The sequence below is a fragment of the Phoenix dactylifera genome, chromosome 6 (genome assembly GCF_009389715.1).
Source record: "Phoenix dactylifera cultivar Barhee BC4 chromosome 6, palm_55x_up_171113_PBpolish2nd_filt_p, whole genome shotgun sequence".
Classification (NCBI taxonomy): domain Eukaryota; kingdom Viridiplantae; phylum Streptophyta; class Magnoliopsida; order Arecales; family Arecaceae; genus Phoenix; species Phoenix dactylifera.
The window spans coordinates 12,073,666-12,145,754 of NC_052397.1; the positions used below are offsets into that span (position 1 = coordinate 12,073,666).

Sequence of the window (72,089 nt, forward strand, 5' to 3'; positions counted from 1 at the left end):
TAAGATGACAAAATCATCTTTTACCGAAAAAGGTGAATGAGCCAGTGACTTATTGACCCTTGTACATTCTGATGTGTGTGGGCCAATGAGCACAGATGCTAGAGGTAGGTATTCATATTTCATTACGTTTACAGACGACCTTTCTAGGTATGGTTATGTTTATTTAATGAGACATAAATCTAAATCATTTGAAATGTTCAAATTGTATCATAATGAAGTAGAAAAACAAACTAGAAAGAGTATTAAAACTCTTCGATCAGATCGAGGAGGTGAATACCTCTCCAGTGAGTTTTTGACATATCTAGGAGAAAATGAGATTCTCTTCCAATGGACTCTACCTAGTACACCGCAATATAATGGTATGTCAGAAAGGAAAAATCGAACTTTATTAGACATGGTTCGATCCATGATGGGGTTTGCTGATCTGCCCATATCCTTTTGGGGATAAAACACCACATGAGATGTGGAGGGACGGAAACCGGTACTTTCTCACCTTAGGGTTTGGGGGTGTCCGACTTATGTCAAACTTGAAGCCAAGTCTGACAAATATTTCTTTGTCGGTTACCCTAAAAAAACTATCAAAAGAAGTTCTTTCATTAATAAGAGCCCGAAGGCTAAAGTACAAAATTGAGGATCAGCCGTACAACAAGTTTGGAGGCCGACCTTGCTTACAACAAAAGAAGAATGAAAGGAAAAGACAAAAAAGATAACAAGTCTCAAGAGGCTACGGCTTCATCGGTACCGGGATCGTCCACGACGATCACTTGGGGGTCCTCGGTGGGACTCGGCTCGGGACCTTCTGCGGCGGGCTCAAATGAAGCTCCGCCAGCAGTCTCGGGAACTCCCCCGGTAACCTCCCCAACGGGAGCCACTTGAGCTAATTGATCGGCCTCGACGGCCTCTGTCTCGGCGACTTATTCCTCGACCTTGGTCTCGGCGACTTATTCCTCGACCTTGGTCTCGGCGACTTCTCCCTCGACCTCGGTCTCGGCGGCCTCTCCCTCATCCTCAAGTACCGAGGGCAAGTCGAACTCGCTCTCCTCGCCGAACCCCGATCTTGGCCGAATCCCCGAAAGGTCGAGCAAGGGGCAGAATCGCGCCATCTGCCTCCGAAAATTTTTGAAGCCCCGGAGGAACCCGTCGACGGTCTCCTCCTCTAGCATGTCGCGGAACTCTTCCGACTCCTTGAAGAGCTCCACAGCATTTTCGGCTTGCTCAAGTGCCCTCTTCTCTCGGGCCTCAAGCTGCTCGACCTTCAGGCGGAGAACTCCGCCCTCATACTTGTGGCTGGCGGCTTCGGAGCGAGCCTCAGCAAGACGCGCCTACGAGGCGCGCAGCTCCGATCTCGCCAAAGCATGCGCAGCCCTCTCCTCTTTGAGCTCATTGATAATCGCTCGCCGCCCGGCCTCGGTGGCCTCCCTCCGCGCAATGGCTTCCGCCAACGCGGCCTCCGACTCAGCAAGCCTCTTCTCGGCCGACTCCAGTTGTCTATGGAATCGTTGAGACTCGTTCTGTCATTCAAAGACAATGAATGCTAGAGTATCGATTTCGTAAATATGCTGCAGGAAAAACAACGATAAGTAAAAATAAAGGAAACATCGATGATTAAAGACAAAATGAGAAGGTAGTTTACTCGAACAGTGTTGCAGTATGTCTGGTCAACAACTTCCTCGAGCCCAAGGGCTCTGAACTCGGTCCAGTCAGCTGAGAGCATTGCGCGGCGGAATACTGCGCGCGACATCGCCGTCCCGAAAGGCCGAGCTGCCCTCACGGATCGGAGACTCTGGGTCGGCCGACTCCCTCCCAGAGCATCCTCCGGCCCCCGAAGAACTCGACCCGCCCGAGCTCGTGATGACGGGGCGGGGCGCGCTCGGGACCCCGGGCCCCTGCTCGGCTCGGACCCCAAGCGCCGCAAACGGACAACTGACCGGCCTGCTCGTTGAGAGATGGGGACGGGACATGTTGAAGGCGCCGAGTCCGATGCTCCCCCAGAACCCGAGCTTGTACGTTCGGTGGCTGGGGCCCTCTCCCAGGCAGACCCCGACGCTCCGGCCCCAGAGCCCCTCGTCTCAGCAGGAGCAGAAATAGCAGCCGGCCTGGCCCTCTTTCGGGGCTCGGAAAAAGCCCCACCGGCCTCGGCTGCCCTCCTCTTCAGCCGAAAGAAGAGAGATGTGTTGCTGGTCGGCATGTGGGGAATATCTGAAATAAAGAAAAGAAGAAAAATTCTAAGTAAAAGAAAAAAGAAAGAAACGATTAAGGCAAAAGGCAGAACAACGCGACCGCTCTTACCCTCAGGACGCGCCGAGCTCAAGCCGACGTTCACCAAGGCCTCCTCGCTCGGGAGGTCGGTCAGACTGATGTCCCTCCCGAGACCGCATAGAGCGTCGAGAACCCTCTGCTCGTCTGCTGTAAGCTCGAAGAGCCTATAGAGGGCCTTCAGCCGGAGATGCCCCCACCTCAGGTCAAATCCCCACGATGCCTCGGACGCAAGGAAGAAAAACTTCGCCTTCCACTCGTGGATAGAGGAAGGAGCACCTCGGAAAAGTGACATACCGCCCCGAAAGACGAAGTATAGCCACTCTCCGTCCGCCGGGTTCGTCTTTAACAAGAAATACCGATGGAAGACGCTCACCAAAGTCGGGATCCCGTGCGCAGGGCAAAGGGACAAAAATCTGACAATGGTCCTCCACGAGTTCGGAGCGAGCTGTGTTGGGACGAGTTGGTACTCCACCAGCAAGTTATTCACGAACCCATGGAGAGGGAACCGCAGGCCGGCCCAGAGCATCTCAACATGCACTCCGACTCGGCCTGGAGGTGGTCACGTCACCCGGTCTTCCAGTCCCACAGGTTCGAGATGAAATCCGGGCCGGAAAAAGAACCGGAAACGGACCAGCTCTAGCTCCTCCTCCGACAGACTGGATCCGACCTCATTCAAACCAGAACCCATTTTGGAAAGGAGGGCAAGAGGAAAAAGACGAAGAAGAGCAAAAGAGAAGAAGAAAAGGAACCCCCTAGCTAACACGGGGAGATGACCTACGATGGGGATCGCCGGAAATCGCCCTGGGGCACCGTTGAAAAGACTCAGTTACAGTGAGGAAAAAAGGGAGCAGCAACAACAGGCGACCAAACAAGACCTTTCTAGAGCTAAGGTAAGGGGTTTATATAGACCCTCCCGACGGCCCAGATCGGCGGAACTGGATCCCGCCTTCTGTCCAGATCGTGCTACGTGTCGGCCCCGAAAACCGAAGCGACATATTTAATCTGGATCGACGTTTCGAATACAGAATCAAGGCAGTGTCCCATCGGACTCGGAGCCCCATCATGAGCCCACTACACGAGGCGACCTCGAAGGACGAAAAAGTGTGGCCCCATCTCCTCTCATTAAAGATGCCCCGAAATGCATGAAACGGCGGAATAATTTAAGGCTCACTGGCCCCCCCACTAACGTAATATAGGCAACTACTTTCCGAGCCCGAGCTCGCAAAACGGCTCGAACTTGGAAGTCGGGGAGTAGTGTTGGAGGAATGTAAATCGCCCCAAAACACATGAGCACATCGCCGGCACGTGATCAGAAGCGCCCGACCTCGGAAGCCCGACCAAACACCCAACCTCGGACGCCCGACCAGGCGCCCGACCTCGGAGCTCTCGACCTCGGAAGCCCGACCTCACCATCCGCCCGTCGCGGTCACATCCTTCTGCAGCTCGACCAGAGGCCACGCCCCGCCACCACCGCTAACAATAAATGCACATGGTCTCTGTAGACTTCCAACTTACTCAACAATTAATGCGCATGGTCTCTGCAGACCTCCGGCTTACTCAACAATCAATGCGCATGGTCTCTGCAGACCTCCGGCTTACTCAACAATTAATGCGTATGGTCTCTGCAGACCTCCGGCTTACTCAACAATTAGTGTGCATGGTCTCTGCAGACCTCCGGCTTACTCAACAATCAATGTGCATGACTCCTACTATCTACGGATCTCAAACCCTTCACAGCAAATCTGCTCAGCTGCGTCCGATCAGCCGTGAAAACTCCTAGGCTCCGGCCTGATCTCCTACGACAAGGTATTAATTCACACGATTGTGCATTAATTCATACGACGTGCTCAATCATATGGTAACTTCACCCCGTCATATCACAGGTAATCCAGTACCCCTCTATAAAAGGGGAACCCTCCCATCTTAGAGGGGGCTGGACACTGAAACTCTGGACATATATTTTTCTTTATACATTTGCCCCCTCTGACTTAGGCATCGGAGGGCCGACGCCGGAAGCTCCGACCACCGGCTTTTTTGCAGGCCCCACGGAGGACGCCGCCCGTCGACGGAACACCACCCGCCGACTCCCGCCGGAGCTCCACCTTCTCAGCCGACAGCCGCCTCCGGGTCCAATTTCCAGCAACACTAATCATTTTGTTAGTGATATTGACAGTAAAGCGGGTAACTTTCAATTGCTTATCTTGTTACCAATCTTTTTATCAATGATAATTGAAGATATTGACAGTAAAATTATCAATAATTAGTAAATATATGGTTCATTTATAATATATTTTTCTTATTTTAATTTTTTAAGTTATTATTATCCTTTTTATTATCATCAAATTATACTTTGTTTTTTATTATCTCGTCGCGAATCGTGTGGGTATCATTCTTGTTGGATGAGATTCGAAAAGATTTGGAGCATCCATCTGGATGCTGGTTAGTAGGACTTGGGAGAGCCTGTTTTTAGAAAAATGCTGAACTCCAAGTCTTTTTATAAATCTAATTTTCTTGTTTTCCCTGATGCTCATATTTGCTAAAACCATCAAAAAAATCTTCGTTCCCAAAGAACTAGTTTCATAAAATTCTATAAAATTGATCTTAAAAATAACAATTTTAACCCGATCCGGCCCTACCCTGCAGCACCACTACTTGTATACTCTTCCACCGCCACGTGCATATCTAATCTATGCTTCAAAAATGATGTCTTCCATCTTAACCAACTCCCAGAGCCTTCCACTCCCCTCCCAAAAAGCTCAGACCAAACACCAGAAGGCTTGGAATTCCATCCTCAAGTACCATCTCAAGCTCAAGAATGACCGAGGAATCCTCGCAACATTCGCTGAAATGGTAGCTTCGGGCGTTGCACCCGATCGACTCACGCTGCCGTTTGTTCTTAAAGCGTGCGCCAGGCTACACGACGTCAAACTTGGCCAGAGGATTTATTCTGATATCAGTGGCACCAACTTGATCGACGATGTCCGGATCAGGACAGCACTCATTGATTTTTACTGCAAATGTGGGCTAGTGGATGATGCGTTTGAACTGTTTGAAGAAATGACCCAAGGAGACTTGGCATCTTGGAATGCCATGATTTCTGGGACTGTTAAAAATTTTCAGTATAAAGATTCTATTTTGCTGTTTTCTAGAATGAGAAGAGCTGGTTTTGATCCCAATTCGGTGACTCTGGTTAGTCTCCTTTCTGCTTGTTCCAAGTTGTCCGACTTAAGACTTGGGAAAGAGATACACAGCTATTGTTTGAGAAGAGGGTTTCTCGAATCAGATCCGCATATAGGGACTTCATTGATTGGATTCTATTCAGGGTTTGACATAAGGTGGTCACGCTCTGTGTTTGATACGATGGTGTTAAGGAATACAGTAAGTTGGAATGCAATCATATATGGGTATTTTCAGGTGGGAGGTGTTGATGAAGCTTTGGAATTTTTTGTCCAGATGCTAGTAGACAATGTGTCTCCAGACTCTGTGACATTTCTGGCTGCTTTGCAATGTTGCGCTGAATTTGGATGTTTAGAGCTGGGAAAGCAAATTCACCAGTTTGTTGTCAAGTATGGATTTTTATCCAATAAATTTGTAGCAAATGCATTGATTGATATGTATGGTAAAAGTGCAAATTCAGAATTATCAAGTTTGGTTTTTGAAAAGATGCTCATAAAAGATCTGGCGGCATGGAATGCTATGATCTCTGCATATAAAAATTGCATGCTATATGACAAAGCATTCAATTTGTTTAAAAAATTGCAATTGGAGGACATAGAAGAAAATTCAATCACCATTGCTACAATGCTATCTATATGTGCCCAGTCTGGTGAGTTAGAGAAAGGTAAACAACTGCATGCCTATGCCCTGAAAACTGGAAAGAAGGGTGACGTCACCATTGAAAGTGCATTATTAAGCATGTATGCAGAGTTAGATTGTATGGTATCTTCTCTTCAGATTTTTCATGGGATGGACAAGTTAGATGTGGTTTTTTGGAACATATTGTTTGCAGGATTGATTCGTAACCAATTGACGAGCCAGGCTTGGAGTCTCTTCAGACAGATGCAGCAAATAGGAACTAAACCCAACTCATTTACTATGGTCTCTCTTCTTGCAGGATGCAAAGACAAATTATCTTTGAATATTGGCAGATCAATCCATGGTTATGTAACACGACATGGCCTTGGTGGCAATTCATCATTGTGCACTGCACTGACCAATGTGTATATGGACTGTGGATATGAATCAGCTGCACTCCATATATTTTGGAGTTCCTCTGATAGAGATGTAGTCTCTTGGAATGCTATGATTGCCTGCTACATCCGGAATGGAAAACCAAATGAAGCTCTTTTACTCTTCTACCTTATGCACTCGGAGGTGAAACCCAACTCAGCCACACTGATCAATGTTCTTCCATCATGTACACATATGGCAAATCCACCACAAGGTAGATGCTTGCATGCTTACATTGTCAGAAGGGAACTTGGTTTGGCTTTAGACAGTCCTTTGGGGAATGCTCTTCTAACTATGTATGCAAGATGCGGGAGTATAAGCAATGCTGAGAAGGTATTCAAAAACCTACCAGGAAGAGATATTGTATCTTGGAATGCTATGATTGCTGCATATGGAATTCATGGCTGCGGTGAAGATGCAGTTCATACATTTTACCAAATGCTAGATGCTGGTGAGAGACCAACGAGTGTGACATTTATTTCTGTTTTATCTGCTTGCAGCCACTCTGGTCTGGTTGAGAAAGGATGGGAAGTTTTTCATTCCATGACCAGGGACTTCAATATAACACCCAAGGTTGTTCATTACTCATGCATGGTAGATCTACTTGGCCGTGCAGGCAGCCTGGATAAAGCTAGCGATCTGATTCACTCAATGCCTATGGAGCCAGATCCTAGTGTATGGAGAGCTCTTCTGAGTGCTTGCCAAGTGTTTTCTAACATTGAACTGGCAAAAATAATTGCTGGAAAACTATTTGAACTAGAACCCTGGAACATTGCAAACTACATTCTTCTTTCCAATATTTATGCTGCAGCTGGGAATTGGGAAGATGTCAAAGCATTGAGAGCACTGATCAAGGAGAAGGGTTTCAGAAAGACTCCAGGAAACAGTTGGACAGCTACTAGAAACCAAGTTAACTCTTTTACTGCAGGGGACAAATTACACCCTCAGCTCAGTGTTAGCTACACAAGACTGAAATGGCTGTTAGATGGGCTAAACAAAGATGATATTTTCCTGAATCAAGTTTGGTCTTGCATGATGTGGAGGATGAGGAAAGAAGGTTGAAATCTTTCAGCCAGAGTTAGAAACTAACAGTTGCTCTTATCTGCTGAAAACAAGCCTGGAATGCCAATGGTAATTACCATATGTCCAATTGTACGTGGAGAGTGCCACTTGTTCAGCAAGTTTGCTTCTGATTTTCTTTGCAGGTAAATTATTTTGAGGGATTCAAACCATTTCCATCAGTATGATGACTACTGACATTACTTTGTTAACCTTTTGGCTTTGTGGGTGACCTAGTCTTGTCAAAGTAAATTGAATAACTTCTGGATTCTGGGAACTGCATTTCAGCATCTTGGCTGGGAAGATTTTGAAGTATTGGTGCATTCAAGTTATCCAAATGCCAAAGCCAGGTGTTGGTCATAGCTTGATTTCGTGTTTCAAAAACACCCAATAATTTCAGTTGTAAGTATCTCTTTCTACCTTCTTCTTGTTCAAGAGCCTCATGCATGAATACATACTACATTCTTGTGTAAGCATATGCATATACCTACATCATACATAATAGTTTTACAAGTATATAAGTTGCATGCACGTGCATTGGTGCATGCGTGGTTATGTATTTATATGCCTATCAATTCCTTGTGTGTTCTTTCATGTATATTTACTTACAAGCTATATGCTTGTTTTCCTCCTCTTTTTGTTTCAGCATACCTACATGTAATATCTACTTGCTTTGTTTTATTGTTTATAATACAATAAGAATAGTAAATTCTAATTATGATCACATTAAACAAGCACATACAGTGAATTGCAGTGTGGATCTATCTGTTGTATTGGTGGCCTGTGTTAGAGCAAAGGTAGAGGGGGCGCTCGGGAGAAGAGAAGAAGAGGGAGAGGATCGGGAGAGAGGAGGATCGTGTTTGGTGAGGTTCTTATGCAAGAAAGTAAGAGGGGGGTGGGTGGGTCGTGTGTTTGGTTAGGGGTCTGGGCCTAGCCCAAGTTGGGCCAGGTTTATGGGTCAGGTCTTTTGCTACAGAATACTTTTTTTTAAACCTTACTTAAGATATCAAAATTATCCTTGGAATATACATTTGACATATGCTTTTTACTAATATTAGTAGCTATACCTAATAATATATACAAGCAGTGATTGCTGAATGAACCCAAATTGGACGGTTCAACTCATACCGAATTGAATTGACGCCAAGTCAGAACAGTTCAACACTCTCACTTAGCTCGCTTAATAACCCCTCCCCCATAGTTTGACAATTCGAGAGCCTTTGAGGCTTGCTCTTTCTCTCTTTCTCCACCGGACGATCCTCCCTCTTCGATGCGAAACCCTTGCCGGTAAGCCTTCCCCCCCTCTCTATCCGCTGGGTGATGCGAAGCCCTCGAGGTAACCCTTTTCGATGCAAAATCCTTGCTAGTAACCCTCTTTGAGGCTCTTACCTTTGCTCTCTCTCCCCCCACTGGATGATCCTTCCTCTTCGATGCGAAGCCCTTGTTGGTAAGCCTCTCCCCTCTCTCTTCCTCCCTCCTTCCCTCTCTCTCTGTCCTCCCTTCCACCTTCCTCTTTCAGCATTGCCCCGGAACAACATGGTATGGACCAGTATAGTATACAACTAATCGTTGGCTGGTGCGCACCCCGATATTGGTTCGGCAAATCTTGATACAAGTATATTTGTTTGGACATTTTGGCCCTTCTAGGGATCTCTTGGAGATAAAAACTGAAGGAGCATCTATTAGAATAAATGCATGTATATATATATATATATATATCCAACAATGTTTGTATTAGGTGAGGCCAATGTCATAAGATAGTGCGATGCATGGACCCTGACTTTGTGTACACATATGTACATATGCATCCAGTGGATGTATAAATGAACAAACATATGCTACAATGTTTGTACATGATATGGCTACCACATCAGTCTTTTATGCTCTATTTGATATTCAATGTTGATCTTCACCTTGAACTTGTAAGGAAATGTGATAAAATAGCTATTTAATAACTAATTGTCCATTAATGAGGAAGGTAGGATGCCAATAAAGTAGCATAGTAGCAAGATGCGCCGTACCGGTACCAGACCCCATACCGGTGCCACACTAGCATAATGTCGGTACGGAATTTTTTTGGCGTATCGAGAGCCGGTACCGAACCAGTATGGTACGGTACGTCTGATACTGTCCGGTATGGCATGCCGTGCATAGTAGTTATATAGCTACAGAAGCTACTCTAAGTATTAGAGTCTTTATCCAAACCTTGATAAAGGTGGGATTTGAACCCTGGTCTTTTGTACAACCACCAAGAATCTTTACTAGCTTGTTATAGTCATGAGTTAAAGAAGCAATGAAAATATGGATCAACTAAGTTTATGAGCAAGCTAGGATGGCAATCTTTGAATGTAGGATAACATGATATTAGTGGCAAGAAAGCAACATTGCTACATGATTTATAAATTAAAGGAAAAATTATAGAGACACTCCTTCAAATTTGGGTGAGAAACACTTCAACCCTAAATTTTTAAGAAGTTCCCCTTTGACCCAATAACTTATTTTCTATTGCAATATGGCCCAGGCGTCTATCAGCATCTTAACACTGTTAACGGTTTGTGTAAAATATCTAAATTACTCTCCATTTATTGGAGGGTTACCTATTAGAAGAAAGCTATTTTGGGAAAAAAATTGCCAAGTCTCCCAAGCTCCTGACTAGTCCCTCTCCACCCTTCGATCTCCTCCATCCCAAGGCAATCGAAGCCCTAATTGACTTGGGATTCTATCTTTGCAAGCATAGAAGGAATCTACGAAGCCAAACTCATCACCAGCTAATGCAACCATGCTAAAATACTTGCTGGACGTCGACTAGGTAGGGTTTTCGCATTTCTTCTTTTAACTTTCTTTTTATTTGATAATGCTGGATATTGTATGATTCAGTGTTCCCAATGTGGTGGTGTAGTTCCATATTTGTTATAGATTTAGGAATTGTAGTAGAAGTTTAGAAATGTGATAAAATATTCAAGTTATTTATGGTTAGTTGCTCAAAAGAAGCTTATTTTTTCATCTATGGGCCACCTTCCATGTGGATTGGAAGGTATAAAATAAGGGCAAATAACCCATTGCAGCCTTTATTTGCGGGTCACCTTTGTTATGGTTATTCTAAGAATCATTGTTAGAATAGGGGCCACGCACTACAGGGGTCACCTTAAAATCTGTTTGCTGGGATTAATATGAGTTAGATAGGGGCCACACTCTATAGGGGCTTAAGTCTTAGATATCACTGTTTAATACAATTTGTAGACTGTTTTACAGACATTAGATAAAGATTGAAGTTCCTGGATTGCATATTCTGGACGGAAGTACCTGGACTGTAGCTGTGCTAGATTGTAGTTATTGCTGGATCATGTGTTATAATACTTTATACTTTGAATGTTATAATCTACTATAATCTACCACACAAGAATAAGTGCTTTATTTTGTAATAATTTGTCACATTCTACAGACATTATAATTTGCCACGTCATAATACTTTGGATGTGATAGAAGTGCCTAGTTTGTAGTTGTGTTGGATGATGTTCATGTAAAAGTTGTTCCTATCTTAATAGGGATCCTTGTATGACATAGATTGTAGTTGTTTATGTGAAAGTGGCCCTTATCTTAGTAGGGACCCTTGTATGACATGGATTGTAGTTGTTCATATGAAAGTGGTCCATCTTTTCATCCTACTTTTTTTATGTAGTTGGTGTGTTTCTATATGTCACACAAACATAAGTGCCATTAACAATGATTTTTGCTGTGCACTGTGTATGCAGCATGGATGACCTGTTTACTCTAGAGATCCTACATGATCTGTCTTCATTTCTCCCCCACCATGCAGTATGTCGGTGGCAATGTCAGCTACTATGACAACTGCTACTGAGAAAAAATGAGCTATATAGAGTTAGAAAACTTGACCAAGGAGTTGGGTCAAGTAAAGATAGAACAATTGTACTACTTAGTCTTAGGGTAGACTTTGGAAGAGGGACTAAGGCTACTGCGTAATGATCGAGATGTACTTGATATGATGGCTATCACTAGGAGGGAGAGCAAAGTAGTAGTTTATATAAAGCGTTGCATAGATGAGATAGAGTTGGACCTAGTGGAGGCACTCTTCGTACTTTCTTCCACCCAACAAGACAATGATGATGTAGTTGCTGATCTCAATCAAGATAAATCATAGCTGGATGTAGAGATGGACAAGATTTCAGAAGGACATGAAGAAGGGTATGAGAAAGGGGAGGGGTTAGTGGATGTTAACTTCCAAGGGTATGAGCAAGGTCATGAAGACGGAAGAAGGCTTGGTAAGAGGCTTATGGAAGAAGTGGAAAAGGATGAGGCAATCAGTTCCAATGACAGTGATTCTCCTTGTCATTGAGTGACTTCAAGGATAAGGATGATGACGACCTCTTTGAGGAATACATTGATCACTCAGTCTTTGATGCAGAATTACAGTGTCCTCAAGAAGGAACTGTAGAAGAAGAGTTGGTGGGCAAGAAGCCTAAGCTAGGTGATACTGATGAGCTCAGAAGCATAGATAGTTTATCACATGGTCTACCGAACCGGACCGTACCAGCCGGTTCAGCCTGGTACGGACCGGTTTGGTCTAGAATCGGTACCCAGACAGCGTGAAAATCGGTTCCAGCTGTTTTCAGGCCAGTACCGACCGGTATGCATGCGTACTGTTGTGTACTAGTCTCGTACCAGCCCGTACCGGTACCGCTTTTTTATAATTCACAGCGCGCACACTGTGGATTTTAAACCACAGCGCGCACGCTGTGGTGTCAGAGCACGTGGCCCGAAAGCCACGCGCGTGGTTCCCTGCCCCGCGCGGTTCCACCGTGCACGGGCGCGATTTCCCGCGCTGGGAACTGCCCCGCGCGGGTCATAAATGCCACAAAGTGGCATTAAGCCCTGGCGCGTCCGCACGTGGACGTGAACTAAAAAGAAATTTATTTTTCTGTTGCGTCCGCACGCGGACGTGAACCAAAAAAAAATTTCTTTTTCCGCGTGCGTCCGTGAACCAAAAAAAAAATAAACAAAAGACCAGTTCGTGTTAGACCGGTTCCAGTATAAACTGGTCTCGAACCGGTCCGGTAGGCAACCGGTATGCCTACTGGTACCGATTCAGCATACCTTGGTTTATCATAAGGGTAAGGTGATAGCTTATGGTTTCCTAAACTCAATGAGGACACAGAGTTCAATAAGCCTACAGTGTTGAAGCTTGGAATGCTATTTACTTCTGTTTTTGTACGTATGAAGGAATTAAGGTAGTTCTCCATACAATAAGGCTTTGATTATATCTATAAGCACAATGAAAGTGCTAGAGCCACGGCTATATGTAAGAAGAATTGTGGTTGAAGGATTTATTCCTTTCCCCTGCAGATAGTAGACATCTATCGAATTAGAAAATTTCAGCCTACGCATAAATGTGGGAGATATTTTGAATCACAATGTCAACTCTAAATGGTTATCTCAAATCTATATAGAGGATATCAGGTTTGATATGAAATGGGGTGTTAAAGATTTTGTGGCACGGGTGAAGAGGCAGATTAAAGTGCAGATATCCAAGGCTTGGGCCTACTGGGCAAAGAGAGGTATTTCTAGTCATACAGGGTCGCATAAGAAGTAGTATAGGAAGCTCTAGAAATATTATGATGTAATCAAGAAGACTAACCTAGATAGTACCATGCTCATGGGAACATTGCCTAGGAAAGGACAGCGGCCCTTCTTCCAAAGATTGTATGTTTATCTTGATGCATGCAAGAGGAGGTTTTTAAATGGATGCGGACCCATTATTGGCTTGGATGGGTGCCATCTAAAAGGAACCACGGGGGACAACTACTATAAGCTGTTGGAAGGGATGGGATTGATATCTTTCCCATTGCATGGGCTATGATGTAGGCCGAAAAATGGGAAGTTGGAGTTTTGAGAGACATAGGGATAGTCAAAGGAGGGGTGGACCTTCTTATTAGACAGATAGAAGGTGAACTGGTGAAGCTTAGCCATTCAATTTATCATATTAGCCTCTTTTATGTTGAACTGTGCTAACATTTATCTTTATGGTTCATTGTCTACTCTTTTTCCAGGGGTTAGTGGAAACTTTTAATAGCATCATGCCAAATGCTGATAACAGATCTTATGTGAGTCATTTGCATGCAAATTGAGGAAGTTGTTCAAGGGAAAGAACTTTAAGGATGCCCTGTATGTTGCTGCAAGAACTTGTACTGAAGCTGAATTTCGTATGAAGATGAAGGCACTTGCTGATTTAGATCCAAAAACAGCAGAGTGGTTGCTTAGACAAGAATTATCTTTATGGTGTGGGTATGCTTTTAGTCCCAGGCCAAGGTGTGACATGATTCTCAACAACATTTGTGAATCATTTGATAGCTATATTATGGAAGCCAGGGATAAGCCAATTATCACCTACTTGAAGACCATATGAAAATTTCTTATGTAGAGCGTTCTAGGCAAAATACAAGCTAGTATGAAGTATGGAGGACTGATGTCCTAAAATCCAAAAGGTGGAATTAGCAAAGCTACATGCCATGCGATGCAACATAACATGGGGTGGTGGTAGCAATTTTGGGGTAGATTACCATGATTACACCTGATTGACCTAAAGAGAACATGTGGGTATAGGAAGTTTGACCTCACTGGTACAACATGCTGCCGTGCAGCTGCAGCAATTATGTTCTCTAAAAAAGAGGTCGAGGATTTATCATGGTAAGCTACCTCAAATCTGCTACCATCACCCCATGTTATGTGGTAATGCATGGCATGCAGCTTTGCTAACTGCACCTTCTTTTGGATTTTAGGATATATTAGTCCTCCATACTTCATACTAGTCTACCTTTCGACCTAGAAACTATGCATAATAAGCTTTCTTATTGTCTGTAAATAGATGATAACTGGCTTGTCCCTGGCTTCCATAATATATCGGTTAAATGATTTACAGATGTGGAGAATCATGTCAGACCTTTGGCCTGGGACTAAAAGCAAGCCTACACTTTAAAGACAATTCTTATCTATGCAGCCACTGCTTTGTTTGGATCTAAATCAGCTAGTGCCTTCATCGTCATACAAAATTCAGCTTTAGTATAAGCCCTTATTGTTGGACACAAGGTATCCTTGAAGTTTTTATCCTTGAACAATTTTTTGCATGCGAATGCCTCACAAAATTTGTGATTAGCATTTGGCATGATGTTGTTAAAAGTCTCTACTAACTCCTGGAAAAAGATTAGATAATGAACTATAAAGACAAACATTAGCATCAAGGTTCGTTGCCTCGGTACTGGACCTCGTATTGGTACCACACTAGCATTGTATTGGTATGGTATGGTACGGAGTTTTTTCGGCGTTCTGAGTGTCGGTACGCCACCCATATCGGATATCGGTACCATATTGGTACGGTATGGTACGTCTTGTACCATTTGGTTTGGGCTGATACGGTGAATCATGTTTAGCATAGTGGAATATTAGAGAGACTAATATGATAAAATCTGAATAGCTAAGCCTCACCTTCTGCTTGTTTGATATGAAGGTCCATCTTCTTTCTTCGACAATCCCTATGTCTCCTAATAGGTTAGTGATAAACCAACTCCAAAAACTCCCAACTCCTTGTTTTCGACCTCCACCACAGCACATGCAATGGAAAAGATATCATCAATCCCATCCTTTCCAAAAGTTAGTGATGCATTCGCAAAACTACTCTCCCAAGTGCAGGAGAATCGCACAAGTAGTAAAACTCGGAAGTCTGAGGTCGATTCCTCAGGGAACGATATATGTATTATTAGCATAGTTTCAGATGTAATTAAAGAAATTTTAGATTATTCAAAGAGGCTTAGAGAAATTAATTAATGGATTTGATGCAATTAATTGTAGATGGCTAGGGATCTGGATTCCCCCATGACAATGTTATTTTCAACAATTAAATTCTGCGATTCTTGATTAAGAATTAATCAGATAGAATAGTTCTAATCATGGAATATATAATTTGAAAACATGAATTCGACGTCCAAGTATTTATCGTGCCGATTACGTCTACGACAAATCAAACATCGAAACAATTCATGCATCAATAAATATAAACCATACAAGATCTATCTAAAATAAGTATGCAAGAATCAAGAACATATAATAGATGTAAATTAAAGAGAATAATTGTTCAGAATTTACTTGAAGGAAGTAAATTGTCAAGGGTTCGTCCATCACCCTTGACCGAGAGATTTAGCCTCCCATTACAGACGTCAACCTCTCCCTTGTTTTTTTCTTTTTTTCTCTTCCGAAACAGGGCATCCCCTGTTTCTCTTCTTTCTTCCCTTCTCTGTTTTTTTTTTCTAGAATGAGAGATAGCCCCTTGCAGCCGAGGGAGAGCCTCATATAGCTCGTGAGAACCCTGAAGCTCGCAGGGGAATAGGCGCGGACGGCTGGGATGTTGGGATGCGGACGTGCGGCCTCCTGTGATGCTAGGACGCGCTGTGAAGGAACCGATGGATGGACGCGGAAACCTTTGAGAGATTGCGAACTCCGAAAGCTACGGACTCGGACGCGGAAGGGAGTTGATCGCAGGATGCTGGACTGCTGGCGCTTGGGATGATGCAGACGTGGAACCTGAGATGCTCGGATGGATCGCGATCGCGGAAGCTGGGATCAGTTGAAAAGCGTGGGAGCTGCGTGGAAGGATGGGTTGCACGCGGTAGAGACTGATGCGGAAGGAAGGAGCGTGGACTTGGAAGCGAGCTTCGCGAGATGCTGGGACTCGGATGGACGCTGGCTCGCGGACGCCGTGGATCACTCGCGGGATAGGCGGATGGATCAGAAGGAAGCACGGACGCAGGATGCTGGGACGTGGGAGATTCACACGCGGACGGATCCAACGCGGAAGAGGCGGATGGATCGGAAACGCTCGCGAACGGAAGGAGGAGATGGAGCTGGGATGCGGGAGATTCATACGCGGGCTCCTTCAAATGGATGCACGGGCTGCTGGAAATTGGTTGCTGTGAACTGGACGGCTGAACTTGACCTCCTTCTAGTGTGCAACTGGGGTTGACCCATACGGTTGGCTGGTCACCTATGGTGATGCATCTTTTTGGACCTAATGCGCATTTTAGCTTTGATTTACGATCACCTGCACCCCACAAAAATATAATATTAATGCAGCACTTTTATCATTATTTGTTAGCAATAATACTAATTTAAGTAATGTGTAGATCGCACTTTTGTACTCTCATCAGTTAGTAGTAGCTGTTTCCTCATGGCTCCCTTCAGATGGCACCAATCCAAGCAAATAATGGGTTTACATCCATTTAGAAACCCCCTCATGCATGCATTAAGACAAACATACAATTTCTAGAAGAGGAGCTGCTGCCCTTCCCTCAGCAAGGTTCCCATTAGCATGGCATTGCCAAGGTTAGTCATCTTGATGACATCACAATACTTCCATAGCTTTCCATACTACTCTTTGTGCGATTTATGTGTGGTCAGAAGTGCCTTCCTTTTTGCCTAATAAGCTTAAGCCTTGGATATCTGCACTTTGACCTCCCTTTTCACCCTTGCTATGAAATTTTTAACACCCCATTTTGTATCAGACCCGATATCCTCTATGTAGGTCTGAGATAACCACCTGGAGTTGATATTGTGATTCTCAAAGTGTCTCTCATTTTTATGCGTAGGCTGAAATTTTCTAATTTGATAGGTGTCTATCCTCTATAGGGGAGAGGCATGAATCCTTCAACCACAATTCTTCTTATATCGAGTCATAACTCTGGCCCTTTCATTATGCTTATAGACATAATCAAAACCTTCTTGTATGGAGAACTATCTCAATGTCCTTTTGAGTATATGAATAGAAGCAAATGGCATCCCAAGCTTCAACTTTATAGGTTTACTGAAGTCTGTGTCCTTGAATTCTGGAAACCACGAGCAATCACCTTCCCCTTTTGATGAGCTATCCATACATTTGAGCTCATCACTATCACCTAGCTCAGGTTCCTTTCCCACCAACTCTTCTTTTTGTATAGTTCTTTTTCCTTAATGATGCTGTACTTCTGTATTAATGACTGAGTGATCAATGTACTCTTCGAAGAGGTCATCATACTCCTTATTTAACTATTTGAAGTCACTCAATAATTTAGCCATTTTACACCAATTGTTAATGGTGTTAAGGCGCTGATAAATGGCTGGGCCACATTGCAATGGCAAAAAAGTTATAGGGTCAGATTGAAACATTTTAAAAATTTGCGGTTGAAGTGTTTGTCGCCCAAACTTGAAAGAGTCGTTGTAAGTTTTTCTCAATCAAGGTTGATGAAGCGGTACTGGTGGTGATCGGTGTGGTGGGGTATAGGTTCGTATTGTACCCTGCTAGAGCATACCGAAACAAGAAGAGGGAGGGAGGGGAGAGAGAGAGTAACTCACCTATCCAAAGACCAAGTCAGCAACAGCAACGGGGATGGGGAAGCATGGATCCAGTAATGAGGACCCTTGAGAGAGGAGGGAGGGAGAGAGGGTGGCCAAGAGACTCACCAGTTCTGTTGATGGGGAGCTTCGTGAGCTCCGAATCCGGCGATCCTGAGAGGGGAGAGAGGGAGAGGGGGAGAGAGAGAGACTCACAAGATTTATCTTTGAACAGCTGGTTCGGCGAGGTTCGGCTTACCTTGTAATAAATGCTTTAGGTAAAAGGCAAATTCTATAGCCTAGAAGCTTAAGCACATTTGATGAAGTCGACCAATAGTCAAGAAATCAGCTACCATAAAATACCAATATGGAGAGGCAATTTAAACACAAACATCAGCAATCTATGGACTAGTGTCACTGAAGGATGATGAACTCTTGATGATGCCAATCGATCCGTTTATCATTTCCATGTTCCCAAATTACACTATGATGGAAATAATTTCTAATGATTAAATTCATGACTTTGAAGAACTAGTGAAAAAAGCCAAATTGATTGAATTTGTCTTCCCTAAGAGATATAAGGTTTGAAAATTGATTGAATCTCTTCCACCATGAACAAACTACATTGAAGATTTGAGCCATAAGAAAGGTGATCTCACCCTAATGGAAGCGATCTACTTTAAGATGAAGGAGCAACACTAACTTGACATCAAGCAAAAGCAAGAACTTCAAGAAGAATTCCCAATTGTGGATCTCCAAATTCATGACCCAGTCCTAAATCGTACCTCAAAGGCTAAAGGTCGCACCAAAAGTAGAGGGACAAGTTTTTTTGCTACATGTGTAGAAGGATGAATCATGTAGCACAGGATGTTACCTTTAACCCTCTTGTCAATACCTTTGTGAGGTATGTTACCTCTAAGGCTTTAACCCTCTTAACAATCTTATTATCTCCTCCTATAATTGATGCCTTGTTTCTAAGCAAATGTTCATGGTTATTTTGATCGCTCCTAGTTCTTCATTTCAAGATTTGGGTAGAGGTGTAATACTCATAAACAACACTATGGCATATGTGCTTGGGATAGAACAAGTGGACTTGAAGATAGTTTCAAAAAGTTGTCTAACTATCCATCACATACTGTACATGCCCCTTGTTCATTAGAATCTCACTGGTAGATCGCTGCTAGGCTAGACGGGCTACACAATTGTCATAGAGTCAAATAAGATTGTAACATCTAGAAATAATAAGTTTTGTTGAAAATTTTCTTTGTGAGGGTTTGTTTAACTTAATTTTCTTTCTTCAAATATCACTAAAATCTCTCTTGTAATGTTGAGGCTTCTGTTGTTTGGCATGGTTGTCTAGGACATGTGAACCTGTATAGAATTAGACAGACCCAAACTTGGTCCCTATTATGCACTTTGATATAAAATCTAAGTGTTCCACTCAGACTAAGCATACCAGAAAACCATTTAAGTCAATTCATAGAAATATACTAAACTAAGCTTAAAAGTTGAATCCTGGAAGCTTGAGTGTCTTTTCTTTTCTTTTTTTTGTTGCAAATTTGAAATGTGATTACAAATGGTCTTGCATTTATTACTTCTCCAATCACTGGATTCTACTTGGGCTTGGACTATTAGTCTAATTCTCAATTTTTATCTTTATAGATCTTGAACTTGACATTTTATCCCTAGATTTCAAATGGTAGGTATGAGACTAATGGGAGAAGTCATCTATTACAAAGTAATAATTTTCCTTAATTGGAACCTTACTGGAGTCACACATATATCTATGCACAAGCTCAAGGAGTTTGGTATTTCTCTGGATCAAATTAAAAGTTATTATGTCTTTTTAGCCTGAGTACAAACCTTGCACTTACTTTTGTCATATCTCAATTGATTCTAGAAGTTAGGTTTAGTCATCATGCATTTAACCCTATTAAAGATTCAGCATCATAAACAAAAGAGGAGATTTGTTACTTAAAAATGAAAATTTAAAGGGATTTTATTGATATTTAAAGAGAGAACATTGATTGAAGTTTTTTTTGCTAACAAACCCTCTCCAACAAACCCATCCTTTCTAGAGATTTACTATTGTATTTGATTCTAAAACAATGTTGTAGCCCCTTTCAACTAGCAAGGATCCACTAGCGGGATTCTATTGAATGTCTGGTCATGTGCAACATATTGAGGGTTGGACGTTCTTCTGATGACTCATCTATAAGTACATGTGTTCTGCCCTAAGAACTTAAGCTACAAATCACTCTAGTGCGATACGCTTTTTGCTTGAATATTAAAAGATGAAGACTCAAGTGTTATTAAAACAAATGTGAGTGCTTGCTTTGGAATCAAGCCCCCAATTATTAGAGGAGACAGTATGATTAACAAGAAGATAAGAGGTAATGAGCCTAGAGAAAGGATTGGCACTACTTTCTTTAATGGTGTACCTTGACCTTCTTTAATGGTTTGGTCTTCCTGTGATAGCAGTCCCTCAGCAAATGATTTATCCTTCCAAACATAATGAAGAACACTCCTTGTCTTGCTTTTGTTGCGGATTCAAGGTTCGATTAGGATTGATTGATTTTGGCTAGTATAACTAGATTTGAGATTTAGATTATTATGATTATATTTGGAAGTTTCTTTAAGTTCTTGCTCTTCAGAGTTGTTGAGCACCTAGTTGTGTAGAAGACATGTAAAGCCAAAAATTATACTGCAACCTGCTGGGGAATAAGCAAATTGAAGGATAACATGTCGAGTTCATAACTAAATGAGTTATTTCTGTGGTTAAGGGGAATGACATGAGTTGGTTATTGGGTGATAGTTGGAGGTCAATTATAAAAACTGATGCAGTGGAAAAGGAAGAAGGGGCATTTTGATTGATAGAATTACACTTCGGAGATTAAAGAAGCAAAGTGGATTGAAGAATCCTTCATTTTGGCAAAGAAAATTCTCTCAAAGAAATTTTTTAATATGTCAAAAGATTGCCTCATGTAATGTATTATACACATATAGGACATGATCCCCTAACCTTAAGTCGGGCTTTAAACTTGATATGGAAATCATACTTGAAATAGGACTCAACAATAAGGACACATGCTAGAATTATTCTACTACAAAAATAGAAACTTGATTAAACTTCGATATTGTCCATAGTAGAAAAGTTATAGGAAATCCTTTGAAACCCTTATCCCATTCACTTGCACGCTTGTTCACGATATGCAAATACATCAAATATTTGCTTGTTGAAGTCTTTGTTCGCAAATCCATTGGCTCCTGTGAAGCTTGGCATGGTCCAGCTGGTTATAGTACCTACTAGATGCACCCAATGTTGCATCAAAGACATCCGGAGGGAATGAGAAGAGGCATCGGCAAACTCTAACAAACTAATCTATTTGATTTTATTTGTTGTATTTTGATTAAAGTAAGATTCTTTAGTAGTTGATTGTAATCAAGATTTGTAATAAAGATATGTTTAATTTAAATATAAATACCATTATGTGTTGTTTATTGTTCACTTATAGTTTAATGCTTTACCCATTTAGTAATTCTAAGTCCTTGGGAGCAAGGCAAGTCAAATTTGTGAACATTTAATCATGTGCTCATATTGTGCTTGTAGGCTTTTGGGACCAAGCTAGGAGTCAATTGTACATTGAAACCATACTTGCCACCAACCTTCCTAGAAGGGCGGATATAGTTCTTGCAGTGCCTTGCATACCTTAGACCCAAGCATGTCTACTGCTTTTACTCTCTTTTTATATTTACCTACATCATATAGTTTCCAAATGATTTTTTATTAGAATCTTTTTTCGAACATGTTTTTCAAAGCAGAATTTTCTATATTTTATATATACCACCACCAGAAAAAAAGGTATGGGTATAGTTGGAGTACAACAATAACTATAATTTTTCACATATATAATTATACTATATATGACAAGCATTGTGTTGGCATAAGTGTGGCGCATCCAAAGCAAGAAAATGCAAGAAACTGCAGTGAAAACAGCAGAGGGGTCGACTTATGCTGATCTGAGGTCGACCCCTAAAAAGCTAGGGTCGACTTTGAAATCAGGCAGAAAAACAGCTCTCTGAAAAGCTTGAGAGAGTCGACTCCAGGTGAGCAGGGGTCGACTCGTGCTGTTAAGGGGTCGACTCATGGATTGCAGGAGTTGACCCCAGGTCGGGGCCGGTGATACAGAGAGAGTGGGAGTCGACTCGAGCTGTGCCAGAGTCGACTCCAGGCCTGTGACAGATTTAAGTAGGGACGAGAATTGATCTCCTACTTGCTTAAGGCTTAGGTATTTTTGAGTCTTAAGGTGGCTAAACATTATTTGGGCTAGGTTTAGGCTCAAGGAAGAGAGAGCATGCAAGTCATGGGTGTACATGGGCTTGAGTTGAGTGCTTTCTCATGTGGTTTAGCCTAGAAGAGTTTTTGGATTTGGGTCATGTTTGACCACGTATATATAAACTCTTATAATTTGTGTATGTAAGGAATAAAATCATTGGAAACTCTTTCTCCCTGAAATCCTAATCTCGTTTCTCTCTCCCTCTCACGCCATCATCCCTAAGAAAAGTTAGGGCACGCAGCCATTGTTGAAGAAGAGCCAAATTCTGCTTGGCTCTTGTCCTCCTTCACCATTCAATCAAGGTCCAACGCCTCTTGCAGCATAGGAGATGCCCTAGGTGCTGTGTTTTGAGGCGCACGTATCCTACAATTGGTATCAGAGCTATTGGTTGCTAATTCGGTGGAGAAAAATCAAAATCTGTGGTAAGCCTTCAAAACAAAATTTTCTGTGTTCATTAAATTTTTGTTTGGTGTTATGGCTTCGGAAAATCTCAAAGCAGATTTTGAGAAGGTCGATGGCAAGGGAAACTTCACCCTATGGCAGCAAAGGGTGAAGGATTTGCTGGTACAACAAAGGATCTATAAGGTCTTGGTTAGAGAAAGACCGGAAAGGATTAGTTTGGAAGATTGGGAGGAGTTAGAGAAGATAGCGTTTAGCACCATTAGAATGTGCCTGGCTGATCAGGTACTACCTGAGATTTGCTCGGAGACCACGGCCAAAGGGCTATGGGAGAGGTTAGAAAACAGTTACATGGGCAAGAGCATGACAAATAAACGTGGTTGAAGAAACAGTTGTATAGTCTGCGGATGCCGGAGGGAAGAGATCTGATTTCTTATATTCAGAAGTTCAATCAAGTTTGCTTGGAGGTCATGAGCCTTAATGTGAAGATTCAGGAAGAAGATAAGACCCTTCTACTGTTGTGTTCTCTCCCAGGATCATATGATGGGCTGATCACGACTCTGGTGTATGGGAAGGAACCTTGAATTATGAAGAGATGATTAGTGTTCTTCAGTCTAATGAGCAAAGAGAAGATTTGCAAGGGGAGTTCTAACTCAGAGGTTCTTGCTGTTAATGAGAGGCAAGGGAGGCCTCGGGAAAGAGCTAGAGAGAGTCCAAGGGCAGATCTAAGTCTCGGGGTAGGCAGAAGGCTTGGAAGTGCTACAAGTATCATCAGATTGGACACATAAGGAGGAATTGTCCTTTGCTGAAATCTAAGAAGAAAAAAAATTCTTCCAATGGTGGTTCGGCCAGTCATATTGATGCTCTTACATCTGAAGACAATGGAGATGATATTCTGATTGTTTTAGATGGTCACATGAAGGAAAACAGTCGGTGGACGTTGGATTCAGCATGTTCGCATCACCACACTTCACATCGGGAGTGGTTCGATACCTATGAGAAAATCGATGGAGTGTGAGTTTAGGTGATGATTATCCTTGCAAGATTGCTGGGGTAGGCACCATTAAGTTGAGGATGTATGATGGGGTCATCAGAACATTGACTAATATGAAATATGTCCCGGAGCTGAAGAAAAACCTGATTTCATTGGGCTACTTAGAGAAGCACGGATGTGCTTTTGGTAGCCAACCGGATAGCGGCTGTTTGAGGATCACCAAGGAGGCCTTAGTGGTGATGAAGGGCAGAAGGATGGCCAATAATCTCTATGAGATGGAAGGCTCAGTGGTGACGGATAGTGCAGAGGTGTTGGCGGCAGCACAGGAGAAGCAGTTGGTCTACAAACTGTGGCACTATCGGATGGGTCACATGAGCGATAGGGGGCTCACGGAACTCGGTAAGAGGTGTCTGATTACAGTAGTTGAAAAAGAGGGAAATGACATATGTGAGCCTTACATTTATAGCAAACAACATAGGGGGTAAAGTTTGCCAACAATTTCAAGCGGAGTGAAGGCATTCTACAGCTAGTTCACTCGGATGTTTGGGGACCGGCGCCTGTTTCAGCTAGAGGTGGAGCAAGGTATTTTTTGACCTTTATTGATGACTTCTCCAGGAAGGTATGGGTCTATCTGATTAAGAAAAAATTAGAGGTATTTGCCTGGTTTAAATCCTGGAGGGCTGAAGTTGAAAAGAAAATAAGGCAGCCAGTGAGGTGCTTGAGGTCGGAGTACACAAGCTCTGAGTTCAAAAGGTACTATAAGGAGAATGGGATCAAACACCATTTCACAGTGAGGATAACTCTGCAACAGAACGGTGTGGCCGAGAAGATGAACTGCACATTGACAAAGAAGGCCAGGAGTTTGAGGCTGCAGACATCACTTTCCAAAACTTTTTGGGGTGATGCGATAATTTTCTCTTATTTTCTTGTTAACAGGTCCCCCAATAGAAAGCTTGATGGAGGCATTTCAGAGGAGATCTGGAGTGGGAAGGAGGTGGAGCTTGGCCACCTAAAGGTATTCGGTTGCCCGACCTATACATTAGTGGAGGCAACCGAAAGAAGCAAACTTGATCCAAAATCGCAAAAGATGGTCTTCATTGGATATCCACAAGGGGTCAGGGGTTATTTGCTGTGGGATCCTCATTCACAGAAGTGTACCATCAGTAGAAATGTGATCTTTGATGAGGAGAGCATTTTGAAGAAGTCAGGATTTGCAGATGAGGCTGAAAAGGCTGGACAGGGCAGCAGTGGACAGCACTCACTAGCAGGTGATATTCCTTCAAATTCTACCTCGAAACGTATTTCTTTTGAGATGGAATTTGGTAGGCATGTTCCTACATGTGTGAAGGACCAGCTAGGAGTGCCATCAGTCCAGGAAGAGGTGCAAGTAGAGCCACAGAGTTCCGGTTTGAGGGACCTTGTCGAGGGAATTGCACCGCACAAGCCGAAGCGCCTCATCTACAAACCTATTCGGAATGGCATTGATGAGACTATATCCTATGCTCTCATCATTGCTAATGGAGATCCAGAGACATTTGAAGAGGCCATGGAGAGCTCAGAAAGGGAATCATGGATTCAAGCCATGATGGAAGAGATGCAGTCTCTTGAAAAGAACAAGACATGTCAGCTTGTGGATCTACTGGGAGGTGCTCGGGCCATTGGTTCTAGATGGGTCTTCACAAAGAAAGAGGTGCCTTCAGAGCAATATGGAGTTAGGTATAAGGCAAGGCTTATTGCAAAGGGGTACTCACAGAGAGAGGGAGTGGACTATACAGAGGTATTCTTTCCGGTAGTGCGGCATGCTTCAATTCGGGTGTTGTTGTCTTTGGTAGCACAATATGATATAGAATTGGAGTAGATGGATGTGAAGACGGCGTTCTTAAATGGGAGCCTAGAGGAGAGGATATACATGCAGCAACCAACTGGTTTTATACAGCCGAGGTTGGAAGAAAAGGTATGTCTACTGAAGAGACCTATCTATGGTTTGAAGCAGTCACCCCGACAGTTGTACAAGAGGTTTGATATCTTTGTTCTTAGCCTTGGATTTTTCAGATGTGAGCATAATAATTGTGTATATGTAACGGATGTGGATGAGGAGAATGCTCTATATTTGCTTCTATATATGGATGATATGCTCATTGCCAGCAGGAGTATCAATGCAGTGAATGAGCTAAAATCAGCATTGTTTACTAAATTTGAGATGAAAGATTTGGGTCCTTCCAAGAAAATTCTTGGAATGAAGATTTGCAGAGATAGAAGCAAAGGTGTCCTCCACCTGTCATTGGGAGGATACATTCAGAAGGTCTTGATTAGGTTTGGGATAGATAAAGCCAAACCGGTTGGAATACCGCTTGCAAGCCACATGTCTCTTTCGAAGTTGCAGTGCCCCCAGACAGATGAAGAGAAAGAGTACATGGATAGAGTTCCATATGCTAGTGTTGTGGGCAGCGTGATGTATGCTATGATGTGTTGTAGGCCAGACATAGCACATGCAGTGAGCCAGATGAGTAGGTACATGGCAAACCCAGGGAAAAAGCACTGGCAGGCACTGAAGTGGATATTTCGGTACCTACAAAAAACTCGGAGGCTTGGTCTGACTTTTGAGCAGCAAGATGGACATGGGAGGAACTCCAATGCCTCAAAGGAGTTCTCAGGTCTATTAGAAGGGTATGTGGATGTAAATTTTGCAAATGATCTGGATACGAGGAGATCTATTATAGATTATGCGTTCAGCATGTTTAGTGGACCGGTTTTATGGAGATGGACCCTTCAACCTATCACGGCCTTGTCCACCATAGAGGCCGAGTACATAGAGATTACAGAGGCTGCCAAGGAGGCTCTTTGGTTAAAGAGACTCATTCAGAAGATGGAGGTGAAGCAGAGTATAGTGGTGCTGCACAGCGACAGTCAGAGTGCTCTGCAATTGGTTCAGAATCCAGTCTATCATGCTCGCACAAAGCATATAGACGTGAGGTACCACAGGATCAGAGAGTTAGTGGAGAATGGTGAAGTGATGCTGGTGAAAGTTCATACAAAGAAGAATCAGTCGGATGCAACTAACGAAGACTCTTCCACGGGATAGTTTTCTCTCTTGTGTGGAGCTGATGGGACTATCGGATCAGGTGGAGCTTGCAGAGGCTTTGGAGCACCAAGGTGGAGATTGTTGGCACAAGTGTGGCGCATCCAAAGCAAGAAAATGCAAGAAACTGCAGTGAAAACAGCAGAGGGGTCGACTCATGCTGATCTGAGGTCGACCCCTGAAGAGCTGCGGTCGACCCCTAAAATCAGACAGAAAAATAGCTCTATGGAAAACCTAAGAGAGTCGACTCTAGGTGAGCAGGGGTCGACTCGTGCTGTTAAGGGGTCGACTCATGGATTGCAAGTGTCGACCCCAGGTCGGAGCCGGTGATACAGAGAGAGCGGGAGTCGACTCGAGCTGTGCCAGAGTCGACTCCAGGCCTGCGACAGATTTAAGTAGGGACGAGAATTGGTCTCCTACTTGCTTAAGGCTTAGGTATTTTGAGTCTTAAGGTGGCTAAACATTATTTGGGCTAGCTTTAGGCTCAAGGGAGAGAGAGCATGCAAGTCATGGGTGTACATGGGCTTGGGTTGAGTGCTTTCTCATGTGGTTTAGCCTATGAGAGTTTTTGGGTTTGGGTCATGTTTGACCACATATATATATATACTCTTGTAATTTGTGTATGTGAGGAATGAAATCATTGGAAACTCTTTCTCCCTGAAACCCTAATCTCGTTTCTCTCTCCCTCTCACGCCATCATCCCTAAGGAAAGTTAGGGCACGCAGCCATTGTTGAAGAAGAGCCAAATTCCGCTTGGCTCTTGTCCTCCACCATTCAATCAAGGTCCAACGCCTTCTTGCAGTATAGGGGACGCCCTAGGTGCTGTGGTTTGAGGCGCACGTATCCCACACATTGCTATATGTTTGGTTTTCTAAAATTTTATAGTTGCAATTTGTGCTGTGACTATGCAAGCATTACTTATTTGTTAAAAGAACCTACCATTAAGAGCATTAGAAAATATTTGATCTTTAAATGATAGAAGAAATTGGATAAAATGAATCCACAAATCGTAATGCAATGGATAGTGAATTTTATGGACCATATACTGACCATATCTAGAACCCTTGTGGAATTTGGATTTGGTGAGATGTATGCAACATTTATAGGGATATATTGTTAACTGATGCCTATTAGCTAAGGTAATGATTACTCCTTAGAAGTATCCATGCTTTAGAGGGAACAGGTCAATTGGAAATTAAGCAGGTGGATTATGAGATTGGAGGACTACGGTAACATTTGATTGCGAAATAAATTTTGGAAAGGATATCCCTTATATTGTTAGAGTGATACAACCTATTCTGCAGAATAGGATTGTTTTGGCATTTGGTTGGAGGAATAAGTGCAGGAAATAAGTGAAGCGAACAAGATGCATTCAATGCGCATTGGATTTTGAGATGTTTGGATTTTATCACAAAGACAATTACCCTCCCACTTTTTTACGCGTTTATATAATCGATAAGGGCAAAATGGTTATTGGAGAGGATAGGGTCAAGCCTATTCCATAGTATAATTCCACTCAACCAAAATGGTTGAATAGAATTATGCTATATGGGCTCACTCATACTCGACACAGTATAAGCCCCTATGCTGCAGTATTTTTTAGTTTGGTAAGGATATTCCCTTCAGGGTCAGTGGAATCGTCCCGAACCGGATAGTTCCGGCCATTCCGAGCCGTACTAGAGGCTCACTGGTACAGTTCTGACAACGGAAATGAAAATCATTGCTGGAGCCAGAGAAGGAGAAGAAAAGAGCAAACGAGCGAGGGAGGAAGAGGGAGAGGGAGGGATACTGGCGAAGGGCCGGCAGAGGCCGTGCGAGGCGAGGCTGTGACTGGTTCTTCTATTTCGAACGAAACGGGGGTTCAGCCGCGGCCTTAAAATTTTTGCGATTTTAAAGTGAAATCGGCAAATCGCTTGCCGACTTCTCCGCTAGCCTCCCTTCCTCTCTCACCCTCTTCCCCTTTCTCTCTCTCTTTTCCTCTCTCCTACGGTCTGCGTGCCCTCTTCTTTGTCGGTACAAGCCCAGTACAGCACGATGCGGGCCCGTATCAACTCGTGCCACTGGAAAACCAGTACGGTGCCCGGTACCGGTTCCACCGACCTTGATTCGCCTCATTTGGGGGGATATCCCCTACTTATTTCGCCATCAAAAAAAAGCCACAAGTGGCTAGCAAAGGAAGCAATTCACATGCTAGTACTCCCAAATGATGTGACACTAGTATAACTCATAAATTTGCAAGGTAGCGGAGCCCACATGCAAGTCCTAATTTGCAAACCAAAGAAAACTCCCAAAAAAAGGGATCAAAATTATGCAAATTGAAATCATAAAGAGGGAAATAGCAAGGTACCAAGATACGAGCCATGATTAATATAATTGTGGCCCTAATTGAAGATCTCAAAATTAAAATTTATGGAAGAGCTCAAACACTGGCCAGAATTGCCTACAAGACAAAAATAATTGCTAAAGCACAAAAGAAAGGTTGGCATGGGTTCAAAAGGTGATTGTTAGGACTCAAATTTAAGGAATTTTAGGATGTAAAGGAATATATGCTATTTATTAACAGTGACTACTGTTATGGAAGGGTGAATTCGCCATCTAAGATGGAATACAGGCACAGAATACTTGGAGGTCTTCATGATAGCATGTGTGAATGAAGATAAGGGGATTACAGGGATATTACCTGTCAGTTGCTGGCTTTAATGATGTATAAAGTATATCCTCTCATGAACTTCTCTAAGTGAGGTGTTCCTTTTTTGTCACTTAAAATACTTTTTCCATCTCCCATAAACTTAAAATGTTTTTCGAGTGCCTTACCAAAACTAACATGAACGTAAAAATAAATGTTTTAGAATTGTTAATTTGTAACTTGGCTAGGTACAAAATTCAGGTTTTCAGTGGCGTATACAACAGGTCTGCATATAGGACTGTTGTAGGAAAATGTTGGACTGAAAGAAGGGTGGTGGTTTAGTGTATCTAACTCATTACACTGCAAAACAGAATTCCTTATGCAATTCTTCTCAAGTCTATCTTCTTAGTTTCCCTGCTAAAGTTATTCCTTTACCACTAAGCGCAAAGAAATTAAGGCACAAATGCAAACACCAAGTTTGGCTGCTAGAAATGACAAGTGTTATCAAAATTACTTTTAACTTTTCCACTATGCCTTCATATTGCTTTTATGCTATTGATATATCCATATATTTGCCTTTCCTTTTGATACTTAACAAGTCACTTCACTTGATGTCACTTTACAAGGCTCGAGATATAAAGGCATGAAATTCACCTCAAACTTAAGTTGACCTAGAACAATGAAATCTAATGCTACTAATTGCAGCTATTTCATTGCTCCCTCAAATCTTGAGTGCCTCTAATATTCAAGTTGATCATCTTTCCTTAACCACCACCCAGTCTCTATGATAGTATGTGCCACCCAAGTCTTGACTTTGTTCTTCCATATCTTTCTCTCTCACCATACATTCATGACAGAAATCATTAGGTTCACCCAATGTGCAAGTTCACAAAACATTGCTTTTTTATTTGTTCACTCTGCTTAAGATGTCAATCTCTGATATCTATTTGTAGCTTATTAGAATTAGAATAGAATGATTCATCCTGCTAATGGGAAGAAGATTGCTGAAAGCTTTTAGATGCTTCTGAATCTTAAAATATTTAGGCCAACAGAAATGACTAGTGATTTGTTATCCTTTTCCATTTTCATTTGCAAACAGATGTCGAAATGAAGTGATCAGCTTTTCTCGTTACTTGCTGTTCCATTGGAGATATACATTCATTTGCAATAAAAATAGTGCAATTCTTGTTTAAAATGCACAGCTTCTGGGTGTTGACTTCATAAATCTAACTAAAGTGTCACTCCAAATAATTATTGAAAAGCAAGCCCCTAGAAGCTTCGGTGATATCGTATAGGAAGGGGAGTGGGATGTAATGGGGGTAAGAAATGAGAGAAACTACTTAAAACCACTTTCTGAAACATAAATAGGCAAGCACTGTCATCGTGAAGCTGACTTGATTGAAGATGTATATAGGGTAGAGTGCAATAGAAAAAAAGTGATGATATGTTTTTTTGTTTTGTTGAAGCCAGCAGTATTGCAACAAATATCATCTAAAGTTCATTGAACACATTCCAAAGTCTCGGCAGGATGTTCAATTGACAGAAGATACTAGGTTGAATTGATATTCTTCATTGTTGCCATATTGGCTTCAAATATGTATCTATACATGGATGATTCCAGACGCTGCAAGATTTTCATGAACATGGACTTTGGAACCTTTTTTGAATAACAAGCCTTGTCCCATTTGTACGCATTTGACCTTCTACACTAAGTTTTGATACATCAAGGTGTTAGACTTGTTTAAAATACTCCATTCCTGACTTAGACCCTTGAAATTGGTGCCCTTTTCCTGGCTAAGGTAAATATGGGCAATAGATGAACAATCCATAAATGTATAATATAATTTGATAGCGAGGAAACCCTACCTAATTGGTTGCAGATCCATTTTTCTTTAATACTATATTTGTTCAGATTTGGACAATAAAAATGCTAGATTAAGTGCTGTATTATTACTCATTGACCATAGGAAACATGCATTCTCTTGATTGTGTAGGCCTAACTTTGTGAATGTTTCTTTGCCATCCATTTGATTTTTGTTAAGTCTTGTTCCAGTGTCCAGATTTCTATTACTTCAAGTGCAAATATTTCAGGTCAACCTTGAAATTGAACTGTTATTTTTACTGTATCCTCAATTTTCAATTCACGTGCTGGTTAGTTCTCACTATTTCATATCCTTCTTGTGCAATACACTGATCCCTCCATTTTGTTTAGTTATAACAATATCCTTCATAGATTTCCTCGATATATGTCTCTTTTCTCAATACGCATCTTATGTGCATGGTTCAATACCCATCCTATCCTCATAACTCATGCATAACTGTTAGCCTTCATAAATCCCTACTGGATTTCCCTTCGTCATAAAGGCAGCAATGATCACACATCATGAGAATATCTCCTTTTTAATCAACACTTTTCCAGCATTATTACATGTGGATGTCTGTCTTTCAACTCATCCTGATAACACATTCAAGGCTACAAAAAAATGCTACAGATTTTTCCTGGATGAGGTTTCATTGTCATCTGTCTACTAAGATTTTACGTTGTTCCAGTTTGGCTTTCTGAAACTTTATGCTATAAGCTTGTGTCACTGAGAAGCTCCTTGTAAGAGTGAACCACTGCATATTATTGCCATTTTGCTTCTGATCCCTTCTTAGCTCTCCAGACTAGGATAGCATTTAATATCCCCTTATGGCTAAAAAAAGAAATAAAGAAAAAAAATGCAAGTCCAACTTCAGATCCATGTGGAACATGCAAATCAAGTCATGACTTCATGATTTCAGAACTTTATGAACATGATTAAGCCTTATAAAGAAAGCTTTCTTCTCTATATCTGTTTATATTTCACTTAATACACTACAGAATAATAAAAAAAAGACTATAAACTTTCATGTTCTTCTTTTAATATGAAATTTATTTGAGGGACAAGATATAGTTCATTTGAATGTCCACATGACTAGTCGGTTTGGTAAATGACATGGTCAAAACCCATTATAAGCAACACTTTGAATTGGGTATCAATTTTTTCATTTTGCATTTCTAACATGAGATAGATCATAATGTCTTGTTTGTTCCTGCTTTGACTGTTCCTCTCAATCTGCTGCTTAATTTTACGTAACTTTATTAAAACTGCATCTCTAGAGGCATAGTCAATGAGAACTAGACAAAGTTCTTATTGTTGCCAATTTGTGGTATACGTTTTTCACTTTGATAACTGTTTCTTTCTTTCTTTGTTAATCCAAATATCATCTGAAAAGTAGTTTTCTGGTTTATCTGGTTGAGTTTCTCTCCAAAAGAAATGTTTTAATTAGAATTTCAATAATCATATACATGTTGCTTTTTGGCTATTTTGAATGAATTGTAAGTATAGGTTTGAACCATCAGCTTCCATTATTCAATGAATATGCTCAGCAAGTTGTACTTCATTTGAAATTTTCTATTACCTGGTTCTCTTACGAGATATGAGTGCACTGAAATACAAAATCCAAATGATTTGGTGAAAAATTTGAAGGCACCAGTGAAGATTGCTTTTGATATTTTTTTTCCTTTTTCTTCCAAATGAAAGGTTGGATAGAATCCATCCAAATTTATTGAGATAATGAAAGGTAGTACAACAAAGTAAAGCAAAATAATAGGGAAAAAGGTTAAAACAGCAGAAATAACAGAAAGCAAGATCAAGCAGGATTCGAAACAGGAGAGAGGGAGGAGAGAAGGAAGAAGCCTATCTCCTTAATGTAGTAAAATCCCATTTGGAGAAGTTGGCAGTGATCGTGTTCGCCGGATCATTAATGGGATAGGATTTGTTCAGGAACACCCTGTTGATTCTCTCAAGCCAGATGTTCTAGTAGATTTTCTTGATATGCTTGCTTCTCCAGGTTGTCTAGAGGGAGAGGTGGGACCCTGGATGTTACTGATGCTGATTTTTGATTTGAAGTGTGCCTAGAGTTGCTTGGATGGTGGACAGTGGACAAGGAGATGATTTTGAAGTTTCTGTGGTCTTCGTTTAGAGTGCACAACCATCAATAGAGTTTGTTCTTCGCAGAATGTATTTGGTCAACATTTTATTTTTAATAGCAAGCCAAGAGAAGATCTTAGCTTTCACGAGTGCCACAGGCCCCTGAAATGGGGTGGATTGGGCATCATTGATTCTGGAGGTGTTAAGGAGTAATAAGAATTGACTGCGAAAGAACCAGACTTTTCCACCTGCAATTACAGATATCTTTGTTAAGATGGGGAGAGAAAATTTTGATTTACTTTTGAATTGAATCTATATATTTTTCCCCAAGCATGTGTTATGATTTGATCAATTTCCTGCGTTAATTGTGAAATATATTTCAGGATTATCTTTGGCATGAGCAATGCCAACTTGCAAGAAAATTCAATGGATTTTCCCTGCAACAGGCTATGTTTTTGTAATTTTAATATTTAACAAGCTTTCATAGTTCGTAAAGTAGGCCCTCTATTATTTTTGCAGTATAATTTTTGCTTTATTTTATGCTAGTAGATTGATAACAAAAATGTTCTGAGAAAAGCAAAAATGTTGGTTTATAAGATTATTTAGATTTTTTTAGAAAAAAAGATTAAGATGATTAGATATTAGATTCACCTATTATTAGCAGACAATAACTTACATTTCTAATTTCTTTATATTGGCATGCCACCTGATTAACAGTGATGGTCTTTGTTTTCCTAGAACTGCATGTTGGCCAAGTAAACCAATGTCTGCTCGGTACTCAAACTTTGCAATGAAAATTAAGTTTGCCTCAAATTTCATTTATTTAGTTTTATTAATTATGTCCAATGGGAGAACCTACTTAGATACGACGAGAACTAGATATTTTAATGTACTTAAATGGTGTCTCTCTTCATGTTTGTAAGAAGTATGAACAAACATTGATAATGTTAGAGGTATTGGTTGTTCTAGATGGGAAATTGTTAATTATCATCCATGTAACCAATTAGCTTGCTCAAAAAAAATGATATTAGATATTAATTTAGAAAGTATCAGTTAATGTGGAGTCTACTGTATCATCATGGTTTGTCATGGTTATGCTTTTGCGTTCCTCAACAGACTTCTGTTCCAGCCCTTCAAGGAAGATAGCTGTGGCTAGAAGCTATGCGGTTACAAGTGGAGCAGTTGAAAAGGAGAAGAAAAGAGAGGAACAAGGGTCGGAAGTTGGTTCTAGGTTTGAGGATTACTTGCCAAGATAAGAGTCACTATATGTTGTGTCTCGGATTTCGTTTCGAATCATTTCTTCTTTATATATCTTTTCTGCGAAAAGGAGATATCCTGCCCCTAGTTTAATTATTCAGGCCCATAGATTTTTAACCAAGAATGTCTAGTTGCGATATTAGGTTTGAGCTGAATCAAGATCTAATACTTAATGAAGGATCTCCTTACTCTATCCAAAATCTTTATGATACTGATATACCACTTGTGGAGAATCAACAATAACTATACGAATTTAATAAGTTTATAGGTAAAACTGTCTTTGTCGATAATAGTTTAATTTCTCATCCATCTTATTTAGATTTTAACCATCCATGAATGGAGGGGTATTTATCTGAGACTACCTAAAAATTTCAGTTTCTTTTGGCTTGTGGGTAGCATATGATAGACATCAAGAATAAGTGCATTTCTGCCCACAGCTAAAGTGGTCTGAGTCTCTGCCACACCGATTCATGGTGGTCTGCTGTGCGTGATCCAATTCTACCATATGAGTCGATGAATTGACTTGAATCAGCCAATTCAAGCATGAATTTGTGCAAATTGTTCAGTTCCTCCCTGTTCAAATCTGAATTGATTGATTTATGTTTTCTTAATTTCAATCTAAATCTGATGTGTATATAAAATGTACATGTAATGGTTCATGAAACTAATGTCAGAATATTAATTAGCATTATGTACCAAAAGGGAAAAAGAGAGAACCACTTGGCAGTTTGGCAATTACCTCCTATATAAGGAACCCCCCAACACATGCAGCATATCAGGGCCAACTCCTTTATGTAAAAGATGCCATGAGTTCATCTCAAAGTAGCAAATGAAGTAACTATCAAAATACCATCTAGACTTTATTGCTAATCTTCGTGCTGTGTTCATTCTGCTACTTAGACCAAATGTAAGCCAATAAACAGGTCTGAATCAACCAATTCTAGCATGAGTTTGTGTGAATTTTTCGATTCCTATTGGTTAAAATTTGTGTCAGTCATATGTTTCGATTTTGTCCAAATATTTTGTGTATGTAAAATTACATGTGATGGCTTAGATGGAAATGCCTGAATGTTGGCATTTAGTCAATCAGCTCGTCTTTATGCCTCATGTTTTCAGTAGGAAGCTGAATTTACTCTCCAGACAGCTCCTGAACCATGGTTTTTAGAATTAAATTCCATGCACTTGATCAAGCTGCCACTTCAGCCCTCGCCTAGACTTAAAACTAAAACATCCTTTGCATCAAAGTGTAAGGAAAGCTGGACATAACACATCTGATTGCATCCTTTGTTTAGCTCTTGAAAGGCACAATTAGCAATAGAACATAAGGTCCCTTACAAAGTGTGAACACCTATTTTATTCTTAGATTGAGTAGCCCTTGTCTACTTGCATTGAAAGCAATACATGATATCTAAGTCTTAGTACATTAGGCGAGTCCCATCCTAAGTAAACATCGTTCTGTATTCCTTTTGCCGCATGCCATCGTAGTCATCAACAAATAACAGTCCTCGTGTATGAGTTTCGGTTCTAATTTAATATCATCGATATCACAACCCTCTCCTTGTCTATGATGCATGTGTTCATTTTTCAGAGAAGTTAGCTCATCACCCCTTTCAGACTCAAACTGCCTTTTGTTATGGCCTAACCCAAATGCAAGGGACCAGATAACACCTCAATGCATTAATAATACCTTTAAGTCGCTTTCTGAAGCATCACAGTGGAATACATACAAACATGGGGATGAAGTCTCGAAGCCTAATCCTTAACAAAGGCCGCAACTTTGTCCCATGATGTTAAAAGGGTAGGAAGAGTGATCCCAAGGAGACGCATGGCATGGCATTATTCAATCAATCCATCCCTTTCGCTTGAACATTTTTTTTCCCTTTAAACACTATCCATGGCTAGAATTGCAATGGAAAAAGCTAGAAACTCACACACACAAAAAAAACTAATATTGTCACCCAACCATATGATATCGATCCAAGGACTTCGTACATGCCAAGTGGACGGCACCGGAGGAAAGATCCCTTGGCGTCCACATCATTGTCTTGGCACCACCTTAATGACCAGGAGGTCCAATTTAGCCGTAGGTGGCCATCATGCAATACAATGAGAAGTGCCGGTTGTGGTGGAGCCACCACCCATGGGGTAGTTTTCAGTTCTTGGTCCACTTCTCTGCTTGCTATTCTCCTCCCATGGATGAATGTTGCCAGGAGCCTATTGTGGTCTGCAATTGCCATTGTGGATCTTTGAGGGGACACTGCTAGGGTGTCGAATAAATGAAGCCCAAATATGCAGCAACTCATACGGTATAAATTCTTTTGATCACCCACCATCCGTGGATAGAGACGGACTTGCATGTCCCGATCCTTTCAAATCACCGACCATTCCTTCGCCTTCCTTCAGACAAATTGATCATTGGATCGCGCAATGACCATCTCGAGATTTGTGCGGATAGATGGATAGAGTTCAGAGTGCTTTGAGATTTGTATGGTTTGCGATCCAATGGTTGACGTTGCGGAAGAAGATTTACAGTCTGAACCTGTTTAGAGCCAATATTATGTTAACTATATTAGAATAATATTATATTATATCATATATTTATGTATTAATATATATTATATTTTATTATGCTCTGTTTTATAATACTATGCAATGTTCTGTATGGTTATTTTGTCATACTAAAAGTACTTTCTCAGTTTGTTTGCCAAATAGATATTAAAGTTCCACAACACTTTAGAAATATAGTTACTAAACAACAAATAGTTTTTATAAAAGCTCTACTTCAAAAGGCTCTACTACCAACAGTTCTGCCAAATAAGGTCTTATACCTTGATTCTGTCCGATCACCCACCATTGCACGATACACGGATGACATATGATTTAAGCTAGGCCTCTCTAGTTCAAACAACGACCGAATGACATGATTTGAGCTAGACCCCCCTAGTTCGAACAACAACCGAACAGGAATCCTCATCATTAGGGTTTATTGGTTGATTGAGATTTAATGCAATCGATGAATGGATGGGATCAATCAATTAATTGAGTAGTCGCGGTTAAATGTCGGTTGCAGTGCTTCAAGAGCAGTGGAAGCATTAGAGTGCATGGCTAAATGTATGAATGCATGTGCACAAACATAAAGGTGGAGGGCCAATGCTTTTGCAATTTGGGTGTCCACATCTCAGTGTCAGAAAGGGGAGAGTGGTGAGGGGAAGGGGGGAAAGCCTTGGAAACAAAGCAAGGCTATGGAAGTAGAAACTCTCATATGTCCCTTGCGCGGGAGAAGCAGAGCACGGCTCAACGAGTCTGAAAGGGAGATGGAAAAATTGGGAATGGGTCATTATGTGGAGCCCATGTGTAGTGCAAGGGTACACCAACTTCCACCCACCACGTTGACTATATCCTGCATTGCTATTTTATATTCATGAACGGGTCCTGTAGCTATAATGATTGGGGGGGGGGGGGGGGGGGGGGGGGGGGGGGGGGGGGGGGGTGGCCGGTGTACGCCTGATTTTACTGCAGTTGGGGCGGAGCTACGGGCAATCTGGAAGGGTATCTCCTTTGCGAGACGGATACTTGGTGCTGAGTGCGTATGTCTCGAGGGGGATTCTTCAGTGGTGATTGACTGGGTGCGGAAAGTGGATAGATATGGTGATGGTCACCCTCTTATCTGTGATACTCACAGACTGGTCCAGGAGTTGAGCTCTTTTTAGGCACTACATGTGTTCCGAGAGGCGAACAGTGCCGCAAACTGGATCGCCTCATTTGTTGTCCGACATTCCAGAGAGATCGTATGGACATCCTCGGAGGACATTTCTCCTCCCTTATTTTCTTTACTTTCCTTTGATTTGGCAGGATGTACTCATATTAGAACTATATGAAATGCCGCTTTTATCAAAAGAGGAAGAAGAAGAAGAAGCAGCAGCAGCTTGCATTAGTGGTGCATAAAGATAAGGTAAAGCCAGAGGGGGCATTTTTTACATGTTGTATTCTCTCTCTTGTTCCGCTGATTAATTATTCACTACCTTTTTGGAGAATGGAACTTACTGGATGGGGCCATGACTGTTAACATTATCACCATTTCAAGATAGAATATATAGTAGCTCTTTTTAGGCACTACATGTGTTCCGAGAGGCGAACAGTGCCGCAAACTGGATCGCCTCATTTGTTGTCCGACATTCCAGAGAGATCGTATGGACATCCTCGGAGGACATTTCTCCTCCCTTATTTTCTTTACTTTCCTTCAGGATGTACTCATATTAGAACTATATGAAATGCCGCTTTTATCAAAAGAGGAAGAAGAAGAAGAAGCAGCAGCAGCTTGCATTAGTGGTGCATAAAGATAAGGTAAAGCCAGAGGGGGCATTTTTTACATGTTGTATTCTTTCTCTCTTGTTCCGCTGATTAATTATTCACTACCTTTTTGGAGAATGGAACTTACTGGATGGGGCCATGACTGTTAACATTATCACCATTTCAAGATAGAATATATAGTAGTGATTAATAATAGAATATAAGTTCAACATATTTACAATGTCATTTTATATCAAATTACAAGCCACTTTAATAGCTGATAGAGGTAGTTGAGGGATGCTATCTTTATATAATGTAGAATTTGCAAACACAGCTCTTGACATGTCATGTTGACTAGGAAGTGTATGTGACATATAATCTATCTATCCCAGGTAGATTACTTTGTACTAAAATTAGCCAAAGGTGCAATAGAAATCCCTCTAGAGAGGGCTTTCCATCTGTTTACACCATATTCTAGCTAATATGTTATCCAAAAGTTCTATGCATGTTCAACCATGCAGTAAGGTCAAGACTGGATAATGATGGAGAGGTCTCGAGCCAAGTACCCTCCCAGGAAGCCGAAGTCCTGGTCCACTTGACTCCATTTAGGAGAACAGACTGGGTAAGCTTGGAAATAATTCAACATGGAACCTAGAATGCTTCATAGGACAAAAAAGGGGAGCATCAGTTGGGACAAGTTGGATAACCATCAAAGGTAGATGGAATAAGGTCTGGCTTTGTGGAATTTAAGGCCAAGTAGGTGCGGTGATACATGGGGTTCCCACTCTTGTAGAAGGATCGTGATACAATACAAACTCGACGGTTATTAGAATATGGAGAGTGGAGGATAGCTAGCATCAGATACCGAAACTTTTAGAAAAGTGAAGAATTGGATGTGGATATGTGTCAGCACTAGAGGTGGACGGTTATCTAGTTGGTTATAACATCATATATATAAATAGTGGGATGTAACCTGAATAGAGAACTCTTTGGCTAATCAAACATTCGTTGTTATCTTTATCTTTATCTTTACTCTTTTTTTTCCATATTTATCTTTAATTTAGCTGCTTTAGTTATCCCAATTTATTCTTACATATTAGAGTAGAATCTTAGCCTTAATACAACCTACCTGCCTCTTTTCAAGGAAGCCAATCATGGTAGTAAAAGTTTTTGAAGGTAAAGACATCAAAATTCGCTCTACCAAACCTTTGCCCCACCTTCTTTCTGCTTATTGCAATTGGAGGCACGTCCAAGCATTTGCACAAACCTGCTAAGGACGCACACACTATTTATCAACCTCATCAAAGAATCAAACGGTCGACTCTATCCAATGTTTGAGTCAATTTTGAATAAAATATAATGCTTGCTCAAAATCTGTGTCGACATAGCCTAACTCTAAGCAACAGTAAAAAAAATGAAATAATAATAAAGATTACATCCCAAGCTAGTTTCTTAAAGAATCCACATCTAACAGTAACCCTTTGGTGGTTCATTGGATATCCTTTCAATGGATTCGGATTCAAACAAATCGGAGCTTGATCCAAAGAATCCCGGCTTTCCTATTATAGAGCTCTCTAAAATTTTAATTTTTTAAATTAGATATCTAAAATCATTCACATTTGTATATTAATCCATGACTTTTTCATCTTTATATAAAAGTCCTTCAATTGAATCTTGGTTAGGGGTAATCAGAATTGCAGAAGGATGAAAAAATGCAATTGATTTAACACCAAGTAAGACTTGGACTCAGCCTCTTCTCCCTCACTTCATCTCTTTCTTGTTTAGAAGTTGGCTATTAAAAAGAACAATGATAGAGGGAATATGGATTAAGGAATTGGTTAAGTGTGAAGGCTAGGGGCAAATTATCCCAAAGTATGAAATTAATGGTATTAGGAGAATGTAAGCAGAATACTCCATATCATCTAGCTAGCTTAACTCACTACAGGAAAAGTCGGTTTTACCGATGCTTTTAAAAAGCATCGGCAATTTTCAGTCTAACATCAAAATTTGCCGGCGAAGCGCGGGTGTAGTCACCGGCCTAAGATGACGCTAAAAAGCGTCGTTGGAGCCTATTTCGTCCTAATCCCTAACCCCCTTCTCCTCTCTCTCCGTCGCGCGCTTTCAAAAGGTGATCCCTAACCCCTACAGAAGCCATCTCCTTCCCCGACCAAGTGCTCTCTTCCTCAAATCCCCTTTTTCCCTCCGCATTTCCGACCTCTGCCTCTACTACTCTTCCTCCCTCTCCATCACCGCAGGCGGCAGCCTCATCCTCGGCTCAACCTCGACTCCCCTCCTCTTTTCCCCGCTTCTCTTTGTGGCATCGAGAAGCAGCGCGCAGAGAACGTCTCCGGCGATGATGTTTTCGCCCGCCTCTTCGCCGCCGTCGAGTCTGACATCGACGACGCCCTCCAGGTCCTCCTCCTCTTTCTCCCTTCCAAGGTTTCTTTTTCCTAATGTTTCCTTAGTGGCGCATTTTTTTTTGTCCATGTTGTGTAGAAATCGGAGATGGCGGCCGGAAGAAAAATAGGGTGGTGGCGGAAGCGATGAATGCCGAGATCCGGCACACCAAGGCCCGCTTGATCGAGGAGTTGGCCCTCAAGAAGGTATGTTGAGAAATATGGGTAGTTTTCATTTGATTTTTCTTCTCTCTTCTCGAACTGTAAATCTTTATGCAGCTTGCTGACCAACTATACTGCGAGTATGCGGATTTGGCCGTGCTGGATCTCCGGCGAACTCCACCTCCCTCACCGCTATCCTCCTTGCTTGCCACGAATGCAATATTCTCAACCTTCTGACAGTGAGAAGAGTGGCAGGCAGCCAAGCACGACATCCATTCGATGGAATGCTAAAGAGAGACATAGTACATACAAAATCTTTGATGTACATTGAAATTTACAGAACCCCCTTGCAATAGCTAATCTTGGGATAGTGACATCTAATTGAGGTTTTGTTATTTACTTTTCAGAGCATTATTGCATGTTGGGTGGCTATACTGGTAATGAGAACAAGATAGCTCTTCACTTTAGTACTGCCTTTTGGCCTAATGTAGAAATTTTAGAAATGGTTGCTCCAACATCTTATGCCTGTGGCTATTTTCTCAATCTCCACAAAGCAACAGGACATCCCGTTCTTGTGTACATGGCTGCTGGAAGGTTTGCTCATGACATTGAGAAACTATCTGAAGAAGAAGCTGTTAACTTTGTGATGCTACAACTTAAGAAAATGCTACCAGATGCCACAGAGCCAGTAAGATTCTACCACCTATATTCATTTGTGTTTGTGTTGCACTCCAATGGTGATTTTAGCTTCGGACTAATTTTTTTAACTGTTATTTTTTTTCAGGTTCAGTATGTGGTTTCTCGGTGAGGTACAGATCCAGATTCCCTTGGGTCCTATTCTTGTGATCTGGTTGAGAAGCCAGCTGATTTGTATGAGAGATTCGCACTCCTGTGGATAATTTATATTTTGCTGGGGAAGCAGCAAGTGTTGATCATTCTGGGTCTGTTCATGGAGCTTATACATCAGGTATCTTGGCTGCCGAAGACTGCCGAAGGCATCTATTATTGCAATATGGTATCTCAGATCGCTTCCAGATTGTATTAAGGGAGGAAATGTCCGAAATGATACCCTTCCAAATATCTAGGATGTAGTTTATTTTTTGCTGGATCAATAACGAAACCGTGTATTATCTGGAAATAAATGGAAGTAGATTTTTGTTTTTTTTGCCATATTTCAAATGGTGCCTTCATCATCCTCAAGCCTTTTTGTTGATGGTAGTGCTGTGCTCTTTTTGACACTCTCAATGCTACATAGGCCTTTGTCAGCCAAAAAGAAAAAGAAAAAAAAATGCAGCTTTCATTCAAAATAATTTTTTAAATATTTTTTTAAAAAAATATTTATAACGACGCTTTAAAGCGTCGCTAACTAAAAACCAAAATTTCTATTAGATCATGAATTTTCTAGAGGGAATGTTGATACAACCTTATTTTTGAAAAAAAAATAAAGATATGTTAATAGTGCATATTTATGTAGATGATATTATTTTCGGTGCTACTAACAATCATCTTTGCGAAGAGTTTGCTGAATTAATGCAGAGTGAGTTTGAGATGAGCATGATGGAAGAGTTGAACTACTTTCTCGGACTTCAAATCAAACAATCTAAGAAAGGGATTTTCATCAATCAAGCTAAGTACATCAAGAAAATGCTAAAAAAATTTGATATGGATGGAAACAAGTCAATTGGCACCCCCCATGAGCTCATCATGCAAACTAGACAAAGATGAATCAGATAAGTCAGTAGATCAAAAGCTGTATAGAGGTATGATCGGATCATTATTATATCTTACAGCAAGTAGACCTGATATCATGTTTAGTGTATGCATGTGTGCTAGATATCAATCTAATCCTAAGGAATCACACCTAATTGCAGTTAAAAGAATTTTTAAGTATCTAATAGGAACAAAAGATATAGGGTTATGGTACTTTAAAGAATCAAGTATAGACTTAATAGGGTACACTGATTCTGACTTTGCTGGTTGTAAACTTAATAGAAAAAGTATCAGCAGGTCATGTCAATTCTTAGGAGAGAACTTAATCTCATGGTTTAGCAAGAAACAAAACTCGGTTGCACTATTTACAGCGGAGGCCGAATATGTTGCTGCCAGGAGTTGTTATGCTCAAATTTTGTGGATCAAGCAACAACTTGAAGATTATGGCATTAAGCAAAATAAGATTCCCATAAACCAAGTGCCATAAATCTAACTAAAAATCCAATTCAGCACTCAAGAACTAAACACATTGAGATAAGACATCACTTCATAAGAGATCATATGTTAAATGATGATGTGATGTTTGAATTTGTTTGTACTGATGATAAACTTGCTGATATCTTCACAAAATTCTTGAGTGAAGATCGATGTTGTACTCTTAGAAGAGGGTTAGTGATTGATCCATATCTTTAATTTTTTTCTCTCATTCATTGATTTTGATCATTAATTTACGTTTGATATAGTATTCCACGTCTATAATCATCAAATCGTTTCTTAAGCTCTAAAGATTACCATATCTCTCTCTTGGCACGATACTAACTGAGATTTTGGTTATGTGCCAGAGTTCGAGTCAACTCGGATGATTCTGAGAGTCGACTCATGCGCGAGTCGACTCGTGAATTTTCATGAGTCGACTCGAGGTCGAGAATCCATCTTTTAACCCTAAACGAACCGACTTTTTCCAAATCTTTCTTTTTGGCCATCACTGTTCCAAAATCCTCGAGTCTCCCACGGTCGTTTCCGCCTTCTCCCTTCATTTTTTTCTCCGATTTCTCTCCCATTTCATGTCTCTCCTTCCTTTAGTAGGTCGGGATGCCTAGGAAAGCCATTGTATCTCGCCGGAAGAGGCCTCTTATTGCGAGCGGCGCCGAGAGACGATCCAAGGCGAGGAATGAACCCGTGAGACCACCTCCTCCAATTTCCTCTCCGCCTCGGTCGGTTCCTTCGTGCTCGTGCGCCGGAAGAGTTGTCTCTACCGGGAGGAAAGTCGATTTTGATTTCCTCTCCTGAGAAGGGTTTACCTTAGGGCATCATCTTAGGGCTCAAGATCTAGACTTCTTTTGTTCCCTTGATCTTCCCACATACCCAGGGTTAGTCCGGGAATTCTATAGCACCGTCACACGGGGTGGCGGCGGTCTTCAAGGGAGGGTAGCCTATGTCCCTATCTGTATCTCGGAGGACCTCATTGCTCGAGTCCTCCATCTCTCTCGTGAGGGTATAGCTCCCACTCACCCTCTGATAGATCTGAGGCCCTTACGGCCATTCTAGGGAGAGTACCCCAGTCCCCCATTGAGGAGGTCTTCGCAAATCAGCTCTCTGCTGAGATGCGCCTCCTACTGAGTATTATATCTCGCACCCTCCTTCCTAAAACGAGTAGGTTTGACTTTATTTCTGAGAGAGACCTAGCTATCATGTTCAACATCCTACATGATGTCCCTCTTAACTTTTCTAGACTCATTTACAGTCATATTTGTGATCCCCTAGAAAAACCAATATTGAGTCTTCCATATAGTATGCTCTTCACCCTGATCTTTAGAAAATTAGAGGTCCCTATTCCTGAGGGGGAACCCTCTCGTTCACTTCGCTACACTGACCATATGGGCGAGGGGACTCTCCACCGAATGAAATTCCATAAGGTGGAAGATACCTGGGTTAGGAAAACTTCTTCTGCTATACCATCTGACCCCACTGCTCCTTACTCTTCCACTTCTGACCATGATCCGGATACCTCCGCAGATCTTTCCATCTTTCCATCCACTATTGGCCCCTCATCCACTGCTGACCCTTCATCCACTGTGCCACCATCTCAGCAGCCCCTTGAGGTTAGGCTTAATGGTGAGCAGCTCAGAGCACTGAGGGATGATATTTTGAGAGAACTAAGAAGTACCACAAGTACACCCTCTACTGATCTGACCCCCTCCACTGTAGCTATTTCAATGATGATTGCTAAAGTGAAGGAGGAGTTATCTACTATGAGGTGTCTTATTCAGGGTCAATACATGAGATTCTCAGATATTCAGGAAGCTACAAAGAAGATGCAAGACTCCATCAAATCAGAGCTGTTAAAGCTAAATGAAGGAGCTGAAAGAGTAGCAAACACTGTTATCGATAAGCTTGATGCAAACATTGACAGTGTAAACCAGCAGACCCAAACCCACAATAGGACTACTTCAGAAATTATCCAGCAACTGAAAAATATCTTTAAGGGAGTTCGTTTGCTTATGGAGTGTCAGCGATGAAATTTGGGAGCTTCATCTTGTTCTAGACATCCACCTCCCTAAACTTATATTTTCTTGAAAATCACATGAAGTTTTTTTGGACTTTCAATCATTGTATTCAATTTTGTAATACTTACAATGAACTGAAAAGTCTTGGCTTTATCTAAGAACTTGTGTATTTGATGTTGTTTGTATGCTTTTTATGTTTTAAGTACTATGTACTTTCTGAACATCTTTTATGTATTCAAGCTTACAGTGAATGAAAAACATATCTCTTTGTCTCATCTTGTATGTTTTGACTCTTTGATACTTCACCTTTTTGCTACGATGACAAAAAGGGGGAGAACATATGATATATTGTAAATAAAGAAAATCACTAAACGAGAAAACTTTTAAGCAAAATGTGATTTGTTCTTAGTGGATTCGATACCTCGAGGTTCATTATTTCTCCGTTGGGGCTCCTCAAGGAGTAATCTCCAGAATCTATTCAAAAAATATTCGGAGATTAGTTGAATCATATTCAAGAAAAAATCGTCAGATTTTTCCTTCTAAGAACTTAAGTTCAAGTTTACAATATTAAAAGAAAATTAAGAAAACTTGAACAAAGTTCTAACAAAATTGAATGCACATGCTGAGGGGGAGAATCTGAAATTCTAAGAAAGCAAATTTATTAAAAACATATAAGCCAAACAATTGACTGTATGATTTGAAGGCTTATATAATTCCAAATGAAAGGAGGAGCTTTAATTTTTAGAGTTTACTGACTCATACCTTTCAATTTTGGATACACTAAATAACTAGACATTTGAATTCATTTCAAAACTTTACCTTGAATCATTTCTTTAATGAGTAATTCACTTTATAAATACTCAATGTTTTGTCATCATAAAAAAGGGAGAGATTGTGGAGTGATTGAGTAAATCCTTAATTGATTTTGATGAGCTCAAGCATTTGAGCATATCTTATATTGTTCTAATGAATTCAATCTAGTATTTCAGAAAAATCTTTATTAAATTCTGTCTAAGTGCCTTGAGCTTTGGTTTAGAGTATTTTGGTTAAGTATTGAACTCTATTTGAACCAAAGTCTGCATCACGAGTCGACTCCTGAACCTTGCGAGTCGACTCCTGCACACTTGGAGTTTCTGGCACAAGCTTGAGTAGACTTCAGAACTCTTTGAGTCGACTCCAGAACTTTTCGAATTGACTCCGACTGAGAACAGACAGAAAGACAGAATGATGAATTTTAGACCTTGTTAACGAGTCGACTCCAAAAGATTGTGAGTCGACTCCGATGCTTGGCGAGTCGACTCCAGATGATCCCGAGTCGACTCTATGGCAAAGCTGACAAAAAGACAGTTTTTGAGACCCTGTTGGTGAGCCGACTCGCGAAGACTTCGAGTCGTCTCCCACATCAGCCGAGTCGACTCCCAGTTTGTCCGAGTCGACTTCCAGAGGAAAGCAGTCTGAAAGGTAGAGATTCAGTTTTGGAAATCCTACGAACGAGTCGACTCTAAGTGTTTTAGAGTCGACCCCCAAGTTAGCCGAGTCGACTCCAACAAAACCCGAGTCGACTCCGAGGCAGAACTGATGACCCAAAGATTGATTCATAGATTGATTTTGATGATCACAAAACCTTGAAGTATAGATACTAATGTTTATGTTGCAAGGAGAAAGATATTTATTTTGCAAGGAACATAGCAAGTTGGAAGAACACAAGAAGGCCTCCAAAGCTCTCAAGTTGGAAGAAAGCTACAATTTATTGGCCCAAAGTTTAAAGTTCAAAGGATTCAAATTGGAGGAGTAAAATCTAAAGAAAAATTCAAAAGAACAGTCTTCGAGTCGACTCCAGTGGAATTCGAGTCGACTCCGGAGAAGTATGAGTCGACTCCGGAGAAGTATGAGTCGACTCCTAGGAGTTACAGGCAGAAAAGTCAGAGAGCAGTTTTCGGGTCTGAGATTCGAGTCGACTCCAGTGGAACGCGAGTCGACTCCGATGGTTGGCAGGTCGACTCCAAAGAAAGCATGAGTCGACTCTCAGCGGAACACAAGGAAAAAGTCAGAGAGCATTTTTGGGACTCTGAGATTCGAGTCGACTCCCGCATTGCACGAGTCGACTCCGAGACTCCGCGACCATCAACAGACAGAAAACCAAGTTACTGCCTCTGAGATTCGAGTCGACTCCCAGACAGCTCGAGTCGACTCCAAGACAGCTTTACATCAAAAAGGCAGAAGACCAAGTTTCACAAACTGAGAGCCGAGTCGACTCCAAGGAAGTTCGAGTCGACTCCAAGACTGGACGAGCCAAAAGAACAGAGGATCGGGAGTTCGGGCTCTGAGATTCGAGTCGACTCCCAGGACAGTCGAGTCGACTCGAGAGGACAAAATTCAAAATTGGATCCACGGACTTCAGTGGATGAGCCGACTCCGAAGATGCCAAGTCAGCTCCAGATGTTGGCGAGTCGACTCCGGGTTAAGTCGAGTCGACTCCCAGTCAAGGCATGCACTTTAATTCAAATTTGGAACAGTGGCCGAGTCGTCTCCAGTAAAGCACGAGCCGACTCCTGCAACAGGCGAGTCGACTCCTGATCGCGCGAGTCGACTCCGATCCCAACGGTAATATTGTCAGGAAGTGCAGACTGTGTCCAACGGCTCTATTTTTGTCTCTAACGGCTATATTCTTGTTTCCACACCATCTAAAGCTATAAAAACAAGAAGAGAGCTAGGGGAGAACTGATGGAAGTGGGAGAAAACATTTAGGGAAGAGATTTGAAAGAGATTACAAGGAAAATCTCCCATAAGCACAAAAGGGCCATTCAAAGTAAAATAGAGAGAAGAAGAGCATCCAAGTGAATCCCAAAGCTTCCTCTCCATCCGTGTGCTGCCTCGGAGATCCTCTACTTCGTGCAAAATCAGAAGAGGGGCAAGTGAAGAAGAAGCCGAGTTCCTCCATCTACAAATTAGTTTGAGGGCTTCTTCTCTTTTCTTTACTTATTTACATTTGCTATATTTGCTTATTTGAGAAGCTTGTATTTGATTTAAACTCTTGTTCTAATATCTTGTAACTTGATTCAATCAAGGGATTGAATCAAGGGGATAAGGTTTGTTGGTGAGCCAAAGGGAAAAACCAACGTTGTAAGGTTGTGGTTGGTGAGCCTTTGGGAAAAACCAACTGGGTTGATTGTGAACCCGGAAAACAATCATTGTAAGGTTGTGGTTGGTGAGCCTTTGGGAAAACCAACTGGGTTGGATTGTGAGCCCGTGAAAACAATCGGTTGGTTCTAGTCGGTGAGCCTGTGAAAACCGACCGAGTTCGTTGTGATCTCGCAAAACAACAAGTTGGGTTGTGAGCTTGTAAAACAACCGACTGTAATCTAAGGGATTATAGTGAAATTCCCAAGAGGTCTTGGGGAGTGGATGTAGGTGCTGGGGTGCACCGAACCACTATACATCTTTGTGTTTGTGATGTCTTATCTCTTGTATTTCATGCCTTCCATTCATGCTTGATTGTGTAATATCTCTAGCTTTGTTTTCTATAGAGTTATAAGTGATTTGCTTAGCTTCCACTCCATTCTTACCATACACATAGATTAAGATTGATCATACAACTATAAGTTAATTTTAGATCAATTGCACCCTAAAGCCATAGTATAATTGCTCTAGCTTAATCTTCCACTGCTTTACTTGTAATCGCCTAGAGCTTAAGTAAATAACATCCTATTATTCTGCTGCAGTCTATTCAAAGTAAAAATTAGGGAACATAATTTTTAGAAAACCCAATTCACCCCCCCTCTTGGGTTGTCACCTTGGGCAACAAGTGGTATCAGAGCAGGTGCTCAAGATTAATTATTGATCTCACGATCAAGAGCCAAAGATCATGACAACTCAAATAGATAGTTTTCTAGGAGAGGGACAGTTAATTAATAGGCCTCCACTGTTTAATGGCATAGACTACACATATTGGAAAGCACGCATGCGCATTTTTATTCAATCACAAAACTATTATCTATGGAAAATCATGATAAATGACCTTCATACACTCTCTAAAACTATTAATGAAAATGACTTAGCACAATTGAATGCTAATGCTATGAACATATTATATTGTGCTATTCATGAAACGAAGTTTAATGAAATTTCTGCATGCTTATCTGCTAAGGAGATCTGGGATACTTTAGAAACTATTTATGATAAATCTCAGATTAGCTCACATGTGCTTCAATTGCGTACTAACAATGAGATTGCAGAATCCTCCACAGTAGCCGAGTCGACTCCCAGTTTGTTCGAGTCGACTCCTAGAGAAGAACAGTCTGAAAGGCAGAGACACAGTCTTGAAGACCCTGTGAACGAGTCGACTCCAAGTAGTTCCGAGTCGACTCCCAAGCTAGCCGAGTCGACTCCAATAAGGTCCGAGTCGACTCCGAGGCAAATCAGCTTCCTAAAGACAAGGAAAAAGAGGAAGCAAGAAGAAAGGAAGAAAGAGATAAAAAGGAAGAAAGCCTTGACCAAGAAAGAGTCAAGCCAAAAAATAAAGGTTAGGAGCAACAATGATGATATTAGCTCCAAGAAACTACAAGAGGTAACTGACTTGTGCTTTATGGCACAAGAAGACAAGGTAAAAACTGAATCTACTCTTACATCAAATAATTTTCAAGAAGAATTTTCTTATGATGAATTATTAAATGCTTTTCATGATTTGTATGGTGAATGTAGAAAATTAGCTGTAAAGAATAAAAATCTTAAGAAACTAAATCTGAAAATTTCAAAAGAAAAAAATTCTAATGATGAAATACAAGAGAAACTAAATTCTGAAAATGAATGCTTAAGGTCATTTTCAGAAGAATTGATTCAGAAAATCATAGCTTAATTAAAGAAAATCAAAACTTAAGCGAAGAAATTAATCAATTAAAATCTTGCATTAACAAATTCACCGTAAGCTCAGAAAGATTAAAAATGATGTTTGAAAGCCAACATGCTGATTTTGATAAATCAAAATTTAGCTTGACTCCTTCACTTAGCCATAAATCTCTAGAGAAAAAGGTTATCAATTTACCAAGCAAACCATTAAATAAGATAACTTATTTCAAAAATGAAAAGGATGGAAATAACAACTTTACCTATCGTTCTAGTATAATTAAATCAAATGGTAAAGTTATTACTATTAAACAGATATGGGTTCCAAAAGGAACCATATGTCCTAACTCTCAAGGACTCAAGCAAGCTTGGGTACCCAAAATGAGAAAATTAGGATGTACACATAGGTGTACCAAGGTACCCATGGAACATAAAGAAACTTAAAAAGTTATTAACAAAAAAAAAATAATAATGAAATCAGTAATTCTTGCATCTCATCATTATTTGTGCTTTAGTATTTGATATGATTTGCTAGTAGTGATCAATTTTGTGATATAGAAAATACTTTTGGAAATATAATCAAATCATTTCATTTTACTCACTAGTGGATAAGGTGCTAAATAATTAATCAACTTATTAAGAATAACTCTATGAATTCTCTATATGCTTGATTGAGAGTTTTTATCTATGGCATTATTGTTTATTAATCATAGATATGATAATGTGTACTTGGTATGCTTTTGAATATATGCACTATGAATACCAAGATTAAAGAAACCACATTTGGCATATGAAATCAGCTCATGCTAGTATGTACTTAATCTCAAAAGACCTTGCCATAGGTTTACTTAGATTATCCTCTTAAAGGTCAAAGTTTTACTATGCATGCTAACTAAGGAAACAAACAAAAATAATTTCTAAATCTAGAGATGTTGTTTCCATCACTAAGTTTTCACAAGCTTACATTGGATTTGTTTTTGGCAAGTAAAATTAAAGTATTTTCTACATTTGCTAAATCTTGTGAAAGGGATCAAATGAAAAAGGTTTGCAACTATGAAAGCAAAAGAAGTATCATGGCATAGTGATTGAAAACCAATTTTGTGTTAAGTTGTGCACAGAAAAATAATATTTTCAGCACCAAGGACACCTTAAGTAAAATAGGATTAATAGAATTCTTGAAGAAATGAAAAAGACAATTGTGTATGATAGTCATCTACTTAAATGATTTTTTAAAAAAAAAAGCTATCATCACTGCTTGTCATACATATTGTTAGGGGAAGAACCCCAAGCCGTATATTCACGGAGGCGCTCGGCCGAAGAGCGCCAGCCGGAAAGTTGCTCGGCCAAAGAGTGCCGAACGGAGAGCTGCTCGGCCAAAGATCGCCGACCAGAAAGCTGCTCGGCCAAAGGATGCCGACCAGGAAGGCGCTCGACTAGAAGGCGCCGACCAGAGTGCGCGCCAAGAGGTGCCCAACCAAAATAAGCTGCTCGGTTAGAAAGTGCCGACCAAAGACAGCGCCGAGGCGCTCTGCTAGAAGGTGCTCGCCTAAAGGGCGCCGACCAGGAGTACTCAAAGCAGCCCCCGCCGCAGGGCGCCCCATTGGGCGATCAGCTCGGCTCGGCACCCTTGCCGAGCCGATGCCTTAACCAAATGTTCAACCTCCGCCTAAAGTCCAAGGGACTTGACAACTCCTACGGCTTGCGACCTGTCACTATCTCCAAGCCATCAAGGCATAAGATCTCCTCAGGCGTTCGGCACGACCTGCCATTAATGCATGAGACTCCCTCAAGTCTCCGATGCACTCAGGCATTTAATGAACACGGCCCAAGACGATCTCTGGATCACTGAACCATCAGAACGTATGGCTCTCCCTGACCGCCGGTTCATTCGGTAATAAATGCACTTACCATCTACGGACCCCAGGCCCACCGCAGCCGGCGGTTCAACCACTCCAACAGGTCCGATCGACCGTGACAACTCCCTGATTCCGGTCTGATCTAGTCCCGTTCTCCATTACGCCATTAATGGGCCACATGGTGCCCAATTATTACAAAACAGGACAAACCTCCTGTCACCTCCCAGGTAACAAAAATCCTCCTATAAAAGGAAACCTGGAGGGAAAAGGGAGGGGGGACCAAAAACGGGAGGAAAAACCCGAAGCTCTCTCTGTCTTCTCCACATACTCTCCTCCCTGCTCTCTCCACATACTTGCCCCCTCTGACTTAGGCATCGGAGGGCCGGCGCCGGGGAGCCCGGCCACCGGCTTTTTTGCAGGACAGGACAGGACTGGACGCACCACCCCTCTTCGGGCGCTCGCACACCCCCCGCGGTGGAGGACGCAGCCGGCCGGCGCACCGCCGTCCGCCCCCTGCAGCAGCGGAGCTCCTCCTTCTCCGGCTTCGCGGCGGCCCCCGGGTCCAATTTCCAGCAACAGTTGGCGCTAGAGGAAGGGACCGAGTTCGCTACCATGAAGCTAAGAAGCAAAGGGGCTTCCAACGCCTCTCTGCCGACGCTTTTTACATTACCCATTATTGGATTTCTCTGCCGACGTCCTCGAAGAACGGAGTCCGAGCAGAGAAGCGTCTTCAGTCGCCTCGGCGCAAGGACGCATACGGTACAAGGTACCCATTTATTTAATGTTTTTACATTACCCATTATTGGATTTCTCTGCCGACGTCCTCGAAGAACGGAGTCCGAGCAGAGAAGCGTCTTCAGTCGCCTCGGCGCAAGGACGCATACGGTACAAGGTACCTATTTATTTAATGTCTTCACATTACCTATTATTGGATTTCTCTGCCGACGTCCTCGAAGAACGGAGTCCGAGCAGAGAAGCGTCTTCAGTCGTCTCGGCGCAAGGACGCATACGGTACAAGGTATCCATTTATTTAATGTTCTTACATTACCCATTATTGGATTTCTCTGCCGACGTCCCCAAAGAAAGGACTCCGAGCAGAAAAAGCGTCTTCAGTCGCCTTGGTGTAAGAACGCTCACAGCACCAGGACGATCGATGACTGAACTACTTCCTTCGCCCGAGCCAAAAAGCAGCTCGGACTCGGAAGTCGGGGGGTAGTGTTAGGGGAAGAACCCCAAGCCGTACATTCACGGAGGCGCTCGGCCGAAGAGCGCCAGCCGGAAAGTTGCTCGGCCAAAGAGTCCCGAACGGAGAGCTGCTCGGCCAAAGATCGCCGACCAGAAAGCTGCTCGGCCAAAGGATGCCGACCAGGAAGGCGCTCGACTAGAAGGCGCCGACCAGAGTGCGCGCCAAGAGGTGCCCAACCAAAATAAGTTGCTCGGTTAGAAAGTGCCGACCAAAGACAGCGCCGAGGCGCTCTGCTAGAAGGTGCTCGCCTAAAGGGCGCCGACCAGGAGTACTCAAAGCAGCCCCGCCGCAGGGCGCCCCATTGGGCGATCAGCTCGGCTCGGCACCCTTGCCGAGCCGATGCCTTAACCAAATGTTCAACCTCCACCTAAAGTCCAAGGGACTTGACAACTCCTACGGCTTGCGACCTGTCACTATCTCCAAGCCATCAAGGCATAAGATCTCCTCAGGCGTTCGGCACGACCTGCCATTAATGCATGAGACTCCCTCAAGTCTCCGATGCACTCAGGCATTTAATGAACACGGCCCAAGACGATCTCCGGATCACTGAACCATCAGAACGTATGGCTCTCCCTGACCGCCGGTTCATTCGGTAATAAATGCACTTACCATCTACGGACCCCAGGCCCACCGCAGCCGGCGGTTCAACCACTCCAACAGGTCCGATCGACCGTGACAACTCCCTGATTCCGGTCTGATCCGGTCCCGTTCTCCATTACGCCATTAATGGGCCACATGGTGCCCAATTATTACAAAACAGGACAAACCTCCTGTCACCTCCCAGGTAACAAAAATCCTCCTATAAAAGGAAACCTGGAGGGAAAAGGGAGGGGGGACCAAAAACGGGAGGAAAAACCCGAAGCTCTCTCTGTCTTCTCCACATACTCTCCTCCCTGCTCTCTCCACATACTTGCCCCCTCTGACTTAGGCATCGGAGGGCCGGCGCCGGGGAGCCCGGCCACCGGCTTTTTTGCAGGACAGGACAGGACTGGACGCACCACCCCTCTTCGGGCGCTCGCACCACCCCCCGCGGTGGAGGACGCAGCCGGCCGGCGCACCGCCGTCCGCCCCCTGCAGCAGCGGAGCTCCTCCTTCTCCGGCTTCGCGGCGGCCCCCGGGTCCAATTTCCAGCAACACATATGATTTCTATTAGATCTATTTTTGATGAGAAACTCCTTTTGATCTTCTGAAAAATGGAAAATGAACCATTGCATATCTTTCATATTTTTCAGTCGTACATGTTATGCTTGATATGTTCTCTTGAAAAATTATGCCAAATCTAATAAAGATATTTCTATCCTTGGATATCATTCATCAAGCAATGCATATAGAACATTCATGAAAAATTCTAGTTGTAGAAGTATCAATTCATTTTATTCTTTATGAGACTAATGATCTATTATCAAAATACTAAAATCAAATTATATGGTTAAATCTTTTACATATAACAATCTGAAAAACTTGTTAATTAGAACCAAATTGGATTTTTTTCAGATATACACTTAATGATGACTACTAGAAGATTAAATCAAGAAAAGATGAAATAGATCTTGATAAGATTCTTGCATGATTAGAAGTAAAAATCACCTTTATCATTTGTTTGCTTTATAAACGTTATATCCTATCAAGTGAGTGTGTAAAATGGACTCCTATGTGCTTACTTTATATATGTTAGATAACCACCATATTTGAAAACACTCATTACATATATGATAAAGCAATATGTGATTTGGAACAAGCATCAAAAGCATGATATATAAAAGCTTAAGTAACCTTTTTGATAAAAAGTATTAGTGATAAATCTATACATCAAAAAGAAGGACTTGTGGCATCTTATTTGCTCAAAGTATGCATTGATGACATCATTTTTGGTTCTACTAATGAAGAGTTATATGAAGATTTTACTTAGCTCATGTAAGGTGAGTTTGAAATAAATATGATGAATGAATTAACATCTTCTCTCAAACTCCAAATTAAGACAAACAGGAAAGGGGATCTTCATTGACCAACGTTAGTCCACAAGAAAACTCTTATAGAAGATTGGCATGAAGAAGGTATATCTATGACCCCATCTTGTAGAATTTGAAAAGGATGAGCAAAGTAGATCTATTGTGTTAAAGCTGTATTGAAGCATGATAGAATAATTATTTTATCATACAGCTAGTAGACCAGATTGTATGCTCATTATGTGACCTTGTGCAAGACTTCAATCTAACTTTAATTAATCATATTTTATTAATAACAAATAAGTCATAATCTGAATTTTGATAGAAACAAACGTTTAAGATAAGTTGATTAAAACTTAGTTAACACATCTTATTGATAATTATCTTAAGCAAATAGAATCTAAACTAAATTGATTTGACCTTGATAAATCTGTCTATTGCCTCACATGCTTGTCCTTGAACTATCTTGGTTAATGAATCTATCTCTTTAGTTCAAGTGATATGTGCCTGCTTATATTTAGGAAATCTCTTGAGTAAAGTGACTCAACATGCTACTATTGTCATATCTTATATTGAGTCATCTAGTTAAAAAATATTTATGTTGGATGAATGCTTTGTATCTTAAAGAAACTAATGACCTTCCTTCAAGAAAGAAAAATGAGAGATTTCAACTTGAAGGATATCTTCATGTAAGATACAATAAACATTCACATGCAAACAAGAGAAAGGATCTTCTTCAGTCAAAAGTTCACACATAAGAAATCTAGTTTGGCCTGAAGAATATATAATGAATAGGTAATTTTAGATACCTTTCTCACAAATTAATTGAGCAAAGTCAGTAACTTAAATCTTATTATGGCATGATTAAATTCTTTAATTATTAATTTTTGATATCATGTCTATATGTGTATTGACTGACTTATACTTTTAGAAACTATTTCATGGTCTGCCCAAACTAAAATATATCTTTGCCTATGTCATAACCATGAAATACACAAGTATATGCTTAAAATTTTGATGTAAAATAACTTGTGAGAAGTTATGAATCCTTGAGCACAATAAAAATATTGTTTGCATCATATACATCTATATGATACATAAGATTATCTCTTTATTCTACTCTTTCATGTAAATTACTTGAGAATGACAAAAAGAGAGAGAGATAAAGAAAAGAAAATGGACATTGTTCAAGAGATGAAAAATCTGAGCAAAGGCAAGTACTTCAATCTTAAGGAAAAGCAAAACAAGCATAATATATTCGGCACATTTGGAAGGGATAAAATCTATAATTAATTACACTCAAACAGGGAGAGTTTGGAGTGAACATTTTAACCTTTCTATATTGCTCATCATAGGGATGGTGCCAATGGGGAGGCTAGTGGTAGTACCCGGCACTATTTGACCCAACTATTCGGTGTAGGGTATATTAGGGACGGCACAAGAGGGAGGCTAGTGGTAGTACCTCGTGCCCCTTCCCAACTCCACCGGATAGGGAGTAAATAGAGTATAGAGCATAAGAAAGTAAAAAAAAAATGAAAGACAAAGTAAATGAAAGTATATAAGAAGAATCAAGTCATCTTTTTTTATCACTTGAAAACATAATTTAAGGATGAAATCAATGCAAGATTATATTTAAATAGGGGGAGTTTATTTGAAAAGAATTGACTTTGATCCTTGACATGCGTGTTCTTATTATTTTAATGCATGACTTAACACATAACATATTTTGCATGTGGCCTGATGTTCTGAATTATGAATTTCCAATATTTTGTAATGTTCCATGATTGAATGTTTGAAGTACTATATGAAGTTATTTTTATTTTATTTCAGATTTGTCATTCACAATCATCTCTAAAATCTGAAAGTAGAATAAAATTTGTAAAAAAAAGGGGGGAAGAGAAGGATATATCTATTTAGGAAAAATGAATTGATTTTGTTTTATCTTTCAACTTGCCTAATTTTAGTATATAATGTTCTAATTCTCACCAAGATTCAACATAAATACAAATATTCTGAATATGCTCTTATATGTTTGAAATATGTGTTTTCAATCGTAATGATCTAAGATGAGCTACAATGTGGAAGATACATATCTCAAATTATGATTTTGAAAGCCTCTATTGAACATCCTTATGTAATTCAGAATCTGATTTTATATAAAAGCTTAAACTCAATATGATTTTTAAATAAATTCTTAATGTAAGAAAAACAGAATTAATTTTGATGCCTTGGTTGATTGCTCCGATACGCATCAGAAACATATCATTTCTTATCTTCAAAGTATACTAATATTGGTTCAAATGATGTGTCTTTCGATGATCTTGATTGCAAACAAAAATTTCTAAATATATGATTTTATTTTGATATTAAAAGGATTTATTGTGTTTCATGTATACATTGCTGAAAACTATGATTAAGAAATTGAGTTCTATAAATATATATACCTCAATGATCATCTATATGTTTTTCTCCCCTACATTATTAAAAACTTCCATCAATAGAGTGAATGATCTTAAAACTAGAAATATTTCAGCTCACTCAAATGATTCTAAAAGAAAGAAAATGTAAATGCGGTTGAAAGAAACTAAGCTTCAAATGAATCATTTTTTGATTGATATTTCTATACATTTTCTCTAAGATTAAGAGAAAGCATAACTTGTTCGTAAAGGATTAGAAAGAGTAATTACTACAAATTTTGGAATAATACTAGATTACTCTACATTCTCGATATTACAGGATTTCATTGTTATTCACGTTTATCACTATAATCTGAAATTCAACAATTTAAAATGATTAAAGAAGAATGCATCTTTTGAGGGGGAGCTTTAGATATTCAGTATCCTATCCCAAAGACACTTTATTTTGATGCATGCTTTGAATTTTATGGATTGATTTTGATGAACCTCCTTATATTGCAAGACATGCTTTAATTACCTTGAGATGCGTTCTATAAAGGTTGTCTTATCTCAAACCTTGAGTCTTATGAAAATAAGCTGAAACTTATAGAAAATATATTTTTGAGATTGACAATTTTGTTGAACATTATCTTAGGATTCTAAACTCTTAAATGGAATGATCAATTGAGGGGGAGAAAGAAAATTTCAGAAGGAGAGGTCTTATTGGACTTAATTGCATAAATCTATAGCTAAAGGAGAGAGAAAGAATACTAAATGAAAAGTAATCCTAATACTCTCCAAATATGTATCATCTGAAATTTAAATCTGAAAATCTTTATGATACACCTTGAGGCGTGTTATTTGGTTAGTATATCTTATGCATCACTCATGAACCAAATTACAAATCTTAAGAGCCTCTAATTTAATAAAACAGGGGGAGAACAATGTATTAAATTTTCTTGAGTATCTCTTAGAAAATCTATTTTGAACCTCACTAATGAGTTTTAATTGGCTTGCTCTTTAGAACTTCTATTTTGTGCCAATTCATTATTTTATGTATCAAATTGTGCTTATTTTCTAAAGGAATAAAAGAAAGTCTTTAAAAGAGCTCAAAGATGTATCAAAAATTGCATAAACTCATATTTTGGTATTTGTGCCCCAATGCTCTTATTATCATAAAAGAACTTTGAAGTCATTAAGAATTAATGATCCAACATGATGATATATTTTTCCAAATATATAAGTTTTGATCTTTTACTCTGAAAATTAATTAAATTGCTCTCATGTTGATAAAATACTTAATAGATTGGGCAAAAGGTCTTAAATGAACAAGCTTTCATACTTAGTGAAGAGAGGTTAGATTTCCACTCATATTTTTTCTTGAATATCATTTGTGGTACTTCTTGAATTAACCTAAGGAAGATTCCACCTACACTTGATTAGAAAACTATCTGTGGTATCAAATTAAAAAAACCTCTTGAATTCACACTCGATGTGTTCTGCTCTGATCTTTGTACTTAATGTTTCACTATCTTTTTGATGTTGTCAAAAAGGGGGAGAAATATCTAAGTATATGCTATATACTCAGAATGCTTTATTACTTTGAATTGAATACAAATCAGCTTAAAATTTAAATATGTTGATTGTGTTAAGCTGATTAAATCTAAAGCATTATCATGAAGTATGTTTTTAAATATATATGTTTTCTACTTCATGCAACTTAGCTATGTATTACTTCTAGAAATCAATATCTTTTATATTGCATATACTCCAAGTTTTGTCATCATCAAAAAGGGGGAGATTGATGACCCAAAGATTGATTCATAGATTGATTTTGATGATCACAAAACCTTGAAGTATAGATACTAATGTTTATGTTGCAAGGAAAAAGATATTTATTTTGCAAGGAACATAGCAAGTTGGAAGAACACAAGAAGGCCTCCAAAGCTCTCAAGTTGGAAGAAAGCTACAATTTATTGGCCCAAAGTTTAAAGTTCAAAGGATTCAAATTGGAGGAGTAAAATCAAAAGAAAAATTCAAAAGAACAGTCTTCGAGTCGACTCCAGTGGAATTCGAGTCGACTCCGGAGAAGTATGAGTCGACTCCGGAGAAGTATGAGTCGACTCCTAGGAGTCACAGGCAGAAAAGTCAGAGAGCAGTTTTTTGGGTCTGAGATTCGAGTCGACTCCAGTGGAACGCGAGTCGACTCCGATGGTTGGCAGGTCGACTCCAAAGAAAGCATGAGTCGACTCTCAGCGGAACACAAGGAAAAAGTCAGAGAGCATTTTTTGGGACTCTGAGATTCGAGTCGACTCCCGCATTGCACGAGTCGACTCCGAGACTCCGCAACCATCAACAGACAGAAAACCAAGTTACTGCCTCTGAGATTCGAGTCGACTCCCAGACAGCTCGAGTCGACTCCAAGACAGCTTCACATCAAAAAGGCAGAAGACCAAGTTTCGCAAACTGAGAGCCGAGTCGACTCCAAGGAAGTTCGAGTCGACTCCAAGACTGGACGAGCCAAAAGAACAGAGGATCGGGAGTTCGGGCTCTGAGATTCGAGTCGACTCCCAGGACAGTCGAGTCGACTCGAGAGGACAAAATTCAAAATTGGATCCACGGACTTCAGTGGATGAGCCGACTCCGAAGATGCCAAGTCAGCTCCAGATGTTGGCGAGTCGACTCCGGGTTAAGTCGAGTCGACTCCCAGTCAAGGCATGCACTTTAATTCAAATTTGGAACAGTGGCCGAGTCGTCTCCAGTAAAGCACGAGCCGACTCCTGCAACAGGCGAGTCGACTCCTGATCGCGCGAGTCGACTCCGATCCCAACGGTAATATTGTCAGGAAGTGCAGACTGTGTCCAACGGCTCTATTTTTGTCTCTAACGGCTATATTCTTGTTTCCACGCCATCTAAAGCTATAAAAACAAGAAGAGAGCTAGGGGAGAACTGATGGAAGTGGGAGAAAACATTTAGGGAAGAGATTTGAAAGAGATTACAAGAGAAATCTCCCATAAGCACAAAAGGGCCATTCAAAGTAAAATAGAGAGAAGAAGAGCATCCAAGTGAATCCCAAAGCTTCCTCTCCATCCGTGTGCTGCCTCGGAGATCCTCTACTTCGTGCAAAATCAGAAGAGGGGCAAGTGAAGAAGAAGCCGAGTTCCTCCATCTACAAATTAGTTTGAGGGCTTCTTCTCTTTTCTTTACTTATTTACATTTGCTATATTTGCTTATTTGAGAAGCTTGTATTTGATTTAAACTCTTGTTCTAATATCTTGTAACTTGATTCAATCAAGGGATTGAATCAAGGGGATAAGGTTTGTTGGTGAGCCAAAGGGAAAAACCAACGTTGTAAGGTTGTGGTTGGTGAGCCTTTGGGGAAAACCAACTGGGTTGATTGTGAACCCGGAAAACAATCATTGTAAGGTTGTGGTTGGTGAGCCTTTGGGAAAACCAACTGGGTTGGATTGTGAGCCCGTGAAAACAATCGGTTGGTTCTAGTCGGTGAGCCTGTGAAAACCGACCGAGTTCGTTGTGATCTCGCAAAACAACAAGTTGGGTTGTGAGCTTGTAAAACAACCGACTGTAATCTAAGGGATTATAGTGAAATTCCCAAGAGGTCTTGGGGAGTGGATGTAGGTGCTGGGGTGCACCGAACCACTATACATCTTTGTGTTTGTGATGTCTTATCTCTTGTATTTCATGCCTTCCATTCATGCTTGATTGTGTAATATCTCTAGCTTTGTTTTCTATAGAGTTATAAGTGATTTGCTTAGCTTCCACTCCATTCTTACCATACACATAGATTAAGATTGATCATACAACTATAAGTTAATTTTAGATCAATTGCACCCTAAAGCCATAGTATAATTGCTCTAGCTTAATCTTCCACTGCTTTACTTGTAATCGCCTAGAGCTTAAGTAAATAACATCCTATTATTCTGCTGCAGTCTATTCAAAGTAAAAATTAGGGAACATAATTTTTAGAAAACCCAATTCACCCCCCCTCTTGGGTTGTCACCTTGGCAACAAGAACAGTTCAAAAGATAGATAATCAATTTTTCGATCTCTAAGAATGAGATGTCTTTCGAAGATCTTGAGTCGCCTCTCAAGTCAGCCGAGTCGACTCCAAGTAAACCCGAGTCGACTCGAGGAAGAAAAATAGAAAGTTGGATTTCTGAAACCCTAAGAACGAGCCAACCCCTAAGTGCCCGAGTCGTCTCCAGCTATTGGCGAGTCGACTCCAGTTTGGTCCGAATCGACCCCAGGACGAGGCATGCACTTTAATTCAAATCTGAAATAGTGGGAGTCGTCTCCAGTAAAGCGCGAGTCGACTCCAGTAACAGACGAGTCGACTTAAGATCGCGTGAGTCGACTCCAATTCCAACAGATACATTGTCAGATTGTGCAAACGGGTCAAAACGGCTCCAAATCACTCTCTAACGGCTATTTTTCGAAAGAAATCACTTAAATAGCTAGAGTGAACAGTAGTAGACAACAAGAGAGTTATTCCATTTAAGCATTAAAGTTTTTTAACTACCAAGAGCTTCCGGAGAGTGAATCCAAGCAAAAGAAGGGAAAAGTGCATTCAACTCAAACCAAAAAGGGATTCCTTCACATTCAAAGCTCTATCTACTGTCTTACATTCTTCGGATCATTCAAGAGGAGACTCAAAAATCGAGAAGCCCCCCACTTCCTCATCTCAAATCTGTTTGAGAGCTTCTAACTCAATCTCCTTTATATTATTTCATATTTGCTTTTAGAAGCTTTCCTTGTGAACTTTAAACTCTTGCTTTTGTACTTGATTCAATCAGGGGATTGAATCAAGGATAGTAAGGTTTGTTGGTGAGCCAAAGATAAAACCAACAGTGTAAGGTTGTGGTTGGTGAACCGGAAAAAACCAACTAGGTTTGATTGTGAACCCGAAAAAATAATTGAGTGGTTATAGTCGGTGAGCCTGTCAAAACCGACCGAGTTCGTTGTGACCTCGTGAAAACAACAAGTTATGTTGTGAGCTTGCAAAACAACCGGCTGTAATCCTAGAGATTATAGTGAACACCCAAGTGCGGCTTAGGGAGTGGACGTAGGAGCAAGAGTTGGCTCCGAACCACTATAAGCCTTTCTGTATTTGTATTGGACCTTATCTCTTTCTTTCTCTTCACTCATTGCATCTAGTGATCTAACTAATTCACTTGTAATAGATTTAGTTAATCACTCACCTTATTTTAAATTAGTCAATAATTAATTAAACCCAATTCATCCCCCTCTTGGATTGTCTCTTTGGGCAACAGGCATGCAGTTAGAAACCAAAAAACAGGCCTTCAATAGGTGCACAACGAGAAATAGAAATAAAAATAAAACCAGCTACAACAATTATTTTTGTTCTCTTACACATGCAATGATGTATTTTTTTGGTTTAGTTTAATAAGAAAAGAACAGTAGACAACAACAAGAGGGAAGAGAGGGCAAGATGACATTGAAATGTTTTTCTTTAAGATAAATACTACTTGGAGTTTAGCCATTGATCTTCAGAACAATTTCTGCGGCCAAGATATAAATAGAGAAGAGAGATTCGAAAGATGAATCGAGTCCGCAAAGAGCTTCGGTGATAGATTCGGAAGAGGAGAGATTTGAAAGCAGTGAGGAGATGGCTACCGACGAGAATTGATCTTCAGCGAAGGGGAGGGAGCGGCGATGAGTTCTTTGACATGACAAAGAATCGGTGATTAGAGGCACTCAGATGATGAGCGGTGAGGAAAGGGCTGGCCAAAGGAAGAGTGAAAGAAGGATCAATGGCGGTGGAGAATCGAATCGAAGAAGATGAGGAAGTTTTTTTTTTCACTGTGAAATACTGTTGTTTCAGGAGATCACAGAACACAAGGTACTGCGGGGGGAAGAAGGCGATTACGAGCGAATCGCGATTCCTAGCAGGGACAAAAAAGTAATTTAAGAATCCTATTTTGTTTTTAATTAAAATAATATTGTTTTCATTAATGGTGTTAGAAGAACCATTATGTTATAGGCATTTGTGCAAAAATAGTATTTTACAAGGGTACATATATAAATATAAATTTTAAGAGGATATTTATGCAAATTTAAATTTTTAGGTGGATATTTGTGAAAAAAAAATATTTATTTTCTACTTTTTTATTTAATTATTCGATATATTTTTTTCTATTTTGCTAATCTTCATCTGCATAATGGAAGGAGTTGATTGGATCAAGCCTCCCATGCAATACTTTCTTTTTAATTTAATTATTCAATATTTTTTTTCTATTTTACTAATATTTCATCGGATAATAGAAGGAATTGATTAGATTAAGCCTGCCATACGATCATGCTTATGAGAGGAGGATTGAGTTAAGTCGGGTTATTGCATATTGGGGGCGATCTTGTCATACATCTGTACAAGAGAGGCATATTTCATTATTAGGACAGTGTTTTTCACATCTTGCTTGGGCAAATCCTTAATCTTTGATTTTAAAATTTTTTAAGTTATAAGTTTTTAAAATTATTATTTTATGATTCTAGCCAATTTTAAGTGCCAAACCACTAACAAATGGAAGATTTCATCTCCCATACTATTAGTTGTAACTAACCATGCAGAAGTGGCATCTATTGTTCAACTTTAGCTACTAGCATTTGCCACGTACCGGTGGTTCAAAACTATAGAACGGCCCTCGCATCATACTATCATTGGCATTATTTTAAATTACAATATTAACTAAGATTAATATTTATAGATTTGTCTTTGTACTATAGCATATATAGTTCACCGTCAACATTCTTACTCCATTCTTGGCGTTCTTGGAGCTTTTTATAACGTTTATTATTTGATTCAAAAAAAACGAAGAATCAGATAATAATAAACCGTTACTTTTGTTATACCAATCAATAATGACTAGGCGTGTTAACGAGCCGAGCTGCTCGGGCTCGGTCCGTTAAAAGCTCGGCTCGAGCTCGGCTCGTTAGTCAAACGAGCTCGAGCCCGAGTCTAAAATGAGGTTCGTTTAAATTTGAGCTCGAGCCCGAGCAGCTCACGAGTCCAAATGGACTCGAGCCACCAACAGTGAGACCAAGAAAATGAGTCTTATTTTAATAATGTAAGAGCCTCATTTGTGGTATTTAATATGAATTTTTGTTATGGGGCTCGAGCCCAAGCTCGAAACGAGCTTTACGAGTCCAAGTCCAAGCTTTCTTTTACCAAATAAGCCCGAGCTCGAGCTCAATACAGAGCTCGTACCGAGCCCAAGCCCGAGCCCAAATTCTGTGAAACGAGCGGAGTCCGAGCTTCCCCAAGCTCGGGCTCGGCTCGGCTCATTAACAAGACTTCCAAAAAGATGCAATAATGGACGTTGTTGAAACCTGCTAGGCTATCCAAGCAAGTAGTAAACTTTTTCTAGTCAACATTCAAACAAATATTACTATTTCTGTGGCGCGCCGTACCGACGGTTGCCATACCCTCCAATACTCCGCATGGTCCAAAGTTGGACCTCTAAATGACCAAAATACCTTCTTCCCTCCTCAGACGTATCCACACGCTCATCTCGCATCAGCCTACCTAGGGTATAAATATATCGGATCGAATCGGATTATGGGTGACTCCAATCAAATATGGTTTCTTATTCGGATTTTAATTTTGAATCTAGACCTAATCCAATAAAAGATCAGGTTGGATCGGATCGAGTCTACTGCTACAATTTTTGACCAAATTGGTCATTCGGATTGGATCAGGTCAATATATAATTTGGATCCAACCTAAAAAATTCGAATCCGGTTCGAGCCAACCCATTCTAGTTTCAGAACTTGTTTGCACCTCCGCGTGCTGCAGCCTGCAGATCCAAATAATTTTACAAATTTGGGTCGAGTCAGATCGGATCAGGTTGTAGAATTGAAAATCTAAAATTATCTAAATTTCAAATAGGTCAGGTCGGATTGGATCGAGTCTAAATTCAGTAAATCCAGACCCAACTCAAAAAAAAGAACAGTCTAATTTTAGAACCCAATCTAGCTCCATAAATTTTTCAAAACAAATCGAATCGGGTCTAAATAAATTGAATCGGGTCGAATGACAGGTTAACCCGACCAATTTGCAGCTTAGTCTCACCTCGTAAATTCTTCCCTCTCTTAAACCCAAAACTGTCATCCTGCCTCCCTTTTTTTTTTTTTTTTTTTTTTTGCTTAAAACGGGTTCTTCAGACAACGCGTGTCCGAATACACCCAAGAATATCAAAATACAAAATCTCACGTAGTGCCAATGGCAGCTCCCGCTCTCCTACCCACAGGGCGTATCCCGAATGGTGTGCTGCATATGCAGCTACCCAGTCAGCCGTCCCATTGGCCTCCCTAAATACATGCTTAGCCTCAAAGGCCACACCATCCCTCACCATCATCCTAATATCCCGAATCAAAGGATGGCTAGTGCTCTCACGCCGAATCCATCCAATGACAGTGGATGAGTCACCCTCCAAGATGATCGAGCTAGCCCGCAGTACCCGCCGCGCATGGCAAAGGCCGGCTCAGGCAGCTCGCAACTCCGCCTCTGGCACTGATATGTCGAAGAGCCGGCAACCGCCCGCTGCCACTACCCTAGAGTGAGGGTCTCGTATGACGAAGCCTGCACCGCCTCGTGTACCACTATCTAGTACTGAACCATCAAAATTAATCTTGAGGAAACTCGGGGGTGGGGGCTTCCAGGTGAAAGACCAACTTAACGTCCCTCTTGGGAAATTTCGAGAATCCGAAGAAGATGTGCTTTAAGTAAATAAATTCGCATAACAAAATCTTTTAAATAATAATGATAATTTTGCCCATCATTTCAATAACTCCGCCCTCTGACACATTTTAGCATAAATCTACTTTACGCGCATTTTAGTCGGGGTGAGAATATCAAGTAATAGAGTCAATATTAAAAAGACAGCAGCGTACATATGGAATTTTAATTTTTTAGTTTTTTAATTTTTTAAATGTTTTATTTTTATTTGTTTGTTTTTGACGTCTTTAGAAACCGTATTTGACTGCAGCCTGGAGTCCGGAAGAGCACCGGATTCGCGGACTCAACTTCGGATTCCAATCCAGCACACCCTCACCGAGAGACGCACGCGCGCCCAGCTCCCCGGCTTATCCAGTCACCTGCCCCTCCTTTCCACCGGCCCGGCCGGTCACCGCCTATTTGAATTCCTCCAGTCTTTAACCCGCTGCTTTTTAACACGGATTTCGAGTGAATTTCCTTTCGACCGCGCGAGGTAGAAAAAAAGAAGCTGGTAGAAAGAAAGAGACGGGGTTAAAATTTCATGCGAAATTTGTCCGTCATTTGGCCAGCGTTTCATTTCGTTTTAATTTGGAGACGTTAGAGGGGTCCGAAAGCCTGGCCGAAGAAAGCCCCCCTTTAAGCAAAAAAAAAAGAGAGCCCCCCTTTCCCCTCCTCCCACCTCCCTCGCCTCCCCCGGGGGATTCTTAGATCGGCGAGTTTTTGGCTACTCGGTGATGGAGGTCACGACGGAAGCCCGGTATTACCCTCGCGATGGCGGATTTTTTGAGCAGCTCACCCCGTACTCCGCCGTCCATTGGTTCCGCTTCTCCGATCGGCGAAGGATCTGAAGTATGACGATTTTGCTTGTTTTTTTTAGCTGATTTCTCTCCGTTAGGTATCGGAAAGTTGTACGCCTTTTAGGGGTTGGTGGCAAGATTTCTGGGGTTATGGTGGAAAAATTTTCCGATTTGGATCTTTTGCTATTTATTGGAATTTTAGATGGTTTACGGAGGTTTGATGATATGAACTTTAGTGTTTTTAAAATTTTTGTGGGATTTTTTTTGGTTTATAATGGTTATCTATCTTAATTTCTAGATGTTTCTACTTCTAAGCTTCTTATGTGATGCGGAAAATCTACCTAGCATCTTGTTGAGTTATTTAAGATATGGTTTTACGCTGAAATTCCATGATTTCTGAAAATGGATTGCGATCTCGAACCCGTTTTTGATCTCCGGGATCTTAAATCTCTTAAACAATTCTTTGTAAAGAAATCTATCGAAGTTTTGCTGTTTTCAATAAAATATCCTTCCTTTTTTCTTCCCAAAGTTTGATATTTTTAGTATTTATTCGATTTTTGACACTCTCGCACCATATTTAGTTCTTTACCTTATTTTTTCATCTAATCTTTGAAAGATCTCTTCATTGCCCCAACTTTTTGCTACAAAATCGTTAATTATAGAAAGCATCGTCGCCAAATCATCGAATATTATCCCTTTCCTCGCTCATCGATAATCTAACTCCACCATCTAGTGCGAAAATGTCTGCACTCTCAGTTTCCGCACAATGTTTTTTTCTTGACTAGCAAGGCTTATTCTTTTTTTCTGTATGTGTTTGGCTCGCCAATCGCCTATGAATACCAGAGCCGATCTCCGGCAGGTCGCAGCATGTGCGGTGGTCCGGAGCGCATTAAACCCTCGCCGTCTCCCTCCCCTGAAGAAGCCCGAAGCTCCTCCCCGGCCAAACCGATGAACCACCTCACCGTCGAAACCGACGACTCCTTCTCCACCCTTCTCGAGCTCGCCGCCAACAACGACGCAGAAGCCTTCCGGCGATCTCTCGACCGGGACCCCTCGGCTGTTGATGAAGCCGGCATGTGGTATGGCCGCAAGAAGGGCACCAACCTGATGGTCCTCTTGCACCGAACCCCACTGATGGTCGCCGCCACCTATGGCAGCCTTGATGTTCTCCGTCTCATACTTTCCCTCTCGGTTGTCGACGTTAACCGGGGCTGCGGCCCCGACAACGCCACTGCCCTCCACTGCGCTGCCTCCGGTGGCGCGCTGAACGCTGTTGATGCTGTGAAGATTCTGCTTGCAGCTGGAGCTGATCCTAATGCTGTCGATGCCAGCGGCCACCGGCCAGCCGACGTGATTGTTGTGCCGCCCAAGTCGACTGATGTGAAAGTTGTTCTTGAGCAACTACTTGGAGGTTCTGGTTGTGTTGCGGGTGGTGAGGAGCAGCAGCAGCGTGTTCTTCGTGTGACGACAAGCTCGAACTCGAACTCGAACTCGAACTCTCCACCCCTGTCCTCATCCCCTGTGGAGGATGGATTCCCGTCCTCCAACTTGTCCTCCTCTCCTACCGACCCGCCTCCACCGGCCGTATCTGAGAAGAAAGAGTATCCAATTGACCCATCGCTGCCGGACATCAAGAACAGCATCTATGCCACTGATGAGTTCCGCATGTACTCTTTCAAAGTCCGGCCGTGCTCGCGGGCATACTCGCATGATTGGACAGAGTGCCCATTTGTTCATCCGGGCGAGAACGCCCGGCGTCGTGACCCGAGAAAGTATCACTACAGCTGTGTTCCCTGCCCTGAGTTCCGCAAGGGGGGGGCATGCCGCCGGGGGGACATGTGCGAGTATGCTCATGGGGTGTTTGAGTGCTGGCTTCACCCAGCGCAGTACCGCACACGCCTCTGTAAGGATGGGACCAGCTGCACTCGCCGTGTCTGCTTCTTTGCTCACACGAACGAGGAGCTCCGTCCTTTGTATATGTCAACTGGGTCGGCCGTGCCGTCGCCCCGGTCCGCCACCTCTGCTGCGATGGAGATGGCAGCAGCGATGGGTCTCATGCCTGGGTCCCCCTCATCGGTTTCAGCAATGATGTCACCGTTCACACCACCCATGTCGCCGTCGACCAACGGCATGGCCCACTCCTCACTATGCTGGCCACAACCCAACGCTTCTACTCTGCCCCTTGCTGGAATCAATCTCCAGTCGAGTAGGCTGCGCTCGTCTCTGAGTGCAAGAGACATGCCAGTGGATGATTTCTCAATGATGCCTGATTTCAATGGGCAGCAACTGTTTCATGATCTGTGCTATTCTCGCTTTGCCTCTGTGCCGGCGGGGCGGTCCAAGGTCCTGGCTCCATCGAACCTTGATGAACTTTTCTCAGCTGAGATCTCCTCATCTCCAAGGTACAGTTCTGGTCAGGGGTCTGTCTTCTCACCATCACACAAAACTGCTATCCTCAACCAGTTCCAGCAGCAGCAGCATAGCATGCTCTCACCGATCAATACCAATATGTTCTCACAAAAAGCTGGTGACCACCAGCAGCTGCCTGGGCACTCCTCTCTCTTGCGGGCTTCGCTCGGTGCCCCTTCTCCTGGCAGGATGTCTCCCCGTGGTGATGAGCCACTCTCTCCAATGAGTGCCCGTTTGGCTGTGTTCGCGCAGCGGGAGAAGCAGCAGCAGACACTGCGGAGCCTCAGCTCTCGTCATCTTGGTTCCGGCACATCGCCTATTGTGGGCACCCCTGTGAATTCATCATGGTACAAATGGGCATTGCCCTCTGGTACCCTGGACTGGGGAGTGAATGGTGAGGAGCTGGGTCGGCTCAGGCGGTCCTCATCTTTCGAGCTACGGTCTGGTGGTGAGGAGCCGGACCTTTCCTGGGTCCATTCACTGACGAAGGAATCTCCACCTGAAAAAATAGTTACAGCAGCAATGACTTCTGTTGGACCATCAGCAACAGTTCCATCTGGTGGCGGTGGCGATGGAGATGCTTCAAATGCTAATCCTCAGATTGATGGACATGATCAATCTGCAGTCCTCAGTGCATGGTTGGAACAGATGCAGCTGGATCAGACGGTAGCTTAGTAATTAGAGCAAATTTCTACTAAGCTGCTAGAGTTGGGGCATTGGTAGTAGTTAACGAGTCTTAGTAAATAATATTTTTTGGTTTGTTGGGATGGTTAAGAAGGGAAAGGAGTTGAAGGGGTTAATATTCATAGATTCATTTTCTTTAAAGAAGATTTATTATTACTTCAAGAGGAGTTCAGACGGGAAAAGTGGAGGTGGTTTAACTCTGGGTTATTTCAAGGTCTACCCTAGGTAAATTACTCTCCTATAGCTTGGATTTTTTTTTTTTTACCTTTTTATATATTTTTTTTTTCTTAATCTCTCTAAAGCCAGAGTCTATATTATGAAACTTGTCTAGCCTTTTTCCTTTTTCTCCTTAATATTCTTGCTTTTGTTAATTATGATATGTATCTTAATCTTGGTAAAAGTGAAAGTGTGTAAAGCAAAGTGGGGGGTTCCTCTGTGGAGATCTATGTTTTTCTGACCAGGTCTATTGTTGAGATAAGGTTCTGCTGACTTGTCCTGCATGGCTATTTCAATTGTTAATGTTGTTCTGGAGAATTTGAGGGCAGGAAAATATGGTGTATAAGTTCACTTTATGATGTAACATTGGATTAAACTTGATTGCTATTGTTTCAATTCCATTATTTTTTTTTGGTTCTTTCCTCCTGGTTTCAGGCCCCTTTCTTTCATGCTTATTGTTGTTTGGATCTTATCATTTTGGTTTTTCTAAATGCTGATGCATTACTTTTCTGGATGTTTCTAACTCGTGTGTTGAAAGTCCTGATTCTTGCAATCAAAGAAAGCGGTGGAATTGGGAGTTGCGGGTCTTGATAGTAGTGATGGTAGGGTCTTGTTGATTAGAATTATATGGGGATGCATTCATTGATATAAGTATTAGATGCATTAGTTATCACTTTTTTGTCGGATATATTGATTGAGTTGCTCTATAATTGTTTGTGGGGCTTCCTTGAAAGCTCATGGAGACGATAATATGGACTGGGACACGTTCCCCTTCTATGGCATGCAATCTGCTTTGTCTTAATGGTGTTTCATGGGTGATGCAAGGAACCTTGCAGTGACCTACGATATTGCAGCAGATTAAGTTACACTTCTCAGAAATGCTTAGGAAGTCTTTTGAGGAGACAAAACTTGAGTTGATTTTGGTCTATTCATTAGGAGAGGGATAATGATGATGGAAATTGATTTTTTTTCAGAGAGTATTCCTGCAAATTTTGCAGGAACTGTTGGGTTTCGTTATTTGTGGTCGATTTTGTTGTTTGGATGGTTTTGTGCTATGTAAAATTTGCGGTTGGAGCCTCAAGTCTGTCTGATAAACAGGTGGGAAGAGGGTGGGGGAGGCGTAGGTTGATGCCTATTGATCTTGTTTGTCCGTCATAAGGTAAGGTTTTTGCTCGGTTCTTAGTTTGGATTGCAAGGAAATCTATGGCTCCTTTGATAGGGAATTTATAATTGCTAAGGTTGGCATCTAGCTGACTAATTGGTTGAGATTTTGACATAGGAACTTGAACCAGATGCCTGACAATGAGACATCATTA

The 72,089-nt window shown here is 41.3% G+C and overlaps 3 protein-coding genes across 13 annotated transcripts; all 3 read left to right on the forward strand.

Moving 5' to 3' along the window:
* The first annotated feature begins 4,734 nt into the window (after positions 1-4,734).
* LOC103718767 (pentatricopeptide repeat-containing protein At3g16610-like) lies at positions 4,735-37,100 on the forward strand. Of its 7 annotated transcripts, none has more exons than XM_017845152.3 (3): positions 4,735-7,694; positions 7,786-7,950; positions 34,424-37,100. In XM_017845152.3, the coding sequence occupies exon 1, from the start codon at positions 4,960-4,962 to the stop codon at positions 7,549-7,551; it is 2,592 nt and encodes an 863-aa protein (XP_017700641.2). In that variant the 5' UTR covers positions 4,735-4,959; the 3' UTR covers positions 7,552-7,694; positions 7,786-7,950; positions 34,424-37,100. The 7 variants fall into 7 exon arrangements, with proteins under 7 accessions (XP_017700641.2, XP_017700644.2, XP_026664768.1 ...); XM_017845155.3 differs by having other exon boundaries at positions 7,837-7,950; XM_026808967.2 differs by lacking the exon at positions 34,424-37,100 and adding an exon at positions 21,530-33,768.
* Positions 37,101-40,847: 3,747 nt separating this feature from the next.
* Positions 40,848-42,586, forward strand: LOC103717768 (probable polyamine oxidase 4). Of its 5 annotated transcripts, XM_008806290.4 has the most exons (6): positions 40,854-41,266; positions 41,351-41,457; positions 41,530-41,714; positions 41,820-41,849; positions 41,973-42,100; positions 42,197-42,586. In XM_008806290.4, exons 3-6 carry the CDS (start codon positions 41,555-41,557, stop codon positions 42,218-42,220), a joined length of 342 nt encoding a protein of 113 aa, XP_008804512.1. In that variant the 5' UTR covers positions 40,854-41,266; positions 41,351-41,457; positions 41,530-41,554; the 3' UTR covers positions 42,221-42,586. The 5 variants fall into 5 exon arrangements, 3 of the variants coding, with proteins under 3 accessions (XP_008804496.1, XP_038983371.1, XP_008804512.1); XR_003387768.2 differs by having other exon boundaries at positions 40,848-41,457; positions 41,530-41,734; positions 41,967-42,100; XR_003387767.2 differs by having other exon boundaries at positions 40,849-41,457; positions 41,530-41,734.
* Positions 42,587-67,284: 24,698 nt separating this feature from the next.
* On the forward strand, positions 67,285-71,195 carry LOC103715931 (zinc finger CCCH domain-containing protein 24). The gene is made up of 2 exons (XM_008803731.4): positions 67,285-67,516; positions 68,308-71,195. Exons 1-2 carry the CDS (start codon positions 67,439-67,441, stop codon positions 70,546-70,548), a joined length of 2,319 nt encoding a protein of 772 aa, XP_008801953.1. The 5' UTR covers positions 67,285-67,438; the 3' UTR covers positions 70,549-71,195.
* The last annotated feature ends 894 nt before the right edge of the window (positions 71,196-72,089 follow it).

Excerpts from the sequence above, each read along its gene's own strand:
- LOC103718767 (XM_017845152.3), top strand. The coding sequence starts at position 4,960 with ATGATGTCTTCCATCTTAACCAACTCCCAGAGCCTTCCACTCCCCTCC.
- LOC103717768 (XM_039127443.1), top strand. The coding sequence starts at position 41,555 with ATGCGGATTTGGCCGTGCTGGATCTCCGGCGAACTCCACCTCCCTCAC. Across the intron at positions 41,715-41,819 it reads GAATGCTAAAGAGAGACATA|AGCATTATTGCATGTTGGGT; the intron begins GTACATACAAAA and ends TTTACTTTTCAG. Across the intron at positions 42,101-42,196 it reads TACCAGATGCCACAGAGCCA|GTTCAGTATGTGGTTTCTCG; the intron begins GTAAGATTCTAC and ends ATTTTTTTTCAG.
- LOC103715931 (XM_008803731.4), top strand. The coding sequence starts at position 67,439 with ATGGCGGATTTTTTGAGCAGCTCACCCCGTACTCCGCCGTCCATTGGT. Across the intron at positions 67,517-68,307 it reads CGATCGGCGAAGGATCTGAA|AGCCGATCTCCGGCAGGTCG; the intron begins GTATGACGATTT and ends TATGAATACCAG.